General features: G+C 36.1%; 2 protein-coding genes across 2 annotated transcripts in view; one reads left to right on the plus strand and one right to left on the minus strand.

Annotated features, from left to right (window-relative positions):
* Window positions 1-4,167, plus strand: part of LOC105198192 (piggyBac transposable element-derived protein 4) — a 16,060-nt gene extending 11,893 nt beyond the window's left edge. The window contains exons 5-8 of the mRNA XM_011164844.3: window positions 4-132; window positions 221-355; window positions 449-583; window positions 729-4,167. Coding sequence (XP_011163146.1) covers window positions 4-132; window positions 221-355; window positions 449-583; window positions 729-2,517 — 2,188 coding nt within the window. The 3' untranslated portion in view covers window positions 2,518-4,167. The remainder of the gene's footprint in view (window positions 1-3; window positions 133-220; window positions 356-448; window positions 584-728) is intronic.
* Window positions 4,168-5,141: 974 nt separating this feature from the next.
* On the minus strand, window positions 5,142-60,042 carry LOC105198194. Its single transcript, XM_011164845.3, has 2 exons — window positions 59,287-60,042; window positions 5,142-9,460 (listed from the first exon to the last, which is right to left on the minus strand). Exons 1-2 carry the CDS (start codon window positions 59,344-59,346, stop codon window positions 7,625-7,627), a joined length of 1,896 nt encoding a protein of 631 aa, XP_011163147.3. The 5' UTR covers window positions 59,347-60,042; the 3' UTR covers window positions 5,142-7,624.
* Between the last annotated feature and the right edge of the window lie 12,047 nt (window positions 60,043-72,089).

Here is a 72,089-nt window from a genome sequence, read left to right on the forward strand (position 1 = left end):
CAGAGCTAAAGCGAGCAAATCAAAATCAATCGAGAACAATGAATTCCACAGTACTATGATACTTCAAAGTGAAATGGAAACATTCGACGAGACAAAGTTGTTTCAACAAGAAATAGAAGAAACAAATTTAGGGTAAGTATTTCTTTTACTTATATCACGCAACAAATATTAAATGTTTTATTGCATTTTTTTATTTTAATCATTTTTTACACAAATCCAGGGATGCAACGAGCACATCAAGATCCGTAGAGGACAATGACTTCAATGATATTATGGAATTTCAAAGTGAAACGCAAGCATTTGACCAGACAAAGTCGATTAAACCAGAAATAGGAATAACAGGGTTTCATTTTGTGTAATTATTTTCTTTGCGTATATCATGCAACGTACAAATATTAAATGTTTCATTGTGTTTTTTATTCTTAAATTATTCTTTACAAAAATGCAGGGATACATCAAGCATATCAAATTCAATTGAAGACAATGACTTTCATAGTATTATGGACCCTCCAAGTGAAACACAAGCATTCGAGCAGATAAATCCGACTGAACAAGAAATAGAAATAATAGATTTAAATTTTGGGTAAGTCTTCCAAATCTTATCTCGGAAGCAAGTTGAGAACAGTGTTTCACAAAGACCAAAAACTTAACTATCTTGTCCTACTTTACTTTCTCTTATATACACAATTAATGTAATAATTTTAATGTTTTTTTTTTACTTAAAACAGAAAAATGGAAATGCGAGCACGGAAAGCTGCAGAAGTGGCAGCTGAAATTCAAATGATCTACGAAGGAGAGTTTGATGATGCTCCGAGCGAGGAGGAAGAGGACGAAGATTTAGATGAGTATAGCTCTGCAGAGTCAGAAAATGCTGAATCTGACATAATGGATCAAACGGGTATAGATGTGGGCTTAGACGGTACTCTCGAATCAGATATGAGTCATTCTAAAGAAAAGCGTCAACCCCATTCTTATTTAAGCACTGTAATATTACACGACTTTGAATGGTCGTTTAATGCACCAGCAATTCGAGATAACAGAAGAAGCGCATTCGAAACTATAGAAGCAGGGGCAAAAGACGCTGCAAGAGATGTAACAACACCACTCCAAGCGTGGTCTCTTCTTTTATCAGATAGCATTCTAAATAAGATCGTCTTGCATACAAATGAAGAAATCGAACAGCAACGATTGAAACTTCAAACAGAAAACAAAACCATTCCAACATATTATCATTGCGTCACTTTAGTAGAATTGAAAGCTTTTATTGGCCTGTTATATTATGCTGGACTCAATAAACTAAATAATACAGATGTTTGCCGTTTGTGGTCTCCGCTTGCAATGCCATTGTTCAAAGCAACGATGCAGGAAGAGAGATTTTTGTTGCTATTAATTTGTCTCCGATTTGACAATAAAGACACGCGCGTGCAGCGTCAAGAAATCGACAATTTTTCCTATATTAGGGAAATATGGGATGATTTTATTGCAAATTGTATAAAATATTATGAACCTAGCGGTACTTGCACAGTAGGCGAACAGTTGCTTGGTTTTCGTGGTCGATGTTGTTTTCGTATGTACGTTCCACGTAAGCTAAATGAATATGGTTTAAAAATCATATCTTTAAATGATGCAAAAACATTTTATATGATTAACGCTGTTCCATATGTGGGAAAATTACAAGACAAGGATCCAAACGAAACAATACCAACCTATTATGTTCGACGGATCTGTGAGCCCATTTATAATAGCGGTCGTAATGTAACGTGTGATAATTGGTTTACATCTGTACCCCTCGTTGATAAAATGAGAAAGGATTATGATATAACGATTGTGGGAACAATAAAAAAAAATAAACGAGAGATTCCAAATGTGTTTAAAAGAATTCCTGCAGTAGGCAACAGTCAATTTGCTTATCACGATGGAAAAACTTTGGTATCCTATAATCCAGAAAAAAGAAAAATTGTTTTATTATTATCGTCTTTACATACATCTGGAACAATTGATAAAAAATCTAGAAAACCGGAAATAGTTTCGTTTTATAATAAAACAAAGGATGGTACAGATGTGTTTAATCAATTAGTACATGAATACAGTACTTGTCGTAGAACAAAAAGATGGCCTATGCGTTATTTTTACGGAATATTAGATCAGGCTGTAATTAATTGCTTTATTTTATATACTTTCAATTTACAAAATAGTAAGAAAAAGCGATATACATTTATAGAAGAATTGAGTTTATCATTAATTAGACCGCATTTGGCAGTTAAGTTTACATCTACGGCGCGCTTAAATATTCGTTCACTTATAGAATCGATTTTGCCTGCGAGTGAAATTCCGGAACATGATCATTTACGGAATGATCATCTAAACGATTATGTAATGGAAACCAGAAAAAGATGTGAATTTTGTCCCTACGTAATGCATCGAAAAACACAATATAAATGTTTGAGATGTCATTTTCCCATGTGTCAAAAGCACAGAGCCAAAATTTGTGAAAATTGCTCTTCAAAGAATGAATAACAAAATACACTAATATAATATACTATAATAAATATAATAATTGTGAAAAGAACATTGTTTCCTATTCGGAACTTTGAGTTAATTGTACAAATGCAACATATTCTCTTTGTTACATATTTATACTCTTATTAAAAGAACTTAATATACCATAATTCCTTCTAGAAGCAATATTCTTTAGTTCTAAAACGCTACATAATGACCTTTTTTGTTGAGAATGTGATTTATTTAAAAAAGTGGATTTTGTACAATCTTTTTGTGTTTGGTTAATAGTTTTTTCTAATAACTTTAGAGTAAATTATTTTTCTGCCATTTTCAAAATTCCAAACTTTTATTTAAAAAAATAATTGTTAAAACATCTTGATTGGAATTATAATTATGACTTCTCAAATCTTCAAAGGTTTCTCAGATTTTATGTTGTGTTCATGGTTAACGCCGGATATATTGGATTAAATACAGTATTTTTGTAAAATATTTTATGTTTTTATTGTCAAAACATGATCACACTGTGTATTATCGACATATGTACCATAGTATCCTTTGCCAAGACTAATAACGACACCCCGCGTTTTCCCAATTTAAATGCAATTTTCTATTTCCATCATATAACATAATGTTAATTAGCATTTAGCATTAACACACAGCAGAAACATTCTTTTCATAACAGCCTCCTTTACATCAAACATTTGATTTAACTTGCACATATTTTTTTTTTTTTATTATTTAGACGGTATTGCATTTTATTTTTTCCAAATTTTCAGATGATTACTTTACAAATTCAAAAAAATAAATAAGTATACTGTAGATAACAGAGGAACGTGGAGCGAGACAGATTGGCAGGGTAAATGGCATATCTTTTGTATTGCACAATTTGATTGGAGGAATCACAATCAGTTATACAGATTAAATGTAACACGTTAATCATTGAAAATTACCCACGCTAGCGAAGTAGACAATTGCGTTATTGAATTAGACTATATATTTATTTCGCGATTTTCTTATGATATATCTTATCTTTTTACTTGTGATATTAGTATTAAATTATAGTAATTTCTTTATGAATGCTTGTTTTTGAAACAAAATTTAATAGGTAATAAGATAAGAATATTATTTTCTACTTTTGTAAACAGTGTTTGGAAAATTATTGATATTTTAATTAGACGAGTAGCTGCAGTATAAGATAGAGGAAAGTTGAGTAATTATGCGCAGCAAGATTGTACACATTTTGATAATTAACCACTGCCACTTAGCGTAATTTTTTCTTCGGAAAAGTCAAACAGTGACACAGATAATCGAGTGTCACCCGAACAGACCTGTGATAGCAAAGAAAGAGACAAAAAAGAGGAAAAAAGAAAAGAAGAGTGGAAGAAACGTACAAACTGTAAAATTACAAAAAAAAGTGCCAAAGAAACATATGATAAAACTAGAAACACATAAGTATGTGCCCAACTTACCCACGGGGATGCCTATAGTCTTACCTGTGGTGCGAGATAGAGAGAAATGCCTTTTTATTATTCTTTAAAATAAAATTTACAAATCTCTAAAAATTGATGTCCACAGAATATTTAAGAAGTAAAAATGGTTCACTACTGAATTTTTGTATCACATTGTATGTATAAATTGAATACAAATAAAGTGTAAACTAATAAATAACATAGATGATAAAATTTTAATATTTGCACTAATATAACATATTTTTATATATTTTAATTTCTTACAACTGTAAAAAAAATTTATATATATATATATATATATATATATATATATATAAAAGATGCATAATTATATACAAAATAATTTATATGATTATATATAATCATGTGTATTATATACAAAAAATTTTTTTGCGGAAAATTTCTTAGAAGAATTTATTTAAAGACAATAACCAAAGAAAAAGAAAAATAATAAAATCAAATTTAATAAGAAAAAATCGAAAACACTAAATTAATAAATTCGTTGAATTCACAGGAATTTACACAAGTTATAATAATCGGGATATTTTCTTCATGGCAATAGATTTATTACAAAATCGCTGTTAAAAAATGGCGATGGTTGCACACAGCATTACATAGTATTTTTATAGTAAATATGTCTATGATGCATGCCTTATACAAGAGAGAATTCTTAGAGATATCGTCTGTAATATATTGGAATGCTTTAGAAATGTACATACGAGAGAATAAACCCCGATAGGCATATTGTACAATAATACGAGTAGCATTACGAATTGACGAAAATTTCGCATAATTGCGTTAAGATGAAACGTTATAAACGCAGCAGTTTTATCAAAATAAAGTCTTTAAATAATATTTATTAAAAATAAGATAAATCTAAATTTGAGATATAAATATTTTACAATTATTTCGAAAATTATTTGATTCTTTTTATTTAAAATGTTACCATGTTGAATGTAATATTTCATACTGTGATATTTCTACATTATAATTTAGGAATAATTATTTATTCTTGTAAGCATACGTATTTGGATTAATTATATTTCTAATTGTTTTATACATAACATTTCTACAAACATTTTTTTTGAATTATCGAACAATTTCTTTTCAAATTTAATTGTGTTAATATATCACTAAGATGATTCATATTGTAATTTTATCAAAATACTATTTCAAAGTTAATTGAGCAAACAATTATCAATATTTTATGTCTATTTTTTCAATGTACTTACATAATTGCTGATTATAATTTTTATCCAAGATTTTGTCATATATAGTTTAATAAATGTGGTCCTATCGGGGAAGTAGAATATAATCGAGACTTTACAGTCTACGTGAGCAATACGCGAGATATATATTCATATACAGATTGCCCTAGAAATTAACGTCGTTGCTCCCATTTGTATGTTCCCATCCTTTCGTCGATAAACTTGAAATTTATTTTTCCGTAATCGCTCGTTAATCAGAGAAACAAAGACGATTTTGGAACGCTCCGTATATGCTTCTCGCGAGTTTTGTGGAGCGTTACTCGCGCATAGGGTATAAAGTGTGCTCGCGCGATATTGCGTGGCGAGAGGAACTATCTCAAAGGACTGAGGTAATATGAGAGAGAATGAGCTAGTAAATCGCTAAATAATATAATCGATACTACGGAGAAAAAAAACGAGCTTTCTCGCTAATTGAGATACTTCCTTTGTCAGCATTAAGATCTAGGGAACTTATGGAGCTAGGATACACGTGCGGAGACGCTGCCGCAACAAGTCGGTCCGTTCATCGCAGCTGCGGGGCCCGCTAGCTAATTTGAAGAACTCAAATGACGTATCCTTAGACGAGGGCCCTAGCAGTTGCAACTTCTTCGTTTACCTCTTCATCACAGAAGCGTGACCGCGATAAAAGCGCACGAAGGGGACTCTCAGTCAATGATTTCGAAGGCTGTGTCAACGTTAGAACATTCGAATGCGTTTCATCCGTTAATTATTTCGACTATCTATAGGTAATGAAAAAATTTTATCTATTTATATTTTTTTAGAACTAAAAAAAGATAATAAAAAATAAGTTAAATCGAGATGATCAAAGATTCTGTTGGTAAAAATGGATATTACGGAAACGTTAAAAGCAATAATACCTAGAAAACTTCAAATGTTCCAGCGTCAACTGCGGCACAGTAGCAAGTAAAGGGGAATTCGTTAAATCCTCTTCGGCGATTAAATTAATCTCAAATTACACAAATCTCTTGACACAGTGATAATGTTTCTCATTAATATAAAAGAAAACATTTATTCTCGTGTCACAACGAGATCAGATATTATATCGATTGATCGGGGATCTCTGACATTTGTCTAAAAAGTTGACGGAAAGATCACTACTAAATACAGGAAGATATCATGGATTCTGTGTTCCGTGATGCGAGTTTTCTTGTGGAACGTACGCAATCTATGCCTACGTTTATTAAAACGTAATTATTTATTGCATCTAGAATATTTGGGGTCGGAGTTCTCCGCGAGTTTGATTCGAGATTTTCTTACCGGAGATCAAAGATCAGAGATCAAAGATCGAAAATCTGTCGCGGCTACATCCTCGACGAGTGCACAATGGTGGATATGAATTCTCAATGTATGAGATACTCAGTGGCAAAGATATGTATCGATATGCGCACGTGAGAACCCATATTGTCAGTAAACTAAAATCGATATCGCATCGGAATCAGACATCTTCAACGTTTCGAGTTCCATCAAAACTTCTATTTTATTTCATAACTACGGTAATGAAAGAACGCTTACGAAGCTATATTGTCGTGATTTTGAGCGAATATAAATATCGAACGGCGTACAAAAATTTCAAGAAAAAAAATTATTGACTCTCTGACACTGTTAATATTACATTAAAATTGAAAATCGTTCAAGCCTATGTGCATCGTGCACTTAAGCGCTTCTTACGCACTGAAATATATTTTTAGTGGCTCCCGCAAGTAACCGCGTTTTTTTCTTCACTTCAAAAGTTCTTGTGAGAATAGCTCGTAAGAAAAACGTTCGACAACCATTTCGATCGGTTGCCACAATCGTCAAAGGCCATCGAGTAGCACTGCACACAAAAGTTCGTACTTTCGCCGCCCAAAGAGTAACTTTCATCTGTCAGCGTTTCGCAATGACTGAGTATCGAGATTCGACTTTCGTGCGTCGATCCCGGTCGACCTTTCGGTCGGCGGCGCGCGCAGGTCGCCTTGATCGAATGCGAACTCTTCCTTAGATTCTAAATCGTCGTCCTTAAAATTAATTGTTGAGGCAGTTGAGTTGGCAAGAGCAAAAGAATCAGTCGTGTTCGTCTCGTCGACGACATCGCCGAAGCCACCTCGAAGAAGTCGATACAACTTTGTTGACTCGTCATCGCGGAATCGAGTCTTCCCGGAGAAAGAAACAACGGTAGTTTCCGCAACCCATATACTATCGTTAATTGACATTAAATGCTCTAAAAGATCAGACCATTGTCTGGATTGCAATGTATATCTATTCTGCCTAATTATTCTTGCTTTTTGAAACGTAGCATGGATTGTAAATGAGGAAATCGCTCTAGCAATGTGTGCGTGACCTCTCGCAGTGTCTCGCGACGATTCGTCGATTCGTCTTCCTTCCTTTCACTTTCTTCCGTTATCACGGAGCTTACAATGCGAGGAACTTCATCAGGGCGTCATAGATGAGTTGAGGATTGATGGTGCCGTCGGCGGTGTATCTAACGCCGCGCAGCGAGCCGTCGTCGTGACTGACGACGCCGTACTCGCCCACGATGAAGCCGTCCGGCGTTCTCTCCTCGACCCTGTACTTCCTGTAGTTTCTACCCTCCACCACATAGCCGACCTTGTGACCGTCCTCGGACGCACCCGGGGTTTCCTCCGTGACAACCAACTGCGGTCCATGAACGTTGCCGTTGCTGCCGACACTGACCGACTCGTCAATCTCGTAGTTTTGCTCGTCAGGCTCGCCGCTTTCCTGTTGACGATCCACCGGTTGACCCGCGGAGTCGTACACCTTGCTGGGCTCGCCATACACCTTGGCCGGCTGCGAGTAGATCTTGGCTGGCTCGGAGTAAACTTTGGCTGGCTCCGAGTAGATCTTGGATGGCTCAGAGTAGATTTTTTCCGGCTCGCCGTAGACTTTGGCGGGCTCGCTGTAGACTTTCGCAGGCTCGCCGTAAACTTTGGCTGGTTCGCTGTAGACTTTAGCCGGTTCGCCGTACACTTTTGCCGGTTCTCCGTACACCCGTTCGGGTTCACCGTACACTTTGGCCGGCTCGCTATATACTTTAGCTGGGTCATTGTATGTTCGCGGAGGTTTATATGTCTTTGATGACTGGCTGTATACCTTCGGGCCTGAGCGATTGTAGAGTGACGTGTCATAGTGACGTCCCATTTTGCGTCCTTGAAGCCGATCCGACATCTCCGGCAGTTCCTCATTCAACTCCCGTCGTTCCGAGTTTTCTACGGGTAGCTCGTAATTCTTCTCCGAAGGTAGGGTGATTGCGTCATCGACATCGATGATCCGCGTAGCCTCGTTGACCTCTTCGTCCTGATGACTCTTCACGGGAAGCTGTTGAATCCGCGGTGTCATGGTTACGCGACTACGCCAGCTCGTTCTCGGCGAGTCCTCGTCGACGGAGAATTCGCTCCTGTTTGACTCCGAAACGATGTTGCTGAGCTCCTCGGTAACGAATCGGCCCGAGGGCGGTGGCGTCGTCGTCATCGTAGTCGTTGTGGTCGTAGTAGTCGTTGTCGTTGTCGTGGACGATGGCGGAATCGGCGGCGGTCTACTGGTACCCCTCGTCGTGCTTCTAGTTGCCTCCTTAGTAATTTCTTTATTTGTCGCAGATTCCAAACTTGATCGAGCAGCTACCGCGGCGTTGGCGCTGTCGTAATGCTCGACGCGCACTTTGTACGGCGTAGCCTCGACCGTGGACGTGACGCTGATGCCGATCACCTTTTGCCGACTGACACCTTTGTTAGTAACGGATCCGTTGGTCCCGTTCGACCTCGAGATCGTTCGATCTTGGTAAATCAACGCCGGAGCGCTCGTCATCGTTGTCGCCGCGCTCGAAGGTGTCAGATGCGTCGAACTTATGCCGCCCGGCGTGCTTAGGTCATCGATCAACGACGCTAAATTCTGCTGTCGATTCTCTAACGTTTTTTGATTGATGGGATAGAAACGAACTACCTCCTCGCGGCCGCTCGTCTGCGGCCTCGACACCGAAATCGGTCGGCCGCCGCTCGGGTTGGTACGAGATATTCGATAGATCGATGCCTCATGCTGGTGTGACTCAGCGGTCGCGCTGTCACCTGCTGACGCTTGCTGACCGCCACGTCGGAAGCCCCGGCGTCGTTGCGGTGGCGTCGCCATAGCGCCGTTTATGAAGACCGACAGAAATTCCGTACCGGCGAGTATGTCGCTCTTCTTCGCTGGAGCACCGTGCGCCTCCTCCCAGACCAGTGCCGCTTGAAGCAGTACCTGAAAAACACATGATTGTTTAATATTGTTATTTTATTTATCTTGGGATTATAATTATTTCAATAATTAAAGATAAAAATTTCCATTTCTTAGAGCAATATAAGAGTGGAGAGACGAGAGTCGTGAGGTACTATGATATTTTGTATAATTCGCGTTGAATTCCAAGAAGAACCGTTAAAATTATTTTGTTACTATAAGACAATGTAGGGTAGTTACTGGACATTGGTGTTCATTGTTTTTTTGTAAATGCTAACTTTCACTTTTGCCAATAACAGCGATTTGTACAGACGTATACCCTCTACAGAATTTTGAAAAGTATATTAAATTTTATAATTAGAACAATTTTTTAACTTTAGTCTAGCTTGAAGGCCTTAAATATGGCTTTCAAATAATGTAATTAAATTTTACGAGGAGCCAAATTGACTACCTTGGTCGTTCTAGTGTTAAGACGATCTTAAGTATAAGAATCGACTATGAATACCGGCCTGTATCTATCTGTTATTTATAATAAATGTATCTACATCTGTAGCTAGTTACATTTTCCTTGAAATAATTAAAACTATATCTAACTAGTTTGAAAGATATGTATTTCTCACCAAATTTCACATTTATTTTATAATTAAATTTATTTAATTATAAAGTAAATATAAACTATAAAGTAATAAACTATAAACTAAAGAAAAACTTTAATATAATTGATATTAAAGTTACAATTATCTTATTACAAAAGCAATCGCAATGAAGGGAGTAAAAAATACCAAGTATTCAAGTCTACATTAACCAACGTGTGGAACAAATAAACAATAACAAGCAAATGAAGCCGTATCGTTGTCCGAATTACCGTAATATCCAAGCGAGAAGCCCAGGTGTAACATTTACAGGATATAACATTTTAGTTGTGCGTCTTTTGTGGCGTCGTTAAACGCCCGCGGAACCGTCGAACAAGTTCACGAATGTCTCATTCCCTCCCCCTACCCTCTACCCTTCCATGAGAAGAGGAACAAAACACATACAAAACAGTGCGATAGTGTCGACTCAACGTCGAATCCGCGCCGAGAGACGATAAACCGCTTTTATGTGTCCCGCGTTTTGCACGAAGGACGCAGGCAGGTGTGCATCCGTGCGATTTATAAATTACCCGACCTGATAGCTCGTAAAGTCCTCCAACGACAGGCACTCTCCCGATGAAAATCTCATATATTTTTACAGTGGACTCGTCGTGGACACTTGACTTCGCGGCGCATTACTTCCTGCTCTTTTCGCGAATCGAAATTTTCTGAGTAGTTGTACCGAGAATATAACTCGATCGTATGGTGAATGGGATAGAGATTCGCGATTTATACATCAATATTTGAGATTAAAATTAATAAAACTTGGAAATCTTTTATGAGTTCACGTCAGATCAGTTTTTCGATCTAAATTGTGTCATAAATAATTCTTTGAGAAGGTATTTTAATTTAGAGATCCGGTTCGTGGTTCGTTACTTTTAGAAATTAAAATAAAACATTATTAATATAGTATTGAGATTTTGACTAGCTGCTCTTATTAATTTGTCAGTGCGATTCTGAAAAAATTTTCAAGTAATTTGTTAATATTTTGTGACAATTATGTATAAGTAATTGTTACGTCTATCTGTAACATGAATTGCGCCGGTTTCAGTTATCTGAAACAATCCAGATTCATTTCTCTCTGTAAGGGTGATTATATCTCACACCAAAATTAACCTTTGGTTGCTCGCCTCTAAAAAAATTACGTAAGAATACAATGCGCGCTGGGATGTGTGACAACCTGCGCGAGCAACCAAGGATTAAGTAGATAAAAAGGCGAGTTTTTTTAATTTAACGATTGATCAATCATATTATGCACAAATGCAACTTTGTTCTGTAAAAGCTGCATTTGCACATAATGTGATTGATCAATTAATGAATTAAAAAACTCGCCCAAATAATATCGAAAGAAATGGCGCGATTTTTACAAATTTGAGATTTAAACTTTGCATAAATTTTTTAATTTTAATGATCTGCAAAGAAAGTATTGCATTTATCGATTTAATTTTAGTTCTGGATGCCAATTTGGTAATTTTTATTTTTAGTTGGAAGTTATTTTAATATTAATATAATATTTGTAGGGTAAATGATTCAATTACTTATATAATTAGTATTCCAAATCCCGGAAATCTGATCATTGAATAAATGCTTTTTCTTAATTAGAAGATTAAAGTTTTATTTTTAATAAAATGTTATAACAATTAGTAGATCCTTTAACAATTCAAGTAAAAATAAATATACAATTACATAATAATACAATTTATTTAAAAAAAGTACTTATACATGTACACGTATAACACCGAATTTTTAGTATACTGTCAGTAATTACATCATTACTCGATTAATAGAATTATTTGTATTATATTCACATATTTTTAATATACTTTATTAAATAATTAAAAAAATTGAAGAAAATTCAAATGATTAGTGGAGCCAAAATGGACCATCGACTGTTCTTGAAGAAGATCCACATTATATTTTATATAATGCATTTTACGTGTGTAACAAAATGGCAAACGATTTTTTTAGGTCTTAATCGACTAGTCATAGAGTACACATTCTACATTCTCGCTATTTATTCATCGGTCCACTTCTTTTCAGTTCCAAGCATAAATTATGCGTTGACCAGAGGACGCAGGTAATTATTGTTTATTCTGATTTTTAATCGTCAGCTTATCGATCGCATTCTTAATCAATTTCCTCTCACTGTTCGCCGCGGGTTCTGTACCTATATAATAAGATACATGGCTATTCCGAGTGTAATAAGGTACCTGCGTGCTCGAGTTCTTTGTAAACGCGACCTTGACGAGGCACGCGGGTAAGAAGCTAACGTCACGAATATTTATGCGGGAGCGGATGGTTTATCGAGGGATCCTCGCTCTCTCCGCAAAGATCCGCCGCACGGTAGACGAGATTATCGCTCAATTGTAAAAGTCCTACGTCTAATAATGCCGGAACCCTTACGCGCTCGAACTTACATTTGCAAACAATAGCGGCCGATGCATCGGTACGACGATCGACGGAAGGAAAACGGAATCGTCGCGCGAAAGTATTCATAGGTCGCAGATAAAAATCTCGGAAGAAAACACACGTGAGTATCGACGTATGCGCAGAGCGCAAAGAATCCAGATAATAATTGCCAAGGGAAAAAAAACGGCGCTTTATTATATCCGTTTATGCAGTCCTCGTCAGAGTTCAGGAATTTCGTGACTATTTATGCGAACCTTGAAGCAATTTTAACCATTTCTTTTCTTCGCCATGGTATCCACATTTGTAATACTTGTAGTATACGCAGGGACAATCTACATTCATGTATTATGATTATAGTGATCATCCTGAAGGCTACGTGACTCTTCTCGATCGTGCAAACTTGAGCGATTTCTTGTAACTAATTGCAAGTCTGTCATCTGTGAAATCACTAACCTAAGACAATGAGCTCTAAAATCCCAGATTGTAGAGCATACAACCCAGACATTTTTTTCAATATAAATATTAATTTTTCCATCGTAAATTTCAATTATTAAATATATGGCATTCAACGCTGTTATTATATATCCAACAGTTGTTTTAACAAATAAAACCAAACAAATAGTAAATTATTTTGTCACAGTGGTCAAAATATAAAAACTCAAATTATGAGCTAATCTTATTTAGAATTCAAAAAGCTTTTAGTAAATGCTATAGCAAACAAAAATAATTATCCATCTTTAAAACAAAAATAAATTATCTTAAAATAATAAAAATCTTAAAAATTGGTAGATCAAGTTGCGATATAAAGTTGTTTCTGTGTTTTCAATCTTATTGTATTTTTCAGCCTTTTCTATGATTAAAAATTTCAATGAACATTACCTCAGAAAGCTTTACTTTTATTGTTATTAAATAATTACTTAGATGTAATAATATACACTATTAAATTACTCTATCTTTTTAGACTAAGCTCTTTTAAATGTTAACACACACACACACATAAACATAATGTGTTGTGTGTATAAGTAATATTTTATAGAAAAAACACGATTTCTGTAAATAGAACTTTGAACAATTTAGTAACTCTGTAACTAAAAAGTTGAGTCTTTCTGAGGTCATACTCATTGAAATTTTTAATCAGCATTCTAAAAGCAATTATAATTAGAAAAAAAAATCGATTTTTAACGCAGTTAGCATCCAAAAAGTGGGAAAAATTCGAAGACGCGCGGAAGGACATTTCTCGAACGCCGCGGGAAACGAAGGAGCGATCGTAATGAGCCGTGCAACACCGTGATCGTTTTATGTATTTGACGGTCATCCCAGCGGCAATTAGTCGTACGTGCTTCTCACGTGCCGGGGAATCCGGGAGATAGCGGCCACCGTAGTCGCGCGCGAACATAAACGCCTAATTTATCTCTTATTACGCGATTGCCCGTCCACATGCACGGGAGAAAGGACGCCAGGGGGGTGCCATGGGCGTCGCAAAAGATGTACGAGAAAATGCATCTACTGCTTTACATCTTCAGACACAGAATTGAACAAAATTAATGAATCCCATAAATCGAATAATTTCACTTTCGGACAACTGAAAAAAAACTGTCTAAAAACTGTAGTTTTTATAACTGCAGTATTAAAAATAATTAAATGTATGTAAAACGTTGTCTCATTATATATCTCACCATTAAAATGAAAATGAATGAAATTTATTACTTTTAAAATTTATTTGAGTGTATTTCTAGAATATAAACCAAGTAAACATTGTCATTGACGATTTATGTTTCTCACAATTAAATCATTGTAATTGATGTGATTATAGAAGAAAATTGTTTATCTATCTCTTCTTATTATAAAAATTCCCTAATAACTTAATTTCGATAAAAATGACTTATAGAATTTTTCAAATATTTCTTGAAAGAGATTTTATGGAACAATTTTTAAAATATTAAAAGTAAATAAGTGAACTTTTAAACAAGCAATTATAAAGACTAACCAAATACATAAAAATAACAAAAGAATTCAAATATGCTGAAAATCACATATACGATGTACTGAGAAAAAGATACTTAAAAGTTTACTTGTGAGATATAAATTTATTTCATTGAAATAAATTTTTATTTAAATACGGTGAAATAAAATTTTATTTCTAACAAACAAACCAGTTAGTAAAAGAAACTAAATATATTTTACAGAAATATATATGTGTTCTGTCGTTGCAATAGTTTTCATTATAACTAATAAATAACTCGAAAAATCACAAGTAACATTTGTTTCTGAATATTTTGACATTTTTTCACTGTATTGTTATACTGGAACAGTAATTGTAAACAAGTTCAAGAAAGTTTGCAGTATATGCTAGGAAATCCTTACGACGCCCATGGATCCTCTCACAAGCTTGACGACGTGACGTTCGCAGAGGTCGAGATAAGAAGCGCGGACATGTTTCGGAAAACTTAAGGACGACGTGCCGGGAATTACTTTAATTCGCGTCGGGGCAAATTAAAGAAAATGATTTCACGAACATGCTATAATTTCGATTAGCTATCAATGCACTCGACCGACAAAGTGCATGTTTCTCGCGACGCGCGTTTTAATGGGGTTATTACGCGATACCGATGGCGCGACGGCTGCGCGAAAAAGCAACAAAAGAGAGAAAAGAATTAAGATTTTTCTTTTCGTTGAGCACGAGGCATCCTTATGCGGGCCTACGACGCGGCATAAAACTTGCACGAATTTAAGATTGCGAATATAAAAGTGTCCGGACCTGCCGAGTTTGATTTTTTATTGCCGGGCTCTTGTGTTGTTGCGTTACGACGCATCGTGTTTCGTGGCGCTCCGCCGGATTTTTGCAACTCCGGGAAGGTCGCTGCCGTCCTTGCCACGACTCAAGTGACGGTTTGCCTTTGGTAGAAGGGTTAAGATTAAGCGCACAGCCGTGTGATTGTCCAGGGACCCCGCAGTTATTTCATTTTATCATTTGATTTCTAAGAACCTCTTTAACTCGCGATTCAACCGCAAAGAATGACGCGATTAAAGGATAAGTCATTAAACATATGACAATAAATTTCTGAGGTATGCATAGAAATTTAATAACTAATTTACTGTCAGATGTAATTATTTTGAAAGTGTAATAACAATTAATTTAGTTAAATGCAATAATTAAAAATTAATTTTCAGAAATTATTATTATTAAAAAAGGTGCTCATAATTTGAGCACGTTAATTTTTGCAAGCATAATTCCCAAGGAAAGAGCTTAGCTTCTTCATATTTGCACTTCCTGCGCCGCTCAATTTCTTTGAATCGCAAGAGTAATTCTATTTTTACACATGGACCCATGCAGACAAAATGTGCACGAAGCCGCTACTGATCAAGTCGCGTTCCTCTCCGCAGGAGAAACGAAGCTGGGTGGGGTACAGTGTAGGTGACAGGAGAAGGGTTGGCAGGAGAGACATGTAGCGTGGGTGTATACGTAACTACTTTACGATTCGCGTGGCGACGCATTATTTTCGTCCGACTTCGTCGTCGACATTTTTTATTTAAACGCCGAATTTTAATATTACCAACATAGAGTCGCATAACGGCTAACGACCGCATTGCTGGGTACGGAAGGTGAGAGGAGAGGGAGGGCGGCACGATAAAAACTCTTTCCGTCAAACTAACAATAAGTTCAGATTCGACGTTTCGGAATGAATGTTACCATATCTGTTCTTTGTGAGTTATTTTATTAACGGCGCTGCTCCGACAATTATTTCGCAGCGATTTACAGCGCATTTGCAGGATTTTATCCTCGCTTTTATTACTTATCGCTCTCCGCGATTGCGAAACGGAAGGTTAAGAGAAGGAGGAGACGGAGGAGGAGGACTAAGAGTTACTCTGAATAAAGAGGCTGAGATCCGCAAACCGGTACCACCAGTACTATACTCTTGCAGCGATGATGGGAAATGCGCCCGTGTCTCGAGAATAGACGCGCCGTTTCTGCTCGCCATCATATGAACACGTGTTACGATTGAATAAAATTGTGTCGCGAATATTTCGAACGCTAACATTATCTAATGTATTACATACACATTCGATGTGCGAAGAGTTAAATCACACTTTCTATCTTCTATCTCTTTTATTTACCTAAATCTATGTTAGGTTTTGAGAAATTTAAATTTGTTTCGAATGTTAAAAATTAGAGCTAATCATTGTCATTGCATAAGTTTTGTGCACTCAGACTCATACTACTCTGGGTATACTAATGTTATTCGTTTAAGTGTTACACATCCTACATTTTTACATAAATTAAAATTTTAGACGTCTCTTTTTATTGTAATAGTTGTTACATAATCATTGATGATCCTGATGTTGCAATGATTTATATACAAACAAAAAGTAAAAAAATTTATCTTATACTAATCGTTACTACTGAAACTTTATTTTTAATTTGTCGAGGTGAACAAAACATATATCTTAATCTAAATGTTTGACCATTGGGGAAGACAAGTAATGAGAGACGCAATTACATTTTTAATTTTTAGCAAGAATCAAACAATTATAATAATGAACTGAGAGGCCGAGATGGTTACAGCAAGATCTTCGTGCTGAAATAATAGTTTTTTATATGTTTCAATTTATTTTGGACTGCGTGCCGTTACTTTAGGTTTCAGGCAGTTCTTTTAAATTAAAATGTAATTAAATTATTTTTTGAATAAATAATATATTTTTATGGATTATTTAAAAAAACCTATATATATATGTATGTATGTGTGTGTGTGTGTGTGTGTGTGTGTGTGTGTATTTATGGATTTTTCTGTTTGCAATTGCATTTTCATATACTTCGTGATTTTAAGAAATTTGTGTATCACAGATATTAAAGCGAAATTATTATATGTATGCATCTGATCTAAAAATTAAATTTACTTATATTAATCATTCGAGAAAAGGTAATAAGATAGATTTCATTTACAATTATATTATATAATTAATGCTATTTCTTATAAAAAGTTTTTAACTTGTTTTTGGTGTATTTGTAGATACGGAAGTTGTGTGAAATAGTGTCATGACTAACGATTTTGTCGTTAATAATTTACGATTATCAGTATTATAAAGTAAGTCAAAGTTTTCTCGTATAACATATAATGTCAAGTTAATTTAATTCAACTTAATTTAAAGTTTATGTAATTCACAATTGCCTGTATTATATCCTGGAAATGCTGTTCTTTTATTTTGAGACAGTAAGTAAAATAATCTCTTTCTCTTTCCTCTCTCTTTATATATACATATATATGTATATATATACACAATATATACATGTGTGTATGTGTGTGTGTATATAATCTCTCTCTCTCTCTCTCTCTCTCTCTCTCTCTCTCTATATATATATATATATATATATATATATATATATAGAGAGAGAGAGAGAGAGAGAGAGAGAGAGATTTATTATTTTACTTACCGTCTCAAAATAAAAGAACAGCATTTTGAGAATGTACATTTACGCATAAAGACGCACTGTATCAGGGATACCCCCCAAGCAGTTTAAATATGATTCTTAAGAGAATCCTACAAGGCATCTCAGCAAATCTCATTTTTCTTTAAGCGATACACATATTTGTTGAGATACAAAGAAAAAAAGTTTCAACCCGTGAGCGACGTATCAAACGATCGTTCGGCCTCTATGGTTAACTCTTTGCGGGAGATTAATACTCAGCCCCTTGGGATGATTATCGACACCAAACAACGCAAACGTGCGAATTCGATGTTTACTCGATACTGCGTATCAGGATTAATCATGCTGTCCTCGGCTCGTGCGCGTTCTCATAAATCGGACGCTGCTAGCGAGCGCGTGTGAAGTAAATATACGTAGGATTAATATCAGCCGATTTATAAGGCTGGGCGAGATGCTAAAAGGCGCGAGCTGGGACTGGCCTGGTCGGCGGAATAGAGAATGGTGGTTTCCTGTTGAAAGGAGAACACGTACTGTCGTGCGGACACCTCGGCGTGAGGTCACCGGCGTGACGGTGTCGAGTCATTCCAGTAGGTATCTGTTCGCGCGCGCACGCACGCACGCACGTGTACGCATGCATGTTTTTTTTACGAGTGCACTCTTATAATCGATGCATCCCACGCGACAGCGTCGTTTATTAAATGAAAGAGCGATCATTGCCGCTCGTGTTACGACGCTTAATACGCGCGATGATTGATGACCTTTCAGCGCGGCTAAATTAGACACGTCAAGCGCTCTCTCTTCTTCGCTCTCTTGTATCTACCGCCGTATCGGATATTTTTTATTTAGTTTTAATCCTTTTTTTTCTTCTGTCCCATACCTGCGTTCGTTACCGAAGCGCGTAAAGTTTATCAGTGGACGCGTCAAGGTCCACAATCAATTACAAACAGCGCACCCGCGGGATTGTTTTTATCGCGGTTAACAAATTCCTCTCTACCTTTTTTTCTCGAGATTCGCCAGACTGCGATAAATTGCGCTAGTATATCTGTATGATTGGTTTATCGGTATGAGCGGCACTGGGGGTAATTTATTTTGTCACGCTGACATCCGAGATCGAACGATTTCTTCGCGCGCTAACAAAGTCATCATTTCGTTATATTAATTATTCGCTACATGTTCCATTTATCACAAATTTATTATATCTTTGCGCAGATCGTCCAAGAAGTCACCAGTTTATTCTCGATTGCAGATCGGATTTGGAAAGCGAATTGAAGAGAATTTTCAGTGTCATTATCTACGATCGATTAAAAATTGGAAGATTTTAAAACTAGAAATAAATAGTAACATATTTTTCAATTAATTAGGAGTGGGTTTTTAGTGAGATTTTAATTTATATAAATAAAATTTTGACTTAAATTATAATACATTTTATTAAAATTATTAGAAAAATTTTTCCAAGTTTATGTTATCCTACAATTAGCATAATTATGAGAAAGTAAATTTTAAAAGAAAATTTTCTCCATGCACAAGATTAATATTAGAAATTAGAAAATGAGATGAAAATAAATAAAATAAATTCATTTAATACTTTTTAAATAATTAAAAAATTTCGATTCTGACGCAAACTCTCCGTTCTGTGGCACTTCATTCTATCGTATTGCAAATCGTTTGTAGTTCTTCGCAAATACGACGTATGAACTTGTCTCCAGGCGATAATTATTCTCTTTCTTGATCGGGTCTAATTAAAATCGAAACGCCCAGAGGCGCTCTCCAAAGGTAAACGTACCTGGATCAAAGTCAACAAGATACACGATTGTGATCTATATTCCGACTACGCGCGTGCGAAATCAACAACATGGCGATACACACTGGTTAATAAGCTGGAATTCGCGCAGGAATTCGCGTGGGTACTACGAAGTGACGAGGAGCATTACGATGCCTCGGACAAACGGATTTATCCGACGAGTTATAAACAATATGCAGGTGCGGCTGGTCTTAAAAGATGATCCCATCATCGCGAAAGCATCACGGATTTGTGAATGGACGCGAAGTGGGCGCGAATCAACTTATGCCCTCGCCTTCATTTCGACGTTCCATCGAACGTCCCTTCGTGAATGTCCGCGTGTCCCATTTTAATTTCAGATGAGAAATACAGAAAAAATATTTTTGATTTAAGAATGTCTCTCTTATTTTTATAGTAATCTTTTAAAATGGGCACCAAAACAATTTTCTTAACTTCATTCCTCGAAAGGATAAATTATTATAGTAATAGGTATTTTAAATTTTTATAATTAAGGATTTATATATATAAATAAGATGAGATTTTATAGGAATTTTTTTTATTTTAAGAATGATTTTTCACAACATGGAAAGAAATCTAATTTTAAAATGTTGAACCTTATTACAACAAGCATTGCTTCCTGTCGATCATGAAAGTTAATAATAAAAACAAACTAACAAAAATAATAAATGCTGGTTTTTAGAAAATATATGTTGTCTGACGCGATTAAATTTGCTCTTCGAGCCACTTTTTATATTACTGTTTTCATTATTTAAATATCACAAGGTTTTAAACTTGGAGCACCAAACAGCACACTGTACTATTAAATTATAATGCTGTATTAAATTGTAATGATATAATTATTACAAATTCCAAATAAAACGTCTGTCTACATAGAATGTCATTTTTCAGAAGTTCATTAGAAAAAATATATTTTTAATTTCAAAGTATATTTGAGAAAAAAAGAACATATTTTCAGCCATTAAGAATATGTACTAAGAGAGCCTGCAAAGTGTATAGTCCTCTTTTCGAGAATATATTTTTTTCAGCGAAAAAGTTTCTTTTCAATGCCGAACACGTGTAATTTTCTCCAGTTATTTTCCCGTGCGTCATGCTCTTTCAGATAAATAAAGCGCTCAGAATTAAAACGGATCATATAACCCGTGGGCTAATTAAGATCTATTTTAAGCGTATCAATAAGTCATATCTCAGATAGATCTTATAAATGAAAGATATCTGATTCACTCTAACTATACACACCTTCGATGTGCACTGCCTAATATGGCGTGTAATTATTATTTCGATCTGCAAAAAAATAATAATTTAGCGCTCTTCTTAATGAACTCGGAAGCGAAGGTAAACGAGGTAAGGTGCATATCACTGTCCCACAAATGGATGCAGCGTTCATCAGCGTTCTTGTCCGGTCGCTGTCTCTTTCGGGATTCTTCTCGCGTATATCCGGTTCTGCATGACGCGGAACCCCTTCACGTGACAACGTGAAACACGTGATCGAAGAATCATTTGAGCAATACGCGAAGTAAATGACACGAGCGTATCAGGTTCTGAGGAATCTGCGAAAGAGTCCGATCAAGGTTGCGACTCTGGGTGTGGTATGCAAGTGTCTATATGTACAAGTTTCTAGACACTGTACGGAGGAGTACGCGGCAGAAGTGCAAAAAATATAGATATATATCCTCAGTCAATTTTTTATTACAAACTATTACAAGTTTATTTCTTATCACTTATTAATATCTAAGACATTTCAATAATTAAATATTGAAATAATTATTAATATTTAATTTACAATAATTTAGATACAGACGTTTACCTAATTAATAGAATCCTTTTGAAGATGATTTGGCTATACTATACGAGCTAAATGTTATCGAAATTTAAAAATTAAAGGTTACTGTTAGTTTATCCTTTTTTTCTAATCAGCAACAAAAAGTTTTAGTCGTGAATGCACGAATTTGACTCTAAAACTAGCTGCAAACAAAAAAACAATAAAAAATTTGATTTATAATAATTTTTGCAGCAAAAATTACTATACTTTACTTTTACTATCTAAGTGCACGAATATTATATAATATCTTCCTCAAATGTTTCTTCAGATCTTCAGAAATATCATTTGAGAGATATCTAGTTTAAATATACGCGTTTTGTCGTCTCATTTTCCATTTAAATTTACATATATCTTATCATTTCACGTGACTGTTTTTCTGCTTAACGAAAAAATTTTATTTAGAAATTTCAAGGTTATAGTCGTAATAATTCTAAGATTAAATTTTAATATAATAACAATTGCGTCGCAAATATCTTGATATAAGGAATTACATGACGTTCTCACGCTTCTTACTGGTTAAATTACGACGCGAGAAGCGCGTAGCGAATTGCTATCGATCCATAGAAATCAAGATAACCCGCGGAGCTGAAACTATCCATAACTTACATTTAATGATGCATTACTTATGCAAATATATATCCTATTTGCAACAAGCACATATCAGGACATGTCATTCATAGATTTTCTATGCAGTTCGATAGTGAGATGCAGTACGCACTCCGCGAGCATAATATAACTGTCGTAGTATATCGGATCAATCTTAAACGTACAAACAGGAAATTCTAACGAAAACGAGAGATGAAAATACTTCCAGGATAAGCTCTTCAAGAACTGTTTTACTACACCAATATAATAATATATGTATATATATACTAAAGTTCACGACAGCTAGAGAAGAGAATCAAGGACAAAATTTTAAAAAATATCTATTGAATTCTAATTTAAATAATAAAATTGAACAGAGCATTTTATCTATAAAATAAATAAACTTAATCGCATACGAGAAATAAAAGCATATATGTTTCTTTTAATAATTGAATAATAATAGATTGCAGATGTAATCAAATAAGATCAACTAAACACCTTTCCTAAAATTATCAGTTTTTTTTTTCTAAGGAAATCCAGAATATTTTTAAAGCAGGGAAATCAATCACGATTTCGGCGGAAATTGTTGCTCGAAATAGTATGTTATTAGCAGTCACCAAGATATGGAGACGAGCGTATCCGGCGAAGAAAATTGCCCGGCCTTCAAGGACGTTCATTACTCCCCAAACTGTATGAGTACTTTACGACTATCTCCCGTCTGGCGCCATAATGAATAATACCAGTCAATGTCATTATACGCGAGTATTTAGACTATCAAGTGTCTTTTCAATCGCCATGGGCAGGTTTAACAGGTAAGGTAAAATTAAGATCGGTTTAAAGATGTCTGCATTGTACACTTAGAGATTCAAAGAGTTTTGACGGCTGTCAAATTTATTTTGACATAACGACGTCTGGACCATTTAAATGTATAATTTAAAATGACTTACTTGAAACAAGAATTTTAACTGAATCATATTGATAGACACTGAAATTCCCGGAATTGTGTAAACTCTGAGTTTCTTTTTGTTTAGAACTATTTGATCCAACTTCTTAAAAAAATAAAAAAATTTAGGGAAAAAATGTATTATCGTAAAAGTGCAAAAATTTTTCAGAATTTTGTATTATCAAGAAAAAGAGTTTATTTAATTATTTTAATTAAAATTTTGTTGTTTAATCTAGAAGATGTCTTTTTTCAATATAGAATCTAGAGGGAGTTGCAATAAAAATTGCTACAAAGAAACATTAAACTGTCAATATTTCCTGTAGAAAGCAGCCTGACAAAATTTTATTATTGTTGCCCCGCCCTTAGGTCCAGCATCAACATTAGTCATAGTGGTATTACTACGTGATTTATAAGAAAAGTATTATTAGCACGATCATTAGATCACGTAAAAAAGGTATCACGAGATTCCGTGTAGAAATGTTGGTAAGGCTCCAAATAAGGGCTCCGACTAGTTGGTCTAAATATAAATCGCGGCCTTCGTTTGCAATTTCCTTTCAAATTGCAAAAAAAGAATGTTTTCTTTTCTTATTATAGAAAATTTGGTCCTAAGCTTAGTAAGTAGACCTCATTATAAAATAGGATTTAAATAAGAAATCCTTATTATACCCTACAAAATCTTCTTTTTCTTCCGAAGGCGTTATGTAAAGCTTGGGGTGAGCCTTAGCCTGCATACCTCTCTAAATCCGAGATTGTTGCGTTCATGACAGGTGAGCTTCATTAGGTGGAGTTATCTGTCCTGTGCTAACTAGTTCTCTAGTCCTTAGCTTGTCAGAACGTGATGGCTCCTTAACATATTTTTGTAGCGTGCGCTTATATACGGAGAACCTACAATTTAAACGCCGGTTCCGAAAGGCCTAATTTAGAGAGATTTTCTTGTTATGATAGTTTGCCAAGGTGGTTTGCCATTGTCTTCCAAAAGGTAGCAATCGAATAAAATCAAACGTTTCTGATCAATGGAATTTGAATTCGGAATTTTGATACAAAGAGCAGATGCACGACTTTGCGCCATGATCGCTACATGCCTTATAAAGTAGGTATTATTTTTCATGGTAGCAGCACAGATTAATAACATTATTATTATTAAATTATTCTTTGCAAGTTAATACAAGTGATAAGAAGAGGAGAATTAAAGCATTTTGTGATCCTACTTTTTTTAAATCTACGTTATTTATTGTGGAGAACGTATCTGTATTGTTAATTCGTTAGATATATTTTTTGCATTGAGCGTATCCTTCGATCGATATCGGTAGCAGGTTTATCGCGCATTCTATCGCCAAGACAGTCAAGGGTCAGTTTTCAATGTTCGTCGAGCGAAAGTTTAACTAGCCTGCGTACGTCGACAATGCTTACACAATGAACACAGTGGCGTAATTTCGTACTTCGAGTCGCCGTGTCTTATAAATACGCCCTCCCACACGTAGCTTCTAAATAATTTACGTAAGAGACGCGGGTGAGCGCGTTCGCGCGTTTTATAAGCGCGACACGGCGAGTGATGCCTAAAAGAAACCGCGAGATTTTTAAACAAATTGTTACATTAAGCAAGTTCTTAGGAAAAGTGTCCCATACAAAATATCCGTGATATACAACGTGTTTACGATAGTTTATATAACACTGATTGCATAAAAATCGTTCAATATTGCCATTGGCGTTATTGTTAAATTATACAATTGGTATATCAGCAACTGTATTTGTATATTACAGAAGTAGTGTACAAACTATCAATTTAGAAATAAAATATTTAATCTTTATATAAGACGGAAATGTTCTGCGTTCTTAAGAATCTGTAATATTTTGATACATTCTAAATTGTATCTTTTTAATTCAAACAATTGAGAAGATAAATCGGCAATTGGAAATTGGCGCTATAATAAGTACATTATTCAAATTATCCCTTAAAGAATATGATCCTTTCATTCATAGTCACATAAATGTTTCGGCTCGAGCTCTTTCGCCATCATTAGCAATAATAATTGCCTAATAATAATTTATCAATTTTATCTGTCGAATTACTTCTGCGTGTCCCGCAGAAGCAAATCCTGACTCAGTCTCAATAAAAAAGCTGACGGTTGCAAGGCTGAATGGAATGGAAGGTTTATGTGTACCCTTGATTAAGGTTTAGTGTTAATAACAAATACATTTTTAAAATAAAAACAGAGCAAAGTGTGAGAACAACTTATCATGGGGTTGAAATTAAAGTTATCTCGCGACTCAATATTAACGCCATAAGAAATCGTGGTTCCAACATTAAAAATAGCATTATGAATTAACATTAGAGATTAAAAAGAGTAAATAAGCCAATGAATCAATGATAAAAATAATAATCAGCAAAATCACAGTTTAAAATGTAATCTCTTTCTAATTCATTATTTTGATACGCACATTCTTTTGTATTTGCAAGGAAAGAAATTTTATGTTGGTTCTTTGCTCGATTAAAATATCTTTCTCTATTTTGACTGCGCGAAAAACTGCGTTACATATATCAGTATAGAAAAATACGTACATACTCGATTGTAATAAAACTGCACTAATGAGTCACAAGCTTTCCTTAGATGTAAATCAGCATGGAAACACGTAGCATACATCGATAAGAAAAATTCAATGCACGAATTTTTTGTTAACACCTCATATATTATATAAATATATGAATATATGATAATATAAAAGCGCAAATACTTAAATATAAATTAAAAAAACAAAATAACACAATTTAGAAATAAATTAGAATTTTTCATATTATAAAAAATAAAACAAGATAAGATTAAATAAAATAATTGTTTAATATTATACAAAAAAAAAATCAAATAGAAAAAATATAAGTAAAATAAAAATAAAAGAAATAAATGTAAAAAGAAATGTTAATAATTATATTGTGTTTGATCGGTCAAAACTGCAATGTTTACTAAAATGGACACAAATATCGTCACAATACTCAAAATTCTATTCCGACTTTGTAAACGAGTTGCTTCGAGAAAGAAAATCTTCCTTATTAAAAATTAAAGTGAAAACGCATTATGTTTTTGAAAACGTCTTCCTTTAGTGTTGGATAATCGTAAGGTTACAGTGTCACGATGGAATTCTGTGTACAAGAAAGTAACGGGCACGCGTATTGAAAGTATTCGTGTTGTTGAAGTTCATTCGTGCCTTGCATCAGATACATCATCCTAATGACTTCCTTATAGGTGGGCGTGTATTTGGATTCTCATACGCGGCGCATTTGAGGCGAAGTTCAACAGCGGAACGGACATCGTCGATAGACGACAGCAAGGCGGTAACATGTTCAAATCGAACCGGAACAGCAGAGGAAACTACTTCAAATTGCCGATTTCTTAAGCGCGTTAACTTTTATTTTATTTTCTACATTTCTCTAATAAAGATTTATTAATGATACGAGAGTTACAATGTCGTATGCATTTACCGTACAGATACGCTTGTTACAAATCATTTTCCACAAACGTAATAAAACAGTCCGAGTACTTCATTCTTGCGCATCTACTGCACAAAGGCGTCCTTGCATGCATCATCCAATTTTTTACGCTCTCGATTGTTATGATCTCGATATTAAGCGGTAAATCTTTCATTCGCGCGATTGCCTAACATTGCGTAAAAAATTTGCAGAAACATTTTCACGTCGTACAGAACGAAAATGCCAACTCGTTCGCAGATCGATTTGCTGTAGGAACCGTTGGTGTTACATTCTTTCGTCTGCGATTCGTTCGCGAGGCGTTGCCACCAAAAGTGAAAGTTCGGAAATTACGGTCGATTACGTGAAGAAAAGTTTGCTTTTTTTGTGCTTGAATGTGAAAAAAAGATTTCGCCAATCTAAAACGAATAAAAATATACTTCGGTGTTACCGTAGCAGAAGGCCTTTTAAAAATCTGAGAAAATGATTTGCGAGATATAATAATTATTTTGGACTGTATTTCAATATTCTTCTCGTTCGGAATATGACAGTAAGTTTTTAAGCCTGAAGACTGTTATGATGAAGAATGTGTGTTTTGAGAGAGAAATATTTCTTTGATTTTGAGACACGTGGAGAAAGAAAAATAATAAATCTGGGATTTTATATAAAATCCAATTAACCCTAACCGATTTTATATTTATAAACGTCTGAAGGCGGCAAATTTATCATTGTTTTGATGTAATTGCACGGGCCTTGAGAATAATTTTTAAATTAAAAATAATTTTCCACGCGCACCGCGGCCCAACAAATTACGGGACGCGTTCCGAAGTTTAATATAAAGTGACCAAAACGTGACTTGCGCTAGTAATGAGATATTAAATATGAATATTACATTGCGCGAGATAAAAGAGGCGTACAGAAGCGAAAGAGGAAAAAGGAAACGCATACTTTTATTCGCACAGGGAGACAAACGTCGCGCGCGGTACACACGCGACGGTGAATTTATGTGGGCACGTGCAAACAAAGTTGGTTTAATAATCCGATGCGATTGAATAATAAAGAAATTCGCATTCATCACAACGAGGGCGGAGGCGGAGGCAGCGCGTTTTCTTTTCTCATGCATGCCTGTGACAGGTTGATTACGCCGCATTATAGACTCATCAGGTAATTACTCGGATACGGTATCGCGAAACGGACCCGATAGGACGGTTAATAAATCGTTCGCTGTTCGATATCCATGGCGGTGTAACTCTGGCAAGACGATATATGGTCGCAGCGGGAGACGTTATTACTGATGGTGCTTGCTCATAATGGTCGGCGAATGAAGCGATAAACGATTATTGTACTGGTCGGCCGGTCAGTGCACGGGAATTGGCAAGTAGCCTGCTACATCGGCTTACTACAGCCCTTGTCGATTCTTGGCAACTTCGACGACCGATGGAGCGGCAATTATCGGAGTGAGCGGGAACGAATGATAAATGCGACCTGTACGTACATACAACCACATTCAACCGAAAATCTTTCCAATAAACACGATATAATATGTGCGCTACGTAACACTTTTTATTAAAAAATAAAAATAAATATAACAAGAATTCCTACTTAGAAGTTTTCGCAAAATTTGCAAATTTGTTGATTGATACCTAATATCTAATAACTTGCTCTGATATCGGTAATTAAACAAATATTTAGTGTTACAATTTTTCATAATGATAATGCTAAGATTGAAGAACAATCACTTTTAATAAGCCACTTGTTGTGCGTTATTTATTTAAAAAAGTAACGCATAAGTAATGCGTTACTTTAATTCGTTACATAAAAGTTAGTATTTTTCAATGAGTAATATAAATTGATCAAAAGTGACTATTCTAACCCTGATCTTACCATTACTATTACAGAAAATTGTGATATTAACAAATTATAAAAAATTATTATAAAAAGTAACGATGTTACCTATTGTAACTCGTTACTTCCTCGGATACTGACAAGTCAAGTTTTATTAATATCATGGTTCAAGTATAAAGTATACGTTACATCTGCCTCTAGGATCGACGAGAATTCACATCAATCTTATAGTAACAAAAATGTGCTATCTTACGTCTTCTCACGTAAATATACTAATATGCAAAACGCATGTGTCTATAAATTCCAAGATTTGGATTTTAATTTGATAATCGAGAGTTTTGGCTACAGAGAGTTAGGCTACAGGAGAGAAACAAGCCAAGTTGTAATTATAAATGGTTTTAGACATAACTTCTTTATTTCAAAGCTACTTAATAAATGTTAAACTTGCGTAATGAGCCATAGATTTGCCGCTTTTCTTTCTACATACTTAGGGATGCCAAACAAAAATGTCATTTTTATCCCATTATGATTTGCTAATACCAGCAGCATCGTCAATCAATAAAATTGAAAGAGAGATGGATTATCCGTCTCTCTTTCAATTTTATTCATCGGCGATGCTGCTGGTATTAGCAAATCATAATGAGATCCAATTTTGGAGCGATTATGGTAATGAGATACGCGCGCCCGTCACTATATCGTCAAGTATTACTGAGAATTAGTTATTCTAAGTGTTTTATAAGTGGACAGCGCCCCGCTCGGAGCTATTTCTTCGTCCCGGCCTTGCGCGATTACGTCAGGAAAGCAGAGCAAGAAGAGGGACGTTTAGCCACCGACACGGTAGAAACGCATTTCGCATACGAGCGGAGCGAGTTGAAGGTAGGTATGATTGCACGAAATGCGCTCGTGATCGTGAAAGGCTTCGCCATACTAGCACCTAAGAACAACTGAGATAGAGGCCTTATAGCTGACTGGTTTCTCAAACTGCAAGTGAAATCCGTCATGCAGTTCTTTTTTTTAAAAAAAGTTATTTAAACGTACGTCTAGTACTCGCGTACTCTTATATTAAGTATTTTACTTTTGTCTCTCTGCGCACGCACACAATCGTTCTGGAAAAAAATTCTACATTTATAGTTTCCTTTCTATATTATTTCAAGGATACCACTCACAATTTGAGATCTGTCCAAGTCTCTCCCTTTCAATAATAAACTTCCTATTCCCTTTCGTCGAGTTCATTAGGAAGCGCGTCAGTTTCGTGACGGCTGCTGGCCACATTTGCATGTCGCTCTTTTGTAAAAACTCTCGACCGGCCTACGCAGGTGAGCGAAGAAACAAAGGTGGGCTCGACGTACGAAACTCAATCTAGTGTATATTATTGATGGAATAACAACCCGCGTTTATCTCGTCGGTCTACGAGGTGCGGAGTATCACGGGCGTGCTGGTTTTCAAGCAGAATTTAATTGAGACATGGATACGTGGCGTGTGTTCGTGCAAGGCCGCTGAAGGTTCTCCCCGACGTTCCCGAGAGGGAAAGGACGTCGCGCTCTCGTCAACGGCACCCTACGGCCGCCTCGAGGAGATCTTTAATGCCTTTTTTCCTCTTTCTTGCTCTCTCTCTCTCTCTCTCTCTCTCTCTCACTCTCTCTCTCGCGCGCGTACTCTCCGGGCACTTTTGGCCCGGACAAAGTGAGGCTCGTTTGCAGTAGACGCGTGTCAGATCCTGACGTTGGAAGGACAGGCGCGCACGACGAAAGAAGGATAATTTCGCCGAGCATCCTTGTGCGGCCGCGCGCCGCAGGACGTTTTAATAATCGTTCATCGGATCACGGGTAATCGCGCATGAACCGTGTACCCTGAAAGAATTAATTAAAACGTCTCGCTCACCGGCACATTAACGATCAATTATTATTATCGGCGATCTTATTTTTCCCTCGCTTTTGTGCGCCTCGCTCATATAGAATCCGGTGTATGTCCATTGTGCGTTATATTGCGCGATCGGCCTTCACGATACTAAAGACGCTTGGAGCGAAACTATAACAGGATATCCGATTTTATATCTAACGGAAGAGCTTTGTCTCTAGAAATAGGTGATATTTGCGTTGCGCAAGTGTCATAAAGAAAATTATAAGTTAGTATGTATTGTGTCAATTATATGATATCCATGTGTGTAAAAAAAAGTCACCTTAATAAATAAAATATCTTGAAAATAATGAATTAATTTTTATTCTTGAAGTGACGAGAAAAGAGTACGCACTCTTTATGCATGTTTATATCGTACTCTAGTTAACAAGATGTTTAACATTTAAGGAAATATATAATGGTAGAGTGAAAACTTTGAAAAAAATAAATTTTTTACTTTTTGCATTTTTTTTAAGTGTCTAAATATGTGTAAATCAAATTTTATTCGATAATAATTTACAAAAAATTTTAAAATTGTTTACTTTATTTTGAGATCTTTATAGTTAACAACTTTAAATTGACATATTTCTCAAAACAGTATTTTCAAACTTCGTAGTCACACGGTATTTCAAAAGCTATTCGATAAATTTAGTTAAAATCTTAACAGCATTTTCTTCAATATTTAATTAGCTTGTTTTTCTGTAGGAATTTCTAATAAAAACGTTTAGTTTTTTTAATTAATAAAAGTAGTTTCCAATTTTAAGCAAAAATCGTCATTTTTATTTAACCAATCACTTTTTTGAACAAATAAATCGAAAATGCCCAATGGAAAACAGGATTCAAGATTTTTGCTTTTATTTTATGAAATGCTACAAGGACTAGTGCAAAGTATGTTTCAAAAATCGTTATATTGACAGTTGCAGAAGCAATTATTTATAAATTTAGCACACAAAATTTTTAAATAAATTTAATGTAGAAAAATTCTCTTCTTTATTTTTTACATTTGTTTAAAATATTCTCAAAAAGCAGCTATTTTTAAACTTTTTGAAACTAAACCTTTCCAACTATCTCTTCTCAATAATAAGAAATGAAAGAATTCTCATGATATTTTTGAAGCGAGAAAGAAACTTCAAATTTGTCATAAAATCCATCAATAAAATGAGGCGAAAAGCCTCTCTAGACCTCCTTCTCAAAAAATATTCTGTGCGGCAAACACAGATTAAGAAATAATCTTGTAGATATTAATTCCCAGCCTTATTGATCATATAATCTTATCTATCCTATCACGCCACACAACATGATTTATAATGTAATGTATGTTTCAATCAAACTCGCCGCTCCGTGGCTGACGAGTAACATCACTCACCATTGATGATCGGAAACTTTGTTGTAATGCAATGATCGTGACATTTTGTATGTGGAACACGTACTTTTTTGAGGTCATGCAACGCTGATCTAGGCGTTTCCATGATGCAAATTTGGTGCTAATGCTGCAACAGCTGGTTACATTTTAAGACGCGTCTCCGGCTTGTCGCTGCTTGGCTCCGTTGGCCAACATATCGAGTCACAGTAGTGCGATTTCTTAAATTAGGATTATGTTTACACGACGCTTTTAATTGTAATGCAATGATTGTGTCATCATTTTGCCGTCGAAGGAACTTCGCGCCGACGACGATAAATCGTAATTTCAATTCGACACGTGGCACAAATGCGCGCCTGTATCGCGTGGGATCGAACCTGAATTTTGCGTGGTTCATCGCGCGATTATGGCGATTTCACGGAATATTTCTGCCCGTCACGTGGAAGATCAGAGATCTCCTCGAGGTTTCACGAGCGCCGCATTGCCGCGGAGCTATGCGACTTTGCGATGCAGCCTTGTCGACATCATTGCAGTACATCGTGCCGATACTTTCGATGCGCGGCGTTAACACTTTTCCATTAGCATTTATCGGCTAAATTAAATTGAACGAGCTAAAGCAAACTTTCACCCATAAACGCAAGACGATAAAGATTTTTGGGAACATCTTCCTTCAAGAGATTTCTTTCTCCAAGTTTCAGTGTTGTATCATTTTGTTTTTTTTTTTTTATGTAAGAGTACTGGAAAGCTATTTGCGAAAAGGTTCCATAACTTCACAATAAAATCCACAGTTGGATAAGTTAATATTTTTTTAACTAAATTAAGTTAAAGTTGGGCTTATAAAATTAATTCAGTTACGTTAAAAGTTACGTGAACAAAAAATTAACTCAGTTGAGAGTTAAGATCATATCAAGTTAAATTAAAAATTAATTTTGGAAAGCATTAATTATTTATAACAATTATAATATGGATCATCAAAGAAAATTAATATTTTGTTTGTGAATTAAGTTTACAGGAAATAACAAACACGTATTTCATTGTGTGAGAAAGCATTTTTTCCTATTATAATTTTTCTTTACATATGATAAATTTTTACCTTGGGAAAAAGTTATTCAAATTAACGCTTTTGTGGTTCAAAAATACCTAGTTGAATCAATTAATATTAATTAAGTTAAAAGTCATTAACTTTATTACTTGACTTTTAACTTTTTAACAAATCCAATTCTGATTACGAACGACGTCTGATTTTCATATTAAGCTTGCCGCGTTAGAATCTCATTACACATTGAAATGCACACGACGGACATCGATTGAGAATTAAATAAAGTCTCGTTTCTATCTAAGTCCATTATAACGAGATCTTTCTAAGAGATACAGTTAAGCCCTCATTGCGGCAGCTTCGTCAAGACCTCAAGGCAATCCCGTCACGTTAATAACTCATTTACTGCAATGAAATCGTCAGTAACGATTATACAATTTCATAATAATTTACGATGCCCGTTAGAAGTTGCTTTAAGACGGCAGCGGCGCCAGAAAGGACCGGTGGATTAAAGTCGTCCGCGGTCGTACGAACGGATATGGGTCAAAATTGTAGCTTTTTGATCGTAGCGGAGCATCGGGAACGAATTATTGCTTATTGCTCGAAGGGGCTAGATGGAGGATAGGTCTCATCTAGGAGGTGGAGCACGGAGAGCCGCCAGCGTGCGCGGCTGCGGCCTGGCATTTACTCACAGTTATGTGAAAGGCATATCTCGCCCGGTGCCCAAGGTACTCCTACATAGTACGCACACTTGCACAATACACTGCGCCGTGCACCGCCGTTATTGCGGCCGACCGATGCTCGTCTCGACGGCCTAATAGCCGCGCGGAGGCGAGATGTTACAATTAAACGAGCATCTCCATCGCCGCGTGCGGAGTTCGTAGCACCTCGACACGAATCGGGCATGTCAATCGCGCGTTTCCTCGATCGTCGCGACAGACGCGCGATTCCGTCTGGACAAGGACACGTGCACTTGGATCTGTCAAACGAGCGAACCCGCTTTTCGCGTAATAATGTCACCATAGACTCGTTTGACCCGCGAAACGGGCTGTAGAACTGGAAAGTAAGTCCACTTTAGTGCCATTCCGATAATTAATACCCTTATGTAACGAGCGTATAATTAGATCCGCGAAGCGGATACGTCCCACACTGCAAAACAGTGCGCGACCAAACTGGCTGTTAGGCTAATCGCTGTATTTCCGAAGCGAGACAAAGGTATAATTTATCGCCCGCGTTTTAAAACTGTCGCAGCGACGTGCGTCGCCTTGGACATGATTCCTTTTCCTCGGTTGACATTTTAATTAACGCAGGTCGACCGCCCATGTCGTCGAGCGGAGAAAGAAATGGTGATTGGTCGCAGTCTCTCTCTCTCTCTCTCTCTCTCTCTCTTTCTCTCTCCTTCAATGTTTTCTTGTAAGATTGTCTACATATTATATTTGCAGCATAACTCGTCTCTCGTGTAATAATCACGGTAACGGACGTAGGTTTCTCGTTATTAATTGTCTGTTGTAGTAAAACTTTCAATCGGGACGAGTGAACGCGGGCGGGACACAAATTACAGATGTGCGCCTGGAAATTAAATTGCAAATGTCATCGTGCGCATTCGTTCAACGAAAAAATTATGAATGGCCGTGGCATCGCACACTGGCTCGCAATTGGTATGTGCAGCCGTCTGTTATCGTACACGAATGAATAACCGTGACTCTTATCATATTGACGATCCTTCTATAAATGGAATTTCTCTTGTTGGGCGATAGAAACCGTTAGAACAACCGTAAGAACGTTGCAATGGTTAAGAACTTAAATCCGTAATTTATTTCTCACGTGAATTCTTTTATTAATTCGATACACTTTGATACTGTCGTTCTTTTTACACGCGATGGACACCGTGTAAAAACATCGTGTAAAAATTGATTTGCAACTAAGTATAAAGCTTGCGTTAAAGTAACACAAAACTATTAAAAAAAAAACAATACAGAAATGAATTTACTGTAAACATTTTATTTAATAAACGTGTACAAGAAAAACTGTTGTGTCGAGGAAAATGAGAAATTTGTAATTCTCTTTTAAAATTTATTTTATTCATCGTCGCTCTTGATTATAGTACAACAAATTCATTTCTTTACTAAAGGAACAAAATCACTTCTATCACTTAAAGTACTTTCTGACAGAAAATAAAACGTAAAAGTAAGTAAAATGAACGAAAAAAACGTGTGAATGTGAATAAAACGTCTTAAAAGACCATCTAAGTGTGAATCATGTAAAAAATACCGTGTGGAAAGAGACTCAAGTATAATTTTATTATTCATAGTTACTCGTATCAACACTTTCATAAAATTAATAAATTTTATTTTCCATTATCACAATACATAACACGTACCAGAGCAGGTTTACGTGCAGCAATTAAAATCAATGCGTACTTAAAAATAAAAGCGTACGAAGACTGAGGTATCGAATAAAATTTAATTAAAGTTACTTTACGCATAAATTTGTTACATTTTATTTAATTTATTTCTCTCTTTTCATCTCGGGGGACCTAGTGATAATAATAAAAAGAAAAAGGTAAGAAATATTTCTTCGTTCTATAGTTCATAATCAATCAGCGAGTGCCAATCCCGAGGAGAATGTTTATTTTCGCGTCATCCAGTCCCGCTTGTTGCCGGTGAGTACCAGACAGTTGTAGCGATCACAGGTAGTAACGTTAAGTGGGCTAGAGGCGAAGTAGGTACCTGCGGCGCGATTCAATGCACGAGGCTGTATGCAGCGGGTCGCGTACCTTATCGGTTGTACACTCGAGTAAACGCGATTCCCATTCCCTCGCGCAAAGATGCAAAACTCCGAAGACGCATCGCTTCGCGGAATTTTGTCCTCGCGCGTGGAAGCCGGCGTTGATACGCTTCATAAAAATATTAATCGCAGAATGCCGCGATAAAGACGGTAATTGGCCCTTATCCGCTTTTTCGATATAAAATATTCACTTCATCGTCTTTTACAAGATTAATCGAATTAAAGCAGATCGAATTAGATAACAGGGCACGTATCATGGAACTGTACGAAATGGATTTTGATCGAAAGTATTCCGTTTTTTCTAGAAAACAAAATAAAAATCTACACTGAGAAAAAAGTACTAAAAAATTGATTTGTGCGTGGGATATAAATTTATTTCACTGAAATAAATCTTTATTTAAACACAATAAAATAAATTTTTATTCCTAGCAAATAAAGCAATTAATAAGAAACACAAGACGTATTTCACAAAAACGTACGTTTCACAATCACAATTAAATTCTTTTTAATCAATAATTATCAAAGAAAACGAATAAGTAACATTTATTTAATTGCTTCGTAATATTTCAATTCTTTTTTAGTGGACAAAATAATTGAATACTTCTAATCGGAATCCATTCCGAACAGGGTACGCATTATGAAACTGGACACGTATAAGTGTACTATTTCAGTTGTCGTACGACAAATTTTTCAAGTGTGCTGATTAGCTACAAGATAGAGACTTTCTGGAGGCTCGAGAAACTCTTTTTGTTTTGTAGCCAATCAACGCAATTAAAAAGTTTGTTGTACGGTAAATGAAATACCAGTCTTATGAAATCAGAACGTTATGCAATTGTTTGCAAGATTTTTATTGAGCTTTTTTTAGATAGTACCGATTGGAATCCATTCCGAACAAATTGATCGATCCGATATCAAGTTAACTACTTTTTTCCTGTAGTATGTTTACGCGCGTCTTTTGTCGCAAATTTATTCCGAATTGATTTAATTGACGAGATACCGTCATCGCAAACTTTCATGTTTTTTTTTCTGTCGTGTCGCGTTACCGGCAGCCATTATGTCACTTATGCGTAACGAGTAACAGGTTATCGAGGTCCTTTTCTCTATTCTCGTGACAAATTGCGCGAGATGTAAATTTATTAATACGATTTAAGGTATACGGCTAAATGCGCCCGAATGGCTGGAGCGGCGACCGATCGCGCCGCTCGATAAGTGGTTCTTTCGTCGTGCTGAATTTTTTGATGACCGGCCTAGATTTCGGCGTGATTGATGAACAACATTTCGCTATCTGGCGTATAATGTACAGTCGTTGCATTCTGCCTATGGACGACCGTGACACGGACGAAACGGGTGCATGAGTAAAGATCAGTTCGTACCGCGCTGTACCCAATTTGCAGTATTTGAAAAACGATCTTCGAAGAATTACGACAATCAAAGTGTGCGAGGGTGGTCTCGCGCACACACTTTCCATTAATCTCTTCAATAACACCCGCGGCAAAGAAAATACACCTCTAGACAAACTGCAGTCGCTAAGAAGAGAGATAATGGCCGATTTCTTTGTCTTCTAAATTACATGTTTTTACACGAGGCAAGAATTTGTGTGCACGCGGTCCTCGCTTAAAATGTAATCTCTGCTTACGTTGCAGTACGTAAGTTATATTCAAAGCCGAATAAACGCATACATCGGCACGGGCGCACTTCACCGGGGCATCGATGGACATGCACGCGCGCTAGAGAGAACGACGGAGGAGTGCATGCAACGTATACACGTGCATATGTAACGGCATCCGTGCTCCAAGCGTTGCGTGCGGTCGTAAATCACGGGAAATACGAGGTGACTTTAATGGCGACTGCAATTTTTATCCTCTGTCGATGCGCGCTTTGCGCACGTAGAGGCAGGCGAACGAAAAAAAGTAATTCGCCGCACACTCGAAGTGTTGAAAATATATATCCGACGGCGGATATACGCGGATCTGCAATTCGAACACGCGAGAGATCGCGAACGAGTATATTGAAACGTTACGGAGTATTCAATTCTCGAGCTTTCGCGTGATCGTCTTGGGAAAATTATGAAAGGAAATATTTGTGAGATAGAGTTGTCGAAAATTAGGGTAAGGTTGCCGAAATTGCATCACTTTTGACGTAAAAGCTTATAACTAAAAAATTATGAGGACTATTTTTAATTTGCTTACGTCATAATAAAGTACAACATTTCTCCTTTCATATTTATTTTTTTTCAGAATTTTATGTATTGTCATAAATTTTTAAATGACAATTTTTAATAAGCCTTCAGATAGTGCGATTTAGGCAATCGGTATTAACCTCGTAAATTGCACCCCAGGTTAATATTACTCTTCCTAGGGCAAAGCAACACTTTTTTTGTTATTCTTTTTTTTCAAGCAAAAACACGTTAGATAAGCATAATTTTATTAATATTGGAGATAAATACTGTAAACTAAAAATAATTTTTGTTGAAGTTATTATTTTGATAAACCTTTTAATAATATTATATATTATATAATGTAATAATATTGTTACATTATGGCAATATTGTTACAATGTATGCTCTGTATGATTATTATACTTGAATTTATATGTATAATCACGATCAAAGTAATAGTGAGATTTAGGAAACTAAGACATGATGCGATTTAGAAGACTAGGGCATTTTGCTTTATTTATTTAACTTTATTTATTTAATTTAAAAATAAGAACACAATGTCATTAAACTTTGTTAATTTAATTTTTAAATATTGAGATTATTTTAAATTATCAAAATTTAGATTATTTATTTTATTTTTTTTTAATCAAATTATTGGAAATGTGTCGAAAAACAAAAGCAAAGTTAGGATTTTTCTATAAATATTAATAACAAAATTTCTATTGTTCTTAACATTTTGAGTTCAATGAAGGACGGTGATAATGTTATGTGTTATAGTTCCCAAATAATTCCACAAAGAGTATATATGGTAAGTACTGTAAATTTATGCGCAAGATGGTGCGATTTAGGATCCGCTGTGATATCAGCAACTTTACCCTACATTGACGTTCCTTTAACGTGCTTTTCAGAAACGCATTGTTGCGACAGTAGCCGCATCCCCGGTCTCCCGTAATTTATTTATTTTCTCATTACGTAAAAGATTAAGTCATATATTTTGATGAGATGTGTCACCGTGTATGCGACACGAGCGCAAGATGTAAAAAGCAGCGATTGTCGGAAGGTTAATGCAACTTTACTGCAACAACCGGACCCTTCATGTCGCAATTTCAATAACACATTGCGCAACGAACATTCTACATTTGTTAACCGCGCGAAAAGTAATTCTTTTTCCCCTTTTTTTCCTTTACAACAAAAATTTTTTAATTATATCGTCGTTTATATATATTCAGAGATAACGTACGCCGTTAATATCCTCCTTTGTACGGGTCCGCTCTCGTATTACTCTGGCGAATTCGCGGGCGGTTTATGAACAATTAAATCTTTTAACGAGGGTGTTAAAATTTATTAAGGAAGCGAAAGATATTTATATCGGCCGGTTATAAATACCCGGCCGGCTTTAAGAAAAGTAAAAGTTCGCTTTTACACGAAAGCGCGGATCGCCAGTCCCGGGATTTCCGTTCTGACGGCGCGGCGTTTTTTCGACGTCGCGCAGTGTTTCGTGGCGCGTCGTAAAGTCGAGAAGAATGCTGTTAAATATGGACCGCGGGTGTCATGAATTAATTTAATGACGTAAATGACACCTTACGACATCTTAAATCACTTTCTTTTATCTCGTAAACGAAGGGCTCGAGGAACGACCGAGCGTACGCGTTTAAAATGTAAATTGTGCAAGTATCCGATTCCCACGTCAGTCTAACTTAACATATTAGTTCAATTCTCAATGTACACGAGAAAAGTGTTCTAAATCTTTTTGATAATATGCTCAGAAATTTGTAGTGGTTGATATAATCATTTCTTTTTAATTTTACTCTACTAAAAAAATCAAGGTTCTCTTCGTGAATAGAAAAAAATTTAGTTTTACACATAAAAATTATTTGCGATAATCTAAAAAAATTTTGTACAACGTCTTTAAAGTGCACCTGTGCGCACTAGTGCAGTCCAATCAACTTCGCTATTAAATTGAGTTTGTCGATAAAATGAACCTTCCAGTAGAGAATTTTCTCTTAGACTTTACTCTTAAAGTCATGGATAATAAGATAACATGAGAGATAACATGAAGATAACTTTCAAAGAAATTTTACTTTAATTTAACAAAGTTCTAATAAAATTTAACCATACCATTTTATATTGTGAAATAGTTTGATTAAATTTTACTTGAATGAAAATTTATTAAAAGTGTATTTATTAAAAGTAAAATTGGGAGTCCATGTCCCACAACTGTTATGATTTTGAACGAAAATTCTGTCTGTATACGTGTTTTCGTAGAGCTTCAAAAAAAAATTTGCTGCACACTCTCATGGGAGCATCACTATAAATTACGTACATATCAGGGGCTGGCAACAAGTACAAATGTACTTCGGTGAGATACCGAACGATGGTCGCGCAATTTATTCGCGCCGTGGTCCCAAGGTCGTTTAGGAGCTTTTAAAATACGATCACTCGATCAATTAGAGCGCAAGCAACACAGCAGGCTCTTCCTCGCATTGTTCGCAGTGCTCTCTCGCCGAGAAGCTCCCGCGAGTACGCGTTCTCGTCTCCCGCCGGAAGAGTTAGACCTATAAATCGCGTCGCTCGTTGTTAGTCTACTCCGGATGCGCCCATATGGTAATAATGTATCTCGTGGGGACCATCGCGTGTCCGAACGCGACGACATCCGGATCAAGGGTCACTAGCCGAGCGTTTAAATGAACGAATGGAGAACCTAATCATTTCCGACGACATCTCGCCGTCTCGTCTCACAAATTCGATTGAGAATTGAGTGGTGGAAATTTTTTAGTAGTCCTCATACAACATTCAAAAATGAGTCTTTCCTCCCTATTTTTATTAACATCATGTACCAAATTAGTATTTGTGTGCTACCAAGTAAATATTTTCTTATTACAACATATCTAATTGTGTTAATATAAATTAAAATCTGTAAGCCAAATAAATATAATAATTAATGACATTCTGGCTGTACAATACTAACTAAAAGTTACTAAAATATAAAAACTGAAGGCATCTTAGGTCTATTCTTCTTTTAATCTTAATCGACAAAACATTTTCATAAATATCAGAATTTTTATTCTGAAACTAGCTGCAAAGAAAAGAATGAAAAATTAGACTTGTGATTTATGCAGTGAAATGATTCTACTTTGCAGATTTTGCTGTATTTTAGATAAAATGAGTAGTGAATTCAAATAAATCTTTGCACAAATATTTATTAAAGTTTTATTAGTATATATAAAAAATTTCTAATACTATTTCCTTGTCTTTGTAGATAAATACTGCAAAACGTAATTTTACATAAGAATCAAGAGCAAACAAAAAATTGGAAAACTTTTTACCAATGAGAAAATTATGCTTAAATTTTACAGATTTACTATTATTACTTAATTGCAGTAATAATAGATTCTGTAAATTTTTTTAATTTTATATAACTTTTTAATAATATTTTGAGATGTGACATAAATATCCTTAAGTTACTATTTAATGGTATCGTAAAGATTTTTCCTTTTTCCTGAAAGATATATATACATATTTTTTTTAAACATTTCGAACATTTGCTAAAATTAATAAAACTGTAAATAAGTAAATTGTTCTTTAAATTCTAAACTTTTTATTTCACAATATCCAGAAACTTCTTTTTAATACTTAAAACTTCTAAAAACGATTTCTAGAAAATTTTTTACTCAAATTATAAAGAATATATTTGTAAATAGCTTTAAAATAAATGCATATCATTTGATTTCTACTATTGTTTGCAAATTTGAAGGAGTAGCTTCGACGAAAAGGATAAAGCATGAATTTATTATAAAGGTTGAATTTATTATACGTTCTGCTCAAAAACAAAATTGATTTATTTTAGCATTTATCGCAAAAATTTATTTACAACAAAGTAAACAAGAGAGAAGTTTCCAAATAAATATCCTGCATAATTATATCTGATTTCTTTCCCCGTAGATCCTAGGATAAAAAAAAAGAATGGACACGCGGGTCAAATCCATATTTATGACAGGGTGTGTTTATACAATATCGTCTTTCTATCGAACGAGATTAAACAGAAGATGATATACGGAATCCCGATGTTTTGATGTCATCATCTAGTCTTGTTTCGATCCTGAACTAGTAGCTGGAATATACTGAGTTTAAACGCTACGTTATAAATCTACTTGGCGCGTGTTTCTTCTGCGATCCTTATTTACAGCCATAAGTTGGAAACAAGAACAAGTCGCATTGACCTTCGCTATTATACTGGAGCGCAACGAACGACGTTAACTACGGACAGCCACGAATTTTTTAAATCCGCCGCGATCAATGCCACGTTGTCGCCGATGAAGATATTTATAGTCGCAATCATGCGGCATCGCTTTGCGAAGTTGTGTTTCGGACTTCGGACACCGATCATCAATGTAGCCCAGCACACATAATTCGGTCGGCGTTCAGTTACGATGTATCGCCGATGTGTGCGCCGTGTCGATGTAGCCGAACGTAAAAATCCTTTTCCCGAGTGAGGCCGTTCACGGGACAGAGACCCCGATTTGTGAAGGTCGTTCAATGCCATTTGTATCGGATGGCCCTACGTAATTCCTTTCGGATTCCTGCACTTCCCTAAAGCACTCTAAGTAGTTCATCGAACGCGCTTCTTTCTACCTATAGCTATCAATAAAAATCCCGACAAATTTTGCTGTTTACGGTGTAACCATTTTTTTATTTTATCAACATTACTTTATTTGAATCCAACTCTTCCTGTGTTTTATTCCTCCATCAACCATAAATTATTATTTTAATTAACACTAAGAAATGTTAAATAAATATCAATGACATAAAATATTCAAATAAGTGTTATTTTACATTATCACAATCGCATTATTAACATCAAATTAACATTCGAGCATATTAAAAATTTAACACAACAATTTTAATAAATATAAAATGTTTTCTATGTTTTGTAATTATTAAATTTTAGTGAAATAATTTTAATTAAATGTTCAATTAGAGAGAGAGTATCTATTTTAATATAAATATTAGTTTCATCAAAATTAAGTCTTCATAGTTCAATGGTTTACTATCCTGCTTTCTTGGTCCAACCGGTACCTGATAGCGCTTTTGAAAAAGTTTTCAGATTCTAAGAGATCTAAAAAAATTCTATTACACTTTTTTAACATTTTAGAATATAATTTCACAATTGCTTGACTCGAAACGCTTTTTTGTATGTGCCCAAATTTGAGGCAGAATAATTCAAAATAGAAAATTTGTCTAGGTTTTCAAATCCCCGATTGGACCATGGAGAGTTAAATAAATATTAATTAAACATTTAATTAAATTATTTCACTAAAATTTAATGACCAGACATTATTGTTATTGCCCGTCTCTTTTTTCAGTATATGTTTAATCCATTGATATTTTAACGATGCAGCAAGCAATAAAAGATGTAAGCTTAAAAGCGAAATTATTTCACCGAAAGCGAGAGGGTATAATCAGCTAAATATATATGGTCGCACTTTATCCAGGGAACCTCTCGCTTGTCGTCACGTTACGATAGCGAGCGATTGAAAATGCTCGTGCGGCGCGCTTCGGATGAAATTAATACGAAATTATATCGCGTATCGCGATTACTATTTCAAAGTGGATTAACATCGTCGCGCACTTATGCGAGAATTTCGAGGCCCACAGAGCGGGAAACCGACCGGAGATCCGACATCGTAATCTTTCGGCCCGGGAAAGATTGCATGCCGCGGAATTCCTTGGAAACGGATTTGCGCACAAAGAGACGCGCGGCTGAAACGAAGAAAATACGACGTGACGCATGTGCGCCGCTCTATCCGCGATCGTTGCTGCATTCGCCCAGCGAAATTACACGGGGAATATGTCACATTGTATGCCCATAAAGACCACTTAATTGCCCGTAAGATCCCTGCACGCGCGTTCAACCAAAGGTTATCCGTCCGGTTTAAGTAAAGTCCTGCCAGGTTCACCTTGAGGATGACGCCAATTCTTTATTTCGTCCTCTTCAGAAAAAAAGCAAGAAAAATCGGAAAAAAAAATCGTTTCGTTATCCCGCATCTCTCGCCACTGTTCGGCAGGCTCCATGAACAACAGTTTCATAAATACCGCAGCGAAGAAACATCGAAGAAGCATAAGAAACACCGCGTACTTGAAAATGTCAGTGTTGAGAAGTTGAAAAGACAAAAAATATTTTGTCAGTTGTGGATTTACGAGATACGATAAGCTTATATTGAACGCGACTTGTTACAAGGTACATAAGACATATAATAATATAATAATAAAAACATATAAAATGAATTCGTGAAATTGAGAAAAATTAAAATATTCAAGATGGCTAATACGAGTCAGACAACAGGTAGTAACAGAATGTAAATCACTTTGCTGCTAATCTTGAGGTGAAAGGTCAAAAGTATAACAAATTGAAATAATGAATACGGCATTACCGGTCGAAAGCAGTTCCTAAGTGCTTAATAATTTTTTAAGTAAATTTTATAAATATTTACGAGAGTTTCCTTCAAACTGCGCGCCGCAATTTTGCCGGATTTAAAACGCAGCTTTAAAGAAAAATCCGAATGCAATATCACAAAATTAAATTGCTAATCAATTTATTTGATGTTTGTCCGCATCTCTACTATCTCCTTTAATGTCAAAAAACTGTAAAAAAATTATAAGTATAATATTTTGACATTTCTTCTCACGAAGGAAATCTTTCCTTCCACCTCGAGATTAGCATCAAATTGATTTACATTGTTACTATCTGTTAGAATATATGTATATGCTAAAAATGGCTCGATTTATACTTTGATATCATCTGTAAAAATACATGCTGGCTTGAAAAGAAGGTCGAGACGTCCGTATTACAAGTTTTTATAAAAAAATTCTAAATTTGATTTTTTTCTGCGCACCAATTACCGTGCCTGATTAATATTAGTTGCTTTGTATTTTTTAATTTTTAACATATAATATAATAATGTAATATAATAACAATAACTTAATTGTAACGGCTTGTAAAATAATAGTAAAGAAATACACGTACTATAAGAAAATTAATAAAAATACCAAATGTAAGCAATAGACGGATCAGCAGCTGAAAAGTTGATTTGTAGCCACATCTGAACAATATACAATTAATTAAAACAGAAATAAATTAAACATAGGAGACGCACAATTAAAATGTATACATATAGTATTTCAATTATAAGAAGATAAGTGAAAAAATCAAACAGATTCAAATATAAATATATTTTACACAGGTTTAACGATAAAATAAACAAATAAATTGTAGTAATTAAATCAAATAAAAATATCAAATATTAACATCAATTAAATAAGCAAATAGAAATACAATAATTATATGTGTATAATAAACCTACACAGAATAAAAAAATAAGAATTTTGTGTAAAGAATAGATGAAGCAATCTTCTATTTAGAAAACCATAGAAAATTGTAAAACACAGTGAGTCTCGCGGATTCAGGCTTAAGCAAATGTTGGCTTAGGTAGCTATCGATGTAACGATCGTTTCGAGTATGGCACATGCAGAGTTTAGCGCAAACTGAGTAGTTTTACGGGAAGACGCGTCACTGTTAACGACCGATAGGGATCGCGAAAGGGAAAGACCTGCACTGTGGAAAGAAAAAAAAATGCACAAGAAGAATGTAGGTAGGGGGCCACGCTATTTGCCAAATCTACCTTTGCCTTTCGTCGTCCTTGCCAAGGTCCTCCAACCCATCGGGATGGGCGGCGTCAACGGCCCAAATATATGACGCAAGGAATCGCCGCATCGAGATAAGGGTCTATAAAGCTCTCAAAATTCCCCGTGAAATTGGCCCTGCGCGCGACTCGATCTCCGCGGAAGGAGACGAAATGGGAAGAAAAGGAAAGAAATAGGGACAGAATTCTACACGATGCATTCCGAAGGATCGTGGATCGGTGATCGTTGAAATGACGCTGCTGCCGATTAAAGATTCGTTGCATATCGATAAATATTGTGTCACCGTTGCAATTCACATGCTAACTTTGATAATGACATAAACTCAGAAAGCTTTCTTTCTAGATATCAATGATAGGGTCACTGTACAATCCAGTGAATACACAAAAATAACTTAATATAATTACATTTTCAAGTAAAATAAAATTGTAATCAAATCTATATGAAAATTAGATCTAAAGATAATCCATCGGTTTGCAATTTTTATTAATTTGAAGTCTTATTATTTGAAGTTATGTATTGGAGATTGTTCAGCAATTACGCAGTAATTCTAGTTTTATAATTTGTGTATTAAAAATGTATTATACTTAGCGTTGCATATTGCAACTGTTGCTCTATTTGGTCAGATTTTTTCTTCACAAAAACTCATACCGTTGAACTAGTTTACGGGAAAAAGTGGGCTAGAGCCGGCAGTGGAAGAAAGAGAGAGAGAAAGAGAGAGAGTAAAATTTGCTTTCTGCCCACGAGAATATAAATGGACTCGCTGATTCGCCGCGTGATCAAGATTGGAAACTCAATGGTAAATGAAACAAATACGATTCGGCGCTGGATCTTTTCTAAAAAGATTCGATCGGGGAACATCGACCTGTCCACCGGGGGGAACTCGACGGAGGGAATACGGCCGACGCAATCTCCGATCTGCTTCCCGACGAACGCGGATTTACGAGCTAAGGTCGAACACGAGAGCACGAGAGATGCGGGTGCTCTCGGGACCATTTTTCTCGACCTTGCCTCTCGAGGGGTATAAATAACGCGGCAATTGCCAATGAGTTCGCAACGCTACCATTGCATGCAATTTCGATCAACGAGCCATATAATATGAACGGACGACATTCTAGTCCTGCGAAAATGATCAAATTAATCACCCTGAGCTCCCGTTTCTTCCTACATCTTGCGCCTCTTCTCGAGCTTCGACTTTACTACAACTTTGTACTTCTAAGTTAGAGGAGAGCGTATTTTTCAACGCAATTGCCACAAGTATCATCCTATATATGTTTATTGAGGACGATTGACCATACCAGAAAACCGGTACCGATTATCCGTCCGTTGACACGCACCCCCTCGTAAAATTGCACCCTATAGTTATATATAGAATCCAACGAGATAAGCACAATTCTATTAATAGCGGCCGGTCCTCGCCCTTCCTACCTGATTTCCTCGCCGACAAATGTTTTACAGCTTTCGGGTGGAGGGGCGGAGGAAGGGAATTCGTAAGGCCGGGCTGTTTACCTGTTTCGCAGGGAGACGAGAATTTTTACGCGTCGTCGTATTTTCTGCGGGATGTTATCCCGGAAAAAATTTATGATCGACGATCTGCCTGAGAAACGTTGCATGCAAATGACGCGCGAGCGATAAGCGCTCTGCGATTAAAGCCTCTTAATGTGAGACTCTTAGTGCGTTGGTAAGTTAAATTGTTCGGCCAACGCTATACGTTAGAATCATCCAGAATTAATGACGCTTCTCCCGTAAGGAAATGCCGCTCGGGTTAATGCGGTCCCTCGTGAATTACGTTAACCGATGGAGCACCTAGCAATAAGCTATGAAGTTGGCCCGAGATAATTTCGGTATCTTCATAAAAGGAATAATACTGTATGTATTATCAAATAACTCTTCATATTTATAAATGAAACAAATAAAAGTTGAGCACACTTTCGCAATTAAAATAATCTCGTTACGAGAGAAGACGCCGCGAAGGAGGGTTCTAGATTCATAAACTGTAATTTTAATCGAATACTGATCAGGCGTAATGTAACGGCTGCTCATTTCTCAATCGAATCTTTAATCGCGCTCGACACCGACACTATCCATTTCATTATTTCGCAACGATTAATAGATCGTTTGATGTCACGCGGGTGTCAGTCAGAGGTTTGATACATACATTCGCACAAACAATAATGCATCGCGATTGATATGATCGCTGACTTACGGTGGTGCGAGCGTAGGCAGGATTTTCTAACGAAGCTTTGCTCTCGCGCTCAATAGATTAGCGCGGCGATCACACAAAGTTTCGTGTGGGTGATACGCAGGTTGTGTTTTTTTCTAATAATTCAAGACCGGCACGAAAGAATAAGTTGTAGCCACTTGCACAACGGTCCACTTTCGACAAACTAAAAATAACGCTCGAACGTTGTTTCTATCATGTATTCTGGACCGCGCGTTGAATTATTTTTTTACGCATTTTTCAACTGCAAGGTAATTTATAAAATATTTGTCATTTCCTTAATGAAGTCGATAAGTCGTAAAAATTTTTTACATTTACGTAAATAGTATATTTGTTGCAATTTTTGTTTTTGTTTTCTACGACATACATTGGATTCATAAAAAAAGTGTTCAAATTTGAAGATATTAAAACTTTTTAAAAAAGATAAAATAGTGCCAAGTAGTGTATAATATAAAATTATTAGTCAAAAAATATTTTAATTTAAAAAATTCAAGTAATAGTTTTAATTCAAAAGAAGCTTTAATTAAAAGAACAAAAAACGTTTTTTAGAATAAAAACAAAGATAACAATAAAACATCTTAATGTCTTAAAATTAAACACTTTTTTGCGTAATTAATTATGTGAAAAATGCGTTTCTCTCAGAGCTATAAATCTTATTTTAGTTTTGCTAAATTTAGGTTAATTAAAATGCGGCCAACAACTTAACCCTATTGGCGCGCGAGCGTAGACAAATCGCGCGTTAACGTAACACATTTGTCTTCCTGGCGATCTTGATTTCGCAAGGTAGTTCCTAACTGGAGATAGTGGTTCAGCCGGAATCCGGTCGGTCGGAACCCGCTGTTATCGTCCAGGTTTAAAAATATCTGGCGCCATCCAAATCTGCTCGAAACAAACGAGAACGCATTGTCTTTTGAATTAATCCTGACAGTGAAAGTTTCGCACATGCAGGACGAGACTCCTTCGAGCGGCGACGTTAGCGGAATGCGAGAACGTGTTCCGAGTTTCGTCCGGAGTATTAAAAGAGGTTCCTTCATGAGAAATTTCAGATAAGTTTTTTATTTTTTATGTTTAGCAGTAAGCAAGAACATGAAAGTAAATTTGTTAATTCAAATGTTGCTTCCAGTGATTCAGAAATAATAAAAAGAAAAAAGAAATTAAATTGACCGTTGATCCAATCAAAAAAAAAGAGGGAAATAATTTAAATTTAATCTCATCATTTAATATTATATTATTTTAAAATGATCTGTAGCATTAGTTGTTAAAATAATCCTATCTCGTGAACGAGGGGGAGAAATTGGCAAGGAGGAAACGCGAGAAGGGGAGAGGTTAACGACGTTATCGTCGTCTGGCACTGCGTTGTTGTTTCAATTAATCGTGATGAGTTAATTGTGTGACAGGAACTACGTGATGCGTCAAGCCGGATTGCCCACAGGGAGAAGCATTCCCTTTGCATCATGAAAAAAAAAAAACGTTAACGGAAATTTTCTATTAACTCCGCAGGAAATTGGATGAGAGCGCACAGAATGTGATTCGTTCTTTGCGAGCTATAATACGGTTAAACGTTTCGGCATTTGTACGCGGAACTTCTGTTCCTGAACTATAAAATTGAGAATTTTACACAGCCGAGGAATAGAATCGGCAGATTGCTCGTTGCAACAGCGAGCCAGATATGAAAAAAGGGTAATCAGATAAAGAATAAAGTAATATATATGAAAGAAGCAAAAGTATTGTGTTAAAATGCGAAAAAAGAAATTATTTAGCGGTCCGCCTCGAACGAATACTCAAGAATGTAAAAAGACTCATTACAGAGGCACATTAACGACGCGTCTCGATGAATGGCTATCAGGGAGCGATGTGGGATAATATATCACGTGGTCCTTGAGAATCTGACATGTCATTCGTTATTATTGTCCCATCCCGGCCGCATATACAGATAATTTACACCCGGCTGACGTACTTACGCCACTTGCAGTCCACGCGATATCGGAATCATTGTAAACCTGATTCTCATCTCTTCTCCGGCTCCGAGACGCGCGCGTAATAATGTCATCGATAAAACGCAAAATTATTGTTAATAACGTGACTACCGGCCATTTAAATCAGAAAATTAAAAATAAGCAGATTCGCTTCTCATTCTCAATCTCGCCTTTTTGTAACGTCATTGAACGGACAACGATATACGTATCAATACAATTGACATAATTATATATATTTTTTATTCTCGCACATTTTTGTGCCTGTAATCTAATATCCTTAATTCTTCGTTCTCACGCGTCTGCGACCCATTAAGCGGCCACTTTTCCTTACGCTTTTCTTTTCGTGCCAATGGAACTTACACACGACGCGGAAAAGAAGATTCACTTCTCACAATTTGAATATTATTTTCGTCGGTTCTGTACAACTGATTCAGTTTTTTTTCCTCATTCGTTTTTTTTCCTTCTTCGTCAAGATGCAACAGCAAGTCCCATCGTTTCGACCGTTCTCCATCTGTTACGGTGTACCGTTATCGAAGCACCACCGTGCTTTACACGCGCCTTCGTCACAATGCAACGTGAATTCCGGGCGTCTTTATATCCGTTAACGGTATTTCGAGACGCACAACAGAGCTATCTTTCGGTTCCATCCTGTGTATTTCCTTTCTGCTCGTACGGTACCGCGCGCGCGATTAGCCGAATCGTCCGTCCCCGCGAAACGGGTTCCGCGCGAGCATTTCTTCGCGAATGCACCTTCTCTGTTAATCGTGATTTAGTTCCATAAGCGAAGCGTACATCGCGTACTTCGCAGTCACCTATGACATTATCATAGTGGCTGCAATAATATAATCACATTCTAATGCGGTATTGTCATGTCTGAATATAGGGTAGAACATTCGCGACATATGTCACTTATGTATAATAATTGGTTCGGTACTTTGTACATTAATAAACCTCTTAATAAAATGATTATAGGCGTCGTAGATGAAATAAAAAATAATTCGCGAAAACTCGTCTCTCGCATAAATGTAAAACAAAACGGATAATAAGTTTATTTAAATAGAGAAATAAAATAACACAGTAATTTAAAAGACAAGTTTAATATTATAAAAAAAAAAAAACCCGTAATTATTCAAAAGGTATTACACATGACACATGCCAAACACGTAAAACAAAATACAAGCCAAAATATTATTATCGCTATAGGGATCGAAGGTTAAAAAGAAGCATTGCTGTACGTGTGTCTGAATTATTTAAAAAATAATTTCAAATGCATTGCACAGGCAATCTCTTTACTCATGCTTCAATGGAGATCCGGACGGCTGCATACCGGCTTGCGCCAATCCTGGCATAAAAGCGTTTCATTTTTGCATGCCTTGGAGATTTACAGACCGGCCATTCTGAGATTACCGACTTATCGAGACTGGCCACTTCGTACTGGACACTAAGCAGAATGCGCATTGCGTGAATCACTCGGCTTTATCTTTAGCCACTAGTTCATTGACAATCGACTCGATTGCACAATGCAATATAAAGTGATATAAGTGCGAAAGAAATGAGGTGCTGAAGGAACTTGATGGCTGAAGAGTTTTCAGAATAAACGTTACTGCATCTCGAATTATTTTAATAAACGATCGCGAGAGTCTTCTTTCGCGTCGGCAGTAAAAATATCGACTTGATACGAAGAAAAAGGTTTCATTCACTAAAATATTTGTATTTATATCAGTGGCATGCGGTAAACGATGACCCGCGATGGCTTAACGTGTCTTTTGCCCGTTCTGACTTAGCGCTTAATCGACACAACGGCGCCGCGATATCTCGAGAATGGTGATTTCAATGCATGGGCAACGCAGTCTGCGGCAAAATACGCGAGATTCTTACGGCACAATTTAAGAGAATGCGCCTAATCCACATCATCTGTGTTTAATTCAACAGAAGATCGTAGAAAAATTGTGCGTTGTATTTCTTGGAATATATAAAGTAACCGCATTCTTTTGAGATGGAAATACTGGCTTGACTGGTATAACATCTCGCGGAGTAAACAGATTTTGGGTTAAACTATGGTAACGGCTCTTTTAACCGGTCATTTCACTTTGGAGTACGGTAACGGCTTTTGTGCACTTTTTTTTGTATCACTACGAGAAAGATATGACACATTGATTTTGAAATACATTCTCGTTGCAAAGTGAATTTTTTATGAGCTCTATTTCCTTGCGCAAGTTTTAACATTCCGCATGTTCCGCGTACACTTTTAAATGCTGTGCACGGCGCGAAAATGTCACGCAATTATAGCGAAAATGCTCCTACACAGAAAAACATTAGTGTCAAATTTAAGCTAATGTTCCATTTAACAATCATTGTTTCACAAGCAAGAAATTATTTTGATTGTGAAATATTATATAAAATAATGCTAATCATTACTAATATAATTTAATCTGATTTTTAAAAATTTTATAATCTTCAATTTCAGCAAAATATATATATTCTTATTTTAATATTATACTCATCTAAAGAGCATAAAATAATTACTTGAATAATAATATCTTTAATTGAAAAATTAAAATTTTTTGATAATAATATTATCAAAAAATTTTAATTTTTGGTTTGAAGATGTTTTCTATCTGACATCTTTTTCTTTTCAACTCATGAAAATTATTATTGAATAATAAGACATAGCACATTTTTCTAATTAAAACAACACAAAATTTTTCAACTCTTATGGAAAAATACTATTGGAAACTGTTGAATGCGAATAGTTTCTCAATAGTTTTCAACAGTCTTTCCGCGAGTCCATTAGCATTATATTTTTCCACAAGAGATGTAAGCAAATTATATTTGTTCAACGCTATATAATCTCATTTTAATATTATCATTTTGAAAATATAGATATTCCTAAAGCAAGAATGTTCTTTTCCTTTGCGTGATCGTTTTGCCCAGAAGAAAATTTACTTTTGCCGTCTCATATTATCCTAGATTACACGACGAGAGTCTCTACGGCCGACGCGTAGTTTTCTCCCGATCATTAGCGATCGCGATCCGGGTCTGCAAAACTGTGGCGCGCGCTTTCTGCAAACTATTCGATAATCCCGACGGAATCTATTCCACAATTTTCCCAGTTGTGTGTACCGTTGCAACGCCTCCACCACGCTCTGGAGCGGCGCTCGTGGAGAAGCGAGTGCGATAAATTTTCTGTAATATCATTGGACCGGTTTTGTGGATAGCTTCTCGTAACAATGAGCACGCGCCTCAGCCTGGAACGCCGCGTTTCAGCAGAAAGCTTCTTTCTTTCTCGAGTTCTGGATAGCGACTTTTATGGAGCGGAGATCGTCTTGCGGTGATGATTGCCTCGTATCTTCTCGATCGTAGCTTTTTGCACCAAAAATTGTTATATTTAAATTACAAGTTACATAGCAACTTATATCAAAATAATAAAAATGAGAACAACTTAATGTTAATGTGACAATGAAACATTAAAAAACCCGTGTCACTCTCTCTCTCTCCCTTTCTCTCTCTCTCTCTCTCTCTCTCTCTCTCTCTCTCTCTTTCTCTCTTTCGTACACAATTACTTATAAAATATTTAATAATAAAAGTCAAAACGCCTTAATTACGTCAGGAAAAATGTCGACAAATTTCTTCAGTAAAATACGGAAAATCAGAATCTTCGAAATGTTTGCATAGCTAATTATTTACAATTTACGGTTATCACTATATGAAATCGTATCAAATTAATATTTAATTTATAAATCAAGCAAGAAATGAATCAACAAAAAATCATGTTGCATACGTTAGCAAAAACTGTATTAATGATCTCGATGCATTCCTCGCATAAAGATGCGACACGCGCGTGTCCAGTCGACACAAAAATTCGCGTATAAATCACCGGTCCCTTTATCGATGCTACCGTTTGCGTGCGTGTGGCATCGAGAATACATCACGCACGCATGTTCTGGAATTAAAAGACCGTGAGGAGCTCCTGCTGCCGTTTTGCGAAAATACGCCGTCCCTTTCACAAGTTAATACGTCACATCCTTTACTGATCTATATTGAGAAAAATTGCAATTTTTTCAAGTCTAAAGTATAGCATTTAAAAATTATTAAAAGATTTACTTTTTATCTAAATAAATCAATTATTTAAAAATCAACTAAAGTCAATTCTTTTTCAAAATTGAGATATTTAAAGGAAATTAAGTATCTATTTTTCCTAATTCTGAATTCCCTAAAATCTCAATTTTAATAAAAATTTATTTACATTATTTTTCAAATATTGTATTAAATATTATTCTGATGTCCCTCAATGTAGATTAACTTTGATCACAGTTTAACTTACTCTCTATCTTTCTCTAATTTTTAAAACTAGAAAAAGACAAAGACTAAATTAAACCAAAATTAAAATTAATCTACATTGGTGAAAATAAACAAAAAATCTCTTGTAGTGAAAAATCAACTAAAAATTGTACAAGCTCAATTTTCACTATATAGGCGTAAATTTTAATTGTTATTGACAAATCACTTGAAAAATTATACGTGCTCAGCTTTCACTCTTTTACAGTGACGTTTTGCTCTACGAAATTTAAAGACTAAAATTTATTCATAATTGATTAAATTATATATTACAAAATATAATTTAGTACGTGAAATTACAGCGAAAGAAAAAGTTTTGCGATTCATACTTTTCGATTGAACTATAGTCTGTAACTATGATAGCGCGACATGCCAATATCCCGAAAATTCGAAAAAAATTAGTAATCAAAAGGAGTGTTCAATCAAAAGCGAAAGGATTCGTAAAGGATCATCAATCGAAATTGATGATTTATAATAACCCACCATGCGCAAACAAGACAGGCGTAGAACATAAATTCTGCAAACAGTACGCCGATCGCCTGAGAGAGCCTAGCGTTATCCCGCTTGACCGTGACCTTGGGTCGCAATAACCGCGAACGAGGGTTACGTGTCGCGGCGCATGTGGAAAACGGTCTTTCGTCCGTTATGCGAAATCGTAAATTTCTCTTCGCTCTCTGTTGGAGAGGTATGTTTATATGGCTACCCCCCGTCGGAAAGCCACTTGTATGGCGCACAGACGTCCCTCGTTTTGAAAACAATTTTTCAGGCGACACCGCGTACAGACACCGCGTAAATCGGTATTTAAACATCGGGTTCACATCCCCGCCTCTTTCCGTGACTCCCATTGGATGGTAATGGCGGTAGAATGCGCGGCAGATTTATCGTGTAACGGCGATGTTTCGTAACTTATTACACGCGAATAAGCATCACGCTATGTATTAAAGAGCGGGTCGATCGCGGCAATCATGTTAGTTTCAAAATCGCACCTTGGAAATGCAACGCGAGATATACACGTGATCTCATATATCTGTCGGAAAGATAACAAGGTATAATATTCGTAGAGAAAATCTTTATTAATCTTAAAACTAAATGGAAGAGCTGATGGATTCCTGTATCAATCATTTACGCTCCTTAAGGCGATTAAAAAGGGAAAAATGGTAAAAAAATCAGCGGAATATTTACACTTTATCAGAAACATCGATCGGACGAGATTATTTCTCGTTAATGCTACGGGCAGTGTAACTTCATTTTACATTGATTTTCGCCGATCGCCAAATACGTATAATAATTAAGCGAAAGATGTTACTGCATTGCTTTTCGTTACTTCCGGTCCTGCCAGTTAACTCGCGTGTTTTACGATTAAAGGGCTCATTATCCAATTACCTTGAGCCTTTGTAACAGAGCGCGGGCGCGCTAATTAAAAGAGACTGGCTCGGTCGGCGTTGTGAATTAAGAAACGGCTCTCGGACATCCCGTGGTGTCGTCAATACAGTTTCGCTACCTGCTCTCGCGGGGCATCTTAATTAGCGGAGCGCGTGGAAAGCGGGATTCAACATTGTTAATCCATATTCGCTTTAATGATAGCAATAAATTACCGAAGGGATTTGCGGAGAAAAATACTAAATCTACGAAATCCGATACGTTGGATTTAGCGTAATAGCTTGTTGTTATGACATAAAATAATTTATGTGAAAGTTATGAGATGCTTCTCTTATTCGCTTCCATAAAGATTCCGGAATAATGAACGCGTAACGCGGAACGGCTTCGAAAAATTCATTTACGTCAAAACGAGATTCCGAATAAAAGACACTTTATACGCCGAGGCTCGCATGTGTGCCCCTTGCACCATATCGCATCATAGTGGAGCATGTTCGCGAGCGTGCACTTTGGGATTACGTATGCAACCGTGGTATTAGACGAGACCAGCCGGTTAGGTCTTTTTTCTTTAACTGGATCCTATCGGGGGCTTGGCCGAATGATTCTCTCGTGAGCGCCGTGGTTAACTTTTCGTACATTTGCAGATAAATTATTGACCTTTAGCTTGCAATTTTTAGATGCATCCGCCTACGTAACACCATCACATACGATGCAAACTTATATGGGACGAAAGTCGAATATCTGAAAAATATGTACGTGATCGAAATCTATGCATGAAAGCTGTTCAGCTTGTAGAATTTATATATTAATATAAATATTAATTATATAATATTAATTTATTTTGTATAAAGAAACTCAAGACAATTTTAGCTTTTTAATTTTTTCAATGTTGCAATTTTTACAATCTTTTTTTTCTTTTCTGCAAATTGGTAGTAAAACAGATTTTAAAGTATTTTAAAAGCTTATCTCTACGTCAATATATTCTCAAAATTGAATTTGTCTAAAGTTCTTCGTTTACAAATAAATTTCTTTATTAAATCATTAATCATTTCTATTACATTTTCAATTTCAAACGTGATATATGTATGCCTTCAAATCATGCCGTAAACAGAACAAATTGATTATTTATTTTATGAATAACGTATACGCGCCATTTGTGCATCAGATTGTACTTTACGCATCCATAAATCTGGCTTTATCGTGCACCGCAGTATTTTTCAGATAACTACCGAGAAAAATCGCAGCTGCTTACATGCACCGTGCGTCCCAAGATGCATCGTGAAATTGTGCGTTTGAAATTCTTTCCATCCGTACTTCCATAGTAAAAAAACATTCGCACGAACAAACCAGTTGCTAAGAACCGGATCACTTTGCGATCGGCGGTTCCGTAATTGTCACACAGTTGTGAGCGTTAATTAATTGAATCATTGAGCGCAGCCTCGTAGCACGCCGATTCATCGATAATTAATACACTTATGCGAAATATCTCTCGCTTTAAGTTCAACCGTGTGCAATCACGTAATTTGTGATAGGATCTTTAATTCGCTAAAAAAAAAGAAGCGAAAGGTCAATACAAGCGAGAAGAAAGATGTAAATAATCTCGGTTGATTAATAATTAAAGCAGCTCGGTGAATAACGAGCACATAACTCATTACGACTGAGTAAATACCGGTTATTAATTAAATCTTAATTAAATACACAAAGTAACTTTGCATATTATTACCTTCTATCAGAAACTTCAATGTTGATTTAAAAAAATATATCATAACTTATCTCAAATGTATACAAATCCAATTGCATTATCTAATTTTTAAAAGAGAAGACAGCAATGCTAACTCTAGAAAGAATCAAGAGTTTATTTCATAATAATCATGGATACCGTTAAATATTATTAATGCCACTGGCAGACTTTACTAATGCCTCTTTAAAACTACCTGTTTAAAATTAATCTCAGTCATCAGTAGTGTTGCTAATTATTTGCAATCTGCTAATGATTATATGTACAGAAAGTGAGCGTGATTCTCGCGTTAGTCGTGACATGTATATACGTTTGTTTTACACACGCACGTACAAATCTTCATTTTGCAAATTCTTTACGACGTTACGAAAGAATATGGACTTCCTTGAAAACAATACATTTGCTTACGTCTTGAACCCAAAACTGTCAAACAACTTGAGGTATAAATCTATTAAATATGTACATAAATAATAAATAAATATGTGCTTGTATACATAATGTTAACATCAATTTCTGATATCTCTTCTCACATTATCTAATATGATTTACAAATAAGTTGCCTAATTATAAATTATTTATTCATTTGTGGGATTAATTTAATTCGGATTTTGTATATTTCGCTTATGTCCGATCATGTCAATTGGGTTCACTTTGACGTCCGCTTATGTAAATACCATGGTATATTCTCTCTCTCTCTCTCTCTCTCTCTCTCTTTCTCTCTCTCTCTCTCTCTCTCGCCTATAAAATGTAAGGCTCACGAAATTTTTGTGTTGGTCTCATCTTACGCCGCATTACGTAAGAAAAAGCGCATGATCGCTCGCAGGAACCGCGATAAGTTAACATTCTGCGCTTGCATAACGAAAGTAGCACTCGCCCGCAACGGCGACGTTTATTGTGTATCTACATGTATCCGCCAGGTATACTCGATGTAAGTATAGCGGGGGCACGGGCTAGATAACGACGTTATCCTTGACTCCAGCCACGTACACAAGTCGACACGTTGCACGCGCCGTCTGTGAATGCCATTCTGCATACGAAGGTACATATACACGCGTCGCGAATTTCGCGAGAGCCGGGACGGTGCGCGCGTTTGCCAGTCGAGAATTTCATTGTTAATGAAATGAGTGTAATTATTTCATTATCTGCATTTTTTTGTATCAAATCATTCTAAAGGGCAATCTGTAATGCATGGTACTCCGTTGCAGTCGTGAAACGATTGCGACGAACAATCAGTCAATGGTTTAGTTTCCACAGAGACATTATTTCGCACTTAATGCAGCGTAGAATCAAATTTAAGTCGATAAAAACGTTTCGTTAAAAACTCTTGCTTCGATTTACAAGCTTTATCAGAATGACAGTAAACTGATATCAAATTTTAGTCGGTTGACAGTTCCTTATTCAAGAGATGTCATGGACATCCTAAGGATAGATATCCTTTGGACGTCTTTAGGACATGCCTTGAAGGTCCGTGCTGTATTGGTGCCAACTACTTTTCATTATACATAACACCATTCATTACTTTCATTGGTCGTCAAAATGAAAAAAAAAACGTGAAATTTTGTCATAATAAAATCTTTAATATTTTAAAAGAGAAAAAGTTTTGAAAGTTATAGAGATTGCGAACGTTGCATTCACACAAGCAAAAGTTAAGTTGGCTGCACACTGAAATGTCAATCTTTTTTACTTCTACTTTACTTCGAATAAAAACAGCATAATAACTTTAATCTGCACCGAGTTTCTAGTTTCGGTGGAAACTAGACCAATGATACTATTGACGCGTCTAGCTGATCTAGTTTCCACCGAGGCATTAACTAACATTTAATGCAGCGTAAAACCAAAATCAAGTCAATGAAAACGCAGTAATTTCACTCCAGCTCCGATCTACAAGCTCTATTGGAGTGAACAGTTAAGTTGATTCTACTAAAATGTCAATTTTCTTTATTTATACTTTATTTCCAATGGAAACAGAACACTAACTGTGATCTGTACCGAAGTAGAACCAAATTGCGGATTTCGGCACAAACTGAAGACCATCGGCGACAAGGTGTTTGCGAGGTATTGGAGATTCCCCCAAGTCTCATTACATTTCACGGGTGTTCGATGAGATTATGCTAAAAATTATTCATTTTTTAAGAAACGTTTTATTATTCTACCGTAGAACCTCGTAAATTCGAGACACTTTAAGTATAGCAACACAGGCGTTCGTAACAGACGATGGCAAGAAACTCATATACGGCGGAGAAACCGCCGGATTCATCACCGCTGACTACGCCCTCGCGAAAGGCGCAGCGTTATCGACCTCTCGGGGTCCGATCGCTCGTAAAATAGCAATACGCGGGGGCTTACCAGAAGGAGAAGAAGCACCGTGCTCGTGGCGGTCGCGTCGACCGATATGCCGCACGCCATTTCTCGCGCTCTCGAAAACGAGGGGGTTGCTCGCTCCTCTCTACCAGACCATTCTGATCGCGTCGACGGCTCACAGCTTCTCGGGTTCGCGCCACCCGCGGGGAATTCCTCGGGAGTCGAGGCCTGATGATGCTCACTTCTCCACGTCACACAAATGAAGACAAAAGAAGGAAAGGATAGAGGTTTCACCAAATTACGTCTGCCCTTAAATCGAACTGCCCTTTTTCCGCGACTCGCGACTTCTGACGAGAGGACACGCTCGCTTGAAAATTTGCCGTGATAATCGATGATTACTGACTTAACAATTCAACGACAAGCCAAGCTATCTCCCTCGCGGACGGGAGGTCCCGATCGGAGGTCGGTTTACGGTCGATCACACTCGCTCCCGATCGCTGGCTCCCCGCGCTGCCTAGCCTTTCGCTTCTCTCGGATGCCAATTATCGTCGATCGCGCTGGCCCGATCGCGCTGGCCGATCTTGTAATGGGGAAGACGTGAAGGACGCGCGTTGCTGCCGAGGACGACGCGAATCGGCGCGGGCGGCCCGTGGCTAGTTCAACGCGTGTCGTCGTGTAAAAGGTGACGATTATACACGCGGTCCTAACCGTAGCACAGGGCTCGGGCAACTGACAGCGGGTCAGAGCCGCGGCACACGGCGCCACGCCGCTCTCACAGCTGATCTGAGAGAGCCGATCGCCTCTATCAGCGCCCCTCTCCTTCCTTCCTTCGCGAGGAGGGCCCGCTCTACCCTCTCTCTAACGTGCGATTCTCAACCTCCGTACCGCGCGCCGCGACGCTCCCTCCGACGCTCCCCCTGTTCCATCCGCGGTTGTGACTCGGATCTCGGATTATGTTAATACTGGAATACCTGGAGACTGCCTGAATAGAGCAGAATATGAAGCATACATATATTACCGTTCGAGATTCGAGGGTTTTCAACGATATATCTTTATAAGAATATATCATCGTTAGAGATTAAGAATGAACTTTTTCTAAAGCGAGAAATTTTGAGTAGCTGCTTCTCTTTAACGGCAGTTTTCTGAACTGTCGTTCCTAAAATACAAAGCAACGGAAACAAGTTTAAGACCATGTCTCATGAAAAATATCCCGTTCAACCCAAAATCGCTAAATATTCAAACTTTTTTTAATAATTAACATTTTTCTACATGGAAAAAATAATGTGTGAACAGCATAGCTAACATTGCAGTCAAATAATATTAATGAAATAAATACTTCATGCTTATTCTAGTAAAATATCATTCATTTCATTAACACTGTTATTGAAATAATAGTAATTATTATTTATTAGACTGCAGTTAGCTGACATCTTTCTTTTCGCACAAATAAATGTCTCATTTCCCAATGTCTGGATACATGCACGCAAACTTATTTTTATTAATCTTAAATGTGTTTTTTTTTATAATAATATTAATATTTAATTATAATTTTTCAATATTATAAGATATTTACAAGATAGATTATTTTGAATATTATAAAAATTAAAGTTATAAAAGAATAAATTTATTGCATAACTAGAATTTATATTGTGATGATGTTCTTAGAATTTTTTAAGAAATATTATGCATTTGTAACGTAATGTTTTTTTTATATTTATTTTACATAACAACAAAAGAATATTTTAAAATTAGTATTTAGGACCAGCACTTAGGACATTAAAGACGAGCGTTTTAAATTGTTCAAATGTTAGTTTATTCAGAAAATTTATAAGTTCTTAGTGTTTTTGGAATAATTACAAAATTTTCGTATGTTAATAATAACTTTTTATATTTTATATTTTAATTAATTATATAACATATTAGATCATTTTTTAACAATAATTACAAAAATTTAACATTCTTAACGCTGCATTTTTACATGTCCAGTTATTGAGACAGTTATCCAACTTATATTAACACAAAACCCTTTAAAATTGCTTTCAATTCTTACAAAACTACGAAAAAGTGCCATCAAAAAATCTTTCATTCTCTCGCAACCGAGCATGCACAAATCTGTCGTCAAGTCGGAAAAGATGCAACGATAATTAAGTTTTATGGAACAATTCATAAATATTAACACTAACCTATACATTACATACCTGGATCCCGGATTTACGGATATCTCGCGATTGGTTTTTACGAACTTGCAAAAAGAATGGCGTACTAAAGCACGTTAATTAGTCGTATAGTGCTCGTTACCGCAAACCGAAGGTCGTAGACCGTCGGTCACGCAAACAAGCGACTTTACAAAATCTTCGCATTCTGGAAATACGGCCCACGTGCCCTTAACGACCACACAGTTGGATTTTCTCTTCAGTATCGTTCATATATGATTCTTTACATTTTAATTAAGTTGTAATTTAAGGCCTTAATCAACAAGATGTTTAATGCCGCGATTAACAACTGTTGAGAAAAAGACGATAATATTATTGTAAATTCCAACAAATTCCATTTTATTAACAAAAAAATGTCTCGAAATACCTTTATAAGAGATCTAGTGTAATATGTGGTGAATCTTACAAAATATCTCGAAAAATGGTAGTAATAAAATCAGTGGATGAATCAAACGGTCTGTTCCCATTACCAGATGAAGTAATGGATAATTTAATAACTAAGAACAATTTCACACAAATTATTTTTATTAATATGACTCGTATGTAGTTGAAATTTTTTTATTGCTTTATTTTTACATTTCTAAATATAAAAATAAAAAGATCTATCGCAAAAATAACATTATGATTTTATTAATCTGGCTTGTGAAAGCTGTCACACTGTTAAGTAATAAGTAATAAGAAATTTAAATCAATTCCATGAATGAAATAACGTTTATTTTAACTTTCATATGAATGTCAAAATGTATTATCTTAATACAAAACATAGTTAAAAGAAAGCTCATTTAATTAATCACTTCTGTGGCTGAATTGCTTGAATTTCAAAATTCGCAGTGTCCACATTAACGTACGCATCTATTGTAGTAAATAATAAATTAAATTGGAGTCAAATTTTAGAGCCACAAAAATTTAACGTTTAAGTTATTTAATTTTATTATTTTAGTTATTAACTGCATATTAAATAAGAATAATGGTGTTCTGCGAATAATTAAAAATAGTTTAAATTGACACTACAAATTTAACAGTGTACAATTTCACGCATGAAAATCATTCGTTGCAAATTTATGTTTGCATTTCACATCGTTTGATATTTTTTACTTACATATTTATTTGATATTATTTATCAATATTGATTCAAGAGGAGAAAAAGTCCTAAATCTTGAGGTTGACAGTTACGGATCATCGAAAGATTAATGGCCACTCTTTCGAAATCATATGAGACGGAAAGTAAAGAGGCTTAGAAGACGCGGAACTATAGTTGCGGGTTTAATGCAATAAAATTCCTGGAATGATCATCCGTTCCGGTATTTCTCCGGCGTTACGATAGAGGATGATGACGACGATGACTGGCGGGGAATATAAAGCGCATTTAACGAAATCCTTGTGCAACGGGCGCGGATGAATAACCGACCTTGCGAACGAGCGGAACGACCTTCGTGGTGGCGCGCTCTCACAGAAGACAAGGATACATCCCGCCTTCTTCAGGTTTTTCACGACGGATACGGATCAGAAAATGTCTCAAGACGTGGCTCAAGTTACATCGGGCTTTTAGACCGCATTTACACTCGATCACGGACGAGCGTGAGCAAACGTACGTTTCGCTTGGATCGCTCACGATGATTAACCACGCGCAAATTTATTGGCGCCGTCTCGACGCGCGTCGCGATTTTATTTTCATTCGGCTACCGTTTGTTTCTATGAAAAAAAAGGAATGAGGGAACGTTTTGCATTTCAGAACCCGGACTGCGATAAGATCATTCTCCGTCGAGCTATCGCCAACAAAATATTTAATCGAATAGCTTCTCGTCGAGTTGGCCATTTTATCGAAATTTAAACAATTTTTAATTTAACCGTAATTTATCTCATCATTAAAATATATGTGATTAATATCTCGTATACGTATATACTCAAAGTTCTGAAATTAAGAAAAGTAGATTTAAATGCTATGTTCTTTCAAGATTACATTTTTATTCGGACATGAATAAAATTGATATTTACTTTTAGAATCAGTACTCCTTTTTTTTATGTTACACAAAAGAAATTGGGGCATTTTACAAGAAACAGAAATTAATTTAGAAATTCTAAAGTTTTCTCGAGTTCAGACTACTTCTTAAATTCGAAAGAATTAATTGACTGTTGCAGTGGATATACCTAATTTTGACCGTTTTTGACAATAGAGTTACGGCCATCATTTGTCTCAAACCTTTTTAACATTTTGACAAAGCTTTCCAATTACCTGACGATCCTGGGTTAAATTTCTATCTCTGTTTCTATTTTCAGATTTTTGTTATCACTGATGAGGATGACCCAAATCGTTACACTCTAAGAACTTGTGTTGGCTCTCATCGACTCTTTTTTATCTCACTAACTTTGTCTTTTGAGCCTTAATTTTTCTCTTACAATAGTTTCAAAAGAATTAGGACAAATTTTTTTAAATGACGGAAACGATCATTTAAAAATTTTTGTCGTTGCGTTTTTTAAGCAAAGCATCGATATATATCCTGTCGAGCATCGATGCGCTTTTCGTGCGAATATCAATGGCGTATCTCGTGAGGATCATTTGCGCCGCCAGAGAAATGGAGGATGCTTCAGGGATCACCATGCGGCGCTATACGGTATATACCGCACGTGCGGGCCGCTAAATTTTCCCTTTATCTGCATTATTCGCGTGCTTGTGCCGCGGCTTGTGCTCGTCCAGGGCCGGTGCATTTACTCGGGGCCTTCGGGAGGAATCCAAGCGACGACGACGTGCCGACCGAGTCTTGTATCGGAGGTCATTCGCGACCTAGGAATATCCCATGCGCGCATTGTTCCCGCGTGAGCGTCGGCATTGTTTCGCGATTTCGCCGGCGAAAGGTCAAGATACGGGAGGACCGAGGATCCGTATCTCGTGCCCAGAGAAGCAAGAGTTCTTATGCGTCCGACAAAAATCGCGGGGCCAGGCCAGGTGCTTTGAATACCATCGCATCGATGTAATATTTTTACTTAACCGTACGCGATGAATTATTACAAATGTGTGAACACTCGGGTAGCTCATGTAAAATGAGAATAATGATTAATAATCACGAGACGGAAGAAAGTAAAAACTTGAAATTGATGAGAAAGGTAAAATTTAATAATCATATCACAAAAAATAAATATATTGTTGTAAGTATAAACGTAAAAAAATGAAAGACAATATAAATACGGTCCAAATAAAAGATGTCGAAAAATAATTTTATTTAATTGGTGTGTGGGAAAAACAGAAGAGAAAGAGAGAAAGAGAGAGAAGGAGAGAAAGATGAATGAAGAATAACAAACATCTCTTTCTGTTTAAACATGCGGCGCGGTATCATCGAAAAGTTTGAACAAGGGCCGTCAGTCTCGCCTACGGTCCAGTTCTGCGTTGTAAAAACTCGTATTTATTCTCGACGCATTCCTCGCGTCCGCGCGGACAATGTAATTGCATTCCGCAGCGACTACAATGAATCTGTAAGTCACTCGACTCGCTCCCTCACGGAGATCGAAAAATATATTGATCTCCGCAAAAGAGAAGATGTCTCGCGACAAAGTCGGAGTTTTAATTCTCATGGGATTGATAAACATTCCGTTTGACTGTATGCACTCTATCCTAAAATATGTGACAATAATTTTAAATTACATACATTCTTCGGATTTCCTGGATTATAATCGCGTGTAAAAATGGTTGCAAAGTAGCCATATAAATCTAAATACTTTATCTAAATGCTTTTTGTGTTTTTGAGTATGTAACAGTTACATTTTTTTACCTTTGTAATTATAAAAACAATTAATTGTGTTTTATTTTGTATCTTATGTAAAATAACATTTTAGATACATTTTCAATCTCTAATATATACACACACAAACACACTTGCATTATTCTCATATAATATATGTATAAGGAAAATCAAATAATGATAATTTCAATAACGTTTCGCCTTATAGTTTGTAAGATACTTTATAGCTTGAAACCTCTCCAGGTTCTTTTAATTTATAAATTATGGACCAGTACAACCATATATCTTATTGTTAGTCATTATTATTTGTTATACTAAAATAATTTTGGTTAATTAGTCTCATAATAAAAAGAAAGAAATAAATAATAAAACGAAAGCTCTTATATGAAGTCCATTGATAAAATATTCTATTATGTTGTGTTATGATCAAAATATGTTGTCTTTGCTAGTCAATATAACGGAATGAACAACAAACTGTAATACAGCAGACTGTAAATCATCTCTTATGGTAAAACATGATACAGGAATTAAAACTCACCCTGTACAGAAAGAAACCTGAGAGCGGCCATGCCAGGCCTTTTACTATAACGCTCGAATTCGCGGCGCACTAATAACTCACATCCACTTTGGCCAGAATGTGAACTAAAATTACATTTATTTTGAGACAACGCGGATAAAAATGGTTCAAATCTGTGTTAAAATTATGTAGTGGGGTATTCTTATATTTAAGACATCTTAAATATCACAGATATATGATTAAAATATAATTAAAAAATTGATTTCTGACTCACCGACCCGATGCGCAACGAGCGGAGTTACTCAGCCACGAAGCTACGGTGATTACTGTAACACAAACATAAGATTTAAAACTGCGTTCAAAATCAATAAGTTCAAAAGTTATTTCTTATACATCCAAAGAAAGGTTTCTTTGAATAAAAAAGTGTTTGTTTGACTCAAAAAAATTTGTGCACTGCTACACGGTTAAAAAAATAGTTTCCTTAACTTGAAGGAATTTTTTGCTTGTTCTTTTTATTAAAATTAAAAAAACAACTTGGTTGTGCAATGCCAATTTCACTTAAATAAAAGAAATAAATTTTTAAAATCAGAACAGCTAAACTATTTTTTATATTTTTATCAATACTATCTTTGAATTAAATAATTATTTGTTTAAATTTACTTTTAAAATTGCTAATAACGTCATTTTCTAAAATTAAATAAATTTTTATTTTCCTCAAAGGTATTTTCACTTCAACTTAAAACAGCAAAATTAAAGAAACGATTACATCAATTTAAACGTAACTTTTTTCCGGGTGTGCATACAATTTTATATTAATTTTCTTTCTTTAAGCAGCTATTTTTTAATTTATTCGATAACATCAAAAGAAAGGGAAAAAGATTATTAAAATCATATAAATAAGAAATTATATTTACCCCAAGGTTGCTCCGCTGGGGCCCGATGCCTCTCCCAGGCCTCCTCCTCCTCTCAGATCCAGTAAATCTGTAACATACAAGTATAACAAAAATTATAGCAGCAATCAAAACAATAAATATTTTAAAGTATAATTATATAGTTTGTTGAATTTTATTCATACTTTTAATAGATATTACTAAAATATAATTTTTTAAAGTCGTTATATATAATAATTATATATCCAATTTTGAATAGACAATTAGAAACTTTTTTAAAAAAGAGGCATCCTTGTTTTTAAAAAAAAGCATGTAAAGAATAAGTATCTCGAATAAATCAAAGTTATTGTTATTGCTTTTCTGCGATGCTGATTGGTTCTCTCGCTGCGCTAACTTCGAGAGCGGTTGTCATCGCGGAGATCGCATATTTTGACTTTGTGCATTAAGGGATTAATATTAAGTGCAATATTAAATTTGTACTTTGTATAAAATAATATAATATTAAAAGCCTTGTAGCGCTCGCGTAACGCTACTTCAATAGGACAAATAATTTTACTTTGCTCACCGACACGATGCGCAGCAGCGGATTTACATCGCGGTTACTTTGATTTGTAAAATACAAATACACGATTCAAATTGTAGCAACGTTTGAAATAATTAGTACTCTAGCAAATAGTTGCGTGCGTGAGATAATTACAAACTATTCCGAATGTAGCAAAGTTATAAATAGCAGACAACTCACTTCTAGAATTGCTCCGCCGATGCCTGATGCTGTTCTCCTTCTCTTCTCCTATTCCTCCGTAGCTCAACACTCACTCGCGAAAACACCAATTAATTATTAACTTACAAATCACGGTAAAGAATAGACAATTGCGTAATACTTTGTACAGCACTTCCAACGTTCACGTCACAATCACAAAATACTTAATTATACTACGGCAAAGAAATCAAAGCGTCATCGTACGCGTGCGAATAAGCTATGAATCTATTTGACGTTTCGATTTGCGGCCATTCGTTAATAACTCAAAAATGGAGCCAGCGTTTTAAACCTGAAAGGGCAATACGACGTATAAAGCGGAGTTAATAATTCAATGAAACGAGATGGACTATTTAAAAATACAAGTACATGATTCAGTTAATATTTTGCGAGATAACACATGGAACGGCTTGCGACGTTACCTGCTCGCTCGAATCTCAGAACGCGAATGATAGCGCGGCGACCTTGCGTGAACACATCGCGCTGTAAACAACACACAAAGGCAACGAATTCCAAGGCCGTGTGTCAGCCAAATTTCTCAAATGTCTAAAACGTCGTATATGTACTGAATATTATCTCGCACTTTAAACTAATTCTCTCCGCATGCCTTTTTGTTAACCCTGAAGACATGTGAACAAAGTTACCAGGTCAAAAATAATGTCCAAAAATAATTTTATTCTTCTAAATGTTTACTAAATATTTTCAAATCTAATATAACTTTAGTAATATTTAAAAAGGTAAAATTATTTTACGTCGGCCAAATACACTCGACAGCAAAATTAAATCATTACGTATTCTGACTCCCAAAAATAGACAAAATTTAAGAAAGTGTAATTTCGTTAAAAATGATTGCAAAAGAATGTTCAAGAAAAGCATTTTAAAGCTTAAAATCTCTAGTTCCGAGATTAATAATTTATTTAAGAATTTATAGATTGTTTACGCAGATTCAAATGGGTATGCGTCAAGTTTCAAAATTTTTTACAATCTTTGCAAAGCTCCACGGCTTGAAATAAAAATTGCACGAAAATGCGGTTTACAGCATTCGAAAGCGTGAATCTTTATCTTTAATTTGCGTTTTTGTTGAACGCTGTACGATTTTTTATCACCGAGTTATTCAACACTGAAGCAACAATAGTCGCGCGCAGCGAGAGAGACTCCGCGTGCCGCGCCGGCTCTGTTAAATGCTCTACTCGGGTTGTTGACCGCGTACGCTGCGTCACGCCGCGCGCTGTCTAGCCAGCCGCCCCACTCTTCTCGGTCATTCACTCTACGCGAGGCGCACGTGGTCAGACGGCGGCGGCGTGACGTAGCGTGCGCGGTCAACAACCCGAGTAGGGCATTAGACACGACGCGACGCACATAATGCCGAGTCTCTCGCCGCGCGCGACTATTGTTGCTTCAGTGTTGAATAACTCGGTGATAAAAAATCGTACAGAGCTCAACAAATACGCAAATTAAAGATAAAAATTCGCGCTTTCGAATGCTGTAAACTGCATTTCCGTGCAATTTTTATTTCACGCCGTGGAGCTTTGCAAAGTTTGTAAAAAATTTTGAGATTTAACGCATACCCATTTATATCCGCGTAACTTTGTAAACAATTTGTAAATTGTTAAATGAATTATTAATCTCGGAACTAGAAATTTCAAGCTTTAAAATGCTTTTCTTGAACATTCTTTTGCAATCATTTTTAACGAAATTACACTTTCTTAAATTTTGTCTATTTTTGGGAGTCAGAATAGGTAATGATTTAATTTTGCTGTCGAGTGTATTTGGCCGACGTAAAATAATTTTACCTTTTTAAATATTACTAAAGTTATATTAGATTTGAAAATATTTACTAAACATTTAGAAACATAAAATTATTTTTGGACATTAGTTTTGACCTGGTAACTTTGTTCACATATCTTCAGGGTTAACAAAAAGGCATGCGGAGAGAATTAGTTTAAAGTGCGAGATAATATTCAGTACATATACGACGTTTTAGACATTTGAGAAATTTGGCTGACACACGGCCTTGGAATTCGTTGCCTTTGTGTGTTGTTTACAGCGCGATGTGTTCACGCAAGGTCGCCGCGCTATCATTCGCATTCCAAAATTTGAGTAAGCAGGTAACGTCGCAAGCCGTTCCATGTGTTATCTCGCAAAATATTAACTGAATCATGTACTTGTATTTTTAAATAGTCCATCGCGTTTCATTGAATTATTAACTCCGCTTTATACGTCGTATTGTGTATGTGCTACCAGATTTAAACCGCTGACTCCATTTTTAAGTTCTTAACAAAAGGCCACAAATCGAAACATCAAATAGGTTCATAGCTTATTTGCGCGCGTACAATGACACTTTGATTTTTTTGCCGTAGTATAATTAAGTATTTGGTGATTGTGACGTGAACGTTGGAAGTGCTATACGAAGTATTGCGCGATCGTCTATTCTTTACCGTAATCTGTAAGTTAATAATTAATCGGTGTTTTCGCGAGTGAGTGTTGTTGAGCCACGGAAGAATAAGAGAAGAGACGGAGAACGGCATTAGGCGTCGGCGGAGCAACCCTAGAGGTGAGTTGTCTGCTATTTATAATTTTATCTGTTACTTTCGGAATAGTTTGTAAATATTTTACGCACGCAATTGTTTGCTAAAATACTAATTATTTCAAACGTCGCTATAATTTGAATTGTGTATTTGTATTTTACAAATGAACGTAGCCGCGACGTAGTTATAAATCCGCTGCTGCGCATCGTGTCGGTGAGCGAAGTAAAATTATTGTTCTATTGAAATAACGCTACGCGCGCGCTATTAATATTTTATTATTTTATACAAAATACAAATTTAATATTACATTTAATATTAACCCCTTAATGCACAAATCATTCGTCAAAGTATGCGATCTCCGCGATGACAACCGCTCTAGAAGTTAGCGCAGCGAGAGAACCAATTGGCATCGCAGAAAAGCGAGAATAATAACTTTGATATATTTAAGATACTTATTCTTTACATGTTTTTTTTTTTAAAAAGGTTGCCTCTTTTTTAAAAAGGTTTTAAATTGTCTATTTGAATTTGAATAAATAATTATTGTATAAAAATATTTATATAATTTTACTTTAAAAAATTGTATTTTAGTAATATCTATTAAAAGTATAAGTAAAATTCAACAAATTATATAATTATATTTTAAAATATTTATTGTTTCGATCGCTGCCATAATTTTTCTTATACTTGTATGTTACAGATTTATTGGATCTGAGAGGAGGGTGGAAGACCCGGTGGAGGAGGAAGGCGACGACGTCGCCGACCCAACCCCCGGGGCAACGACGGTGGCGGTGATCCCCGCCCTCCGAGGGGTCGACCGGGCCCCCCCGATGGCGGGGGTTCCCGCAGGAAGCGGAGACGAATCGCCGGCGCTCAACCCCTCTCCCTCCAAACTATCGAAGAGGAGGGGGATAGCGACGGCGACCTCCCCGATAACAACGGGGAGGACGATCCTTCTGCCTCCCCTGCCGAAGGCCCTGCGTGCAGGACCCGAAGCAGGGCGAGGCAGCTCAACACGAGAATAACCCCAGGCGGGGCTAATTCTAGCCTCGCCGGGGCCGAGGGGAGCGGGGCAATTAGATGCCCCCTCCCCCCTACGAGCGTCAGGGAGCTCACGCCGTCGGCGCAGCTAGGCCCGGGAACATCCGGCGGGGGCCGGATCCTCGGGCCTGTACCCCCAAACAACATCAGGGGAAGAGGCGGGGGAGGGACGGTGTCCCTCTCCCCCGACCTAAGGCAGATAAGGCCTTAAGCCCTGCCAGGGGTGCCGAAAAAATAACGGCGCCCCTGGCGAGACGAGTCGGCCGAAACGGCCGACTGGGTCCGGGGGGCTCCGGAAGTATGCTGCACGCGTTCCCGGAGCCCCCCAGTTATGGACCAGGGCAGGACACCCGGAGAGGTTTTAGTGGGTATGTCTCCGCCGACCTGTCGTCGATGGGGAAGAGCCCCACATAACCGCCAGGCCTCCCCCGAGGTCTGGGGTATGCGATAACGCATTTCCTCTCCGTCAAAAAAAAAAAAAAAAAAAAAAGGATCTGAGAGGAGGAGGAGGAGGCCTGGGAGAGGCATCGGGCCCCAGCGGAGCAACTTTGGGGTAAATATAATTCCTTATTTATATGAATTTAATAATCTTTTTCCTTTTCTTTTAATGTTATCAAATAAATTTTAAAAAAACTGTTTAAAGAAAGAAAATTAATATAAAATTGTATGCACACCCGGAAAAAAGTTACGTTTAAATTGATGTATTCGTTTCTTTAACTTAGCTGTTTTAAGTTGAAGTGAAAATACCTTTGAAAAAAATAAAAATTTATTTAACTTTAGAAAATGACGTTATTAGCCTTTTTAAAAGTAAATTTAAACAAATAATTATTTAATTCAAAGATAGTATTGATAGAAAAGTAAAAAATAGTTTAGTTCTAATTTTAAAAATATATTTCTTTTATTTAAATAAAATTTGCATTGCACAACTAAATTGTTTTTTTAATTCTAATAAAAGGAACAAGCAAAAAATTCCTTCAAGTCAAGGAAACTTTTTTTTCCGTATAGCAGTGCACGAATTTCTTTGAGTCAAATATTTTTTTCAAAAAAACCTTTTTCTGGGTGTATAAGAAATAACTTTTGAACTTATTGATTTTGAACGCAGTTTTAATTTTTAAATCTTATGTTTGTGTTACAGTAATCACCGTAGCTTCGTGGCTGAGTAACTCCGCTC

Source organism: Solenopsis invicta, chromosome 12, assembly GCF_016802725.1.
Source record: "Solenopsis invicta isolate M01_SB chromosome 12, UNIL_Sinv_3.0, whole genome shotgun sequence".
Classification (NCBI taxonomy): Eukaryota; Metazoa; Arthropoda; class Insecta; order Hymenoptera; family Formicidae; genus Solenopsis; species Solenopsis invicta.

Coding starts and splice junctions, on each gene's coding strand:
- LOC105198194 (XM_011164845.3), bottom strand. CDS start 59,346: ATGGCGTGCGGCATATCGGTCGACGCGACCGCCACGAGCACGGTGCTT. Junction 9,461..59,286: donor CGGTGCTTCTTCTCCTTCTG/GTAAGCCCCCGC, acceptor TGTGTTTTTCAG/GTACTGCTTCAAGCGGCACT.